This window comes from Solanum stenotomum, chromosome 1, assembly GCF_019186545.1.
Source record: "Solanum stenotomum isolate F172 chromosome 1, ASM1918654v1, whole genome shotgun sequence".
Lineage (NCBI taxonomy): Eukaryota > Viridiplantae > Streptophyta > Magnoliopsida > Solanales > Solanaceae > Solanum > Solanum stenotomum.
Genome location: NC_064282.1, coordinates 24,113,880 through 24,185,968, shown reverse-complemented (window position 1 = coordinate 24,185,968; position 72,089 = coordinate 24,113,880). Strand labels below are relative to the sequence as shown.

Sequence of the window (72,089 nt, the reverse complement as noted above, 5' to 3'; positions counted from 1 at the left end):
TCACGTGATTTGCCCCAGTCACAACATAATCAATTAATTTCTTAGGCGTAGTCCTCATACGCGTGTTTCTCCTTGGTGCCCCACTCAAGTTATCCAGCTCAGCAGAATGTGGGTCCACAACATTACTCCCTTCCGAATTTAGAACCTTGTCCTCAAGGTTCATAGATGGCAGTGGCAAATCAGAATTTGATTCAGTCAATTGTAGATGAGTCACTTGATTCTTAGGCTGGCCAATACAACGCTTGAGCAATGAAACTTGAAAAACAGGATGAATCTTAGCAGCCTCCGGAAGGTCAAATTTGTAAGCAACTTCTCCTATTTTCCTGAGGACCTGAAAGGGTCCAAAAAAATTGTGCCCAAAGTTGTGGAAAGGTTGCAAGCGTAACGAATATTGGCGATATGGCTTGAGTTTGACATAAACCCAATCTCCCACTTGGAAATGGATGTCAGTGCGTGCCTTATCCACATTAACTTTCATACGCTTCTGAGCCTTGGTCAGGTTCAACTTGAGCAATGGTAAAACTTCATCCCTCTGTAACAAGAACTGGTCCACCAGATCACTCGAACTATCTCCTATGACATAGCAAGTTATAGACGGTGGTTTGCGGCCATAGACTACCTCAAAAGGCGTCATGCCTGCTGAAGTTTGGAGGACTGTGTTGTACCAAAATTCAGCCCAAGGTAGCATGGCAACCCAATTTTTTGGAGTGTCGGCCACAAAGCAACATAGGTACTGCTCCAAACATTTGTTTAAAGCCTCCGATTGTCAATCGGTTTGTGGGTGATAGGCGGTACTCATGGCGAGAGTAGTCACTTGTAGTCGATGGATCTCCTGCCAAAAATCATGAATGAACCTAAGATCGCGATCAGTGACTATGGTGCGTGAAGGACCATGTAAGCGGATGATGTCAACCACAAAAGACTCAGCCACCGTTCTAGCCGTGAAAGTAGATGGAAGGGAAATAAAGTGTCTGTATTTGGACAAGCGATCTACCACTGTCATGACTGCTAATTTTCCTTTTAAACTAGGAAGACACGTGATAAAATCCATGGCGATGTCTTCAAAAACCAACTCGGGAATCAGGAGGAGTTGAAGAAGGCCTAAAGGGTGATGGTTGATATCTTTCACCTGCTGGCAGATTTGGCACGTGAAGACAAAAACATTCACATCTTGTTTCATGCGTATCTAGTAGAAATTAGAAGCCAAATGATGGTATGTTCGGGCAACTACAACATGCCCTTCAATGGACGATCCATGAAACTCCAATAGCAATTGTTGGCACAAGGAAGAGCCTAAGGGAATAACCATACGCCCATTGTAAAAAATTAACATCATAAATACAATAAGTTGGAACAGAGGTAGAGCTTGTGAGAATAGATTGCTTTAGAGCAAGCAACTCAGAGTGGTTGGTATTAAGGTGTCTTAATTCAATAAGAAGAGTGGGCACACTATTAGAGAGTGTCATGTAAATAACATTTTGTCACGACTCGGGAGTACCTCCTAGACGTAACACAGTGTACTTGACCCCGAAGGGGTTTCACACAAGCCTCTAGCATCATCATTACATAAGACATAGAAATAATGCGGAAAAAGAAAGTAATATGAAATCTAGATTTTGTCTCATACACCATCTAAAACATAGGAATACAAAGTTTGGGACTTAGCCCTTTTACATCAATAAAAGTCTCAACATGAGAAATACAATAGAACTAAGAAATAGTAAATCCCGTCCTCGAACTTGAGGACTCTCCACAACATGGAGATAAGCAATACAAGTCTTCTTCAAAAAGAGAGTGAAAGTCACCTAGTCGGAACCTACACTCATTAAGATGTAGAAGGAAGAAGGGGTTAGTGTAACACCCCTCAAAATGAAGTAGGATAAAGTAGTGCCTTACATGGGTTTTATGTATTAATAACTTGTTAAAAAAAAAAAAAGGTCCAACTAAGTGAGGGGTAGTTTGGGCATTTATTTTTAAGTTGTTTTTATTATTTTATGTATATTAGATCATTTAAATGAGGGTTATAACTTCATTCTTCAAATTAGAATTTCCAAAATCATTCCCTCTCTCAAATATTTCTCTCAAGTTCAAGGAAGAAGAAGGGTGAAGAACTAGGGTTTCAAATTGGAGGCTTCTTTCATCGATTTTCGTGGGCTTTTTCAATATTAAGGTATGGGGACTCTTTATCTTTAATTCCGTTTTTAATCAAAGAGCCAATTCAAAGTAGTTTCAAAGTTCTTCAAAAACCCTAAAGTCCTAATTTCGATTCTAGCATGGGTTCTTGCATAAAAAGGTTTTAAATGATGATTTATATTGTTATTAATGATTATTAATGGTTTTTAGAAAGAAATCTCCATGAACCCATGTTTACTCAAATTCTCTAAATTTCACCATAAAGTGGGTGTATTGATTTTGAGTAGATGATTATAGAATTGTGTTTAGTATGGTATGGGTTGTTCATATATGGTATTATATATGCTGAATTATGAAGAATTGATGTTGAATTGAAGGAAATGAGATTGAGCCTTGAATGGGCAAATAGTGAATCGGTCCTTATGTTGATTATTGGATTATGTTTAGCTTGCATTGTACAGCTAAATTCTACTATTATCTATGTTATTCTATTGTGATATTATGGAGAATTAAGGATGGTGATTGTGGCTTGGAAAGAATGGTAAGTTGACCTATTTTATGAATAATGTTGAATTCGTAGGGAAATGAGTAATGTTGGTTATGGCTTTAGAGAATGGTAAGATGGTTTGGTCTCTTAATATTGCTATAATTGCTTCTTAGGTTGGATCCACCTTTGGTGGAAGTGTTGCTTGATGCTTTGGAATTATGATTGTGGCCATGAAGGGCATTGTATGAGTATTGTTGTATTGTTGTATTGTTGTATTGTTGTGTTATTATATATAAATGAGGCTATATGTAAAGTCCTATATGAAGCTATATGTAAAGTTTTATGTGAAGGCATGATGTGAATGAGTTTATGTGATCTTGTGATGATCCTATGTAAAGTGTATAGCATTGTGATTTAAAGTATGATTTCTCATGATGTATATATGAAATGATGTTGGATTATGAAGTATCCTTAGATGATAATGTTGTGACTTGGTTGGTAGACTAAAATGTCTCTCCTTGTTACTTAAAGTCTTGAATGCATGAATGTGTGAAGCGGGCTAGAACTAAGAAATGGTGCCCTTTCTATAAATGCTAAAAGAGGAATTCTAGGCCAAGACTTGAATCGGCAAAACTAAGAAATGGTGCCCTTTCATAAGTCTAGCTTTCCTAAGTAAATGTATAACCTTGAAGGATGGGCCTTAGGGCGAAGTTCCCTTCTTGAGTGAGATGATAGACTTAGAGATGGATGGAGCCGGAACGGCATGAAAATCCTTATCTAAGAAAGTCAAATGAGCTATCCTTATGAACCTTGATTGGCCATGACTAAGAAATGAGGCCTTTCATGGGAAGAGGTACTATGAGTTGGTTGAACTAGAAAAGGAACCCTCTCTAAGTACATATGTGATTGAATACTCTATGGGAAACAAGGCTAGCACCTAGTGGATGTAGTTAGAAAGGTGGCCTAGTTGAGTATGAGATTAGGCACAATGAACTTCCTTGGACATCTCCTAAACCATGTGCCTACATGGGTTGCTTACTAGTTCTACCTTTGGCAAGTAAAACAACCTCCACGGAGTAGGATAGACTCCGGACTCCATACCTAGCTAGTATGGTCTATGTCGGTTATGCCTATTCCCATCATGTGGGATGTGCACTCTAGTTATTGGATAGGTTCTACAACGTGTAGGTAGTAGTATGAGATGCTATCTATACATGGCACGAGTAGACCTAGAAGATACTAAAATGAGTTCCCTAAGTCTAACGACTATTATATGAAAGTCCTCTTATGTGCTTGAATGTCTCCTAAATGGTTTCTTAAAGAATGTTGGCCTAGTGATGTTATGTTGTAAAGGAAGTGTCGTTATCTAAGGTAATCTTGAGGAACACTTAAGTGTGCTTGAAGAGGTTGTATGGGCGGTCACTTCTTGTCTTACTCAAGTGTGTCTTAAGGTTATATTAGGTAGAGGTCCTATGGTAATGAAATGACATGTGTTCCTTTAAAGTTAAGCATAGGTTGTATATGAATATATGTTGAGTATGTATATGGTTGGCTGTAGTTTTATATGTGAACATTGACTTGTATTATGTCTCTTATAATTGTGAAGTGAATGTTTTATCAAAATGATATGAAAGCATACCTTTCTTGTAAATGTCCGTTGTGCATATTTTCTTGCATTGTCTCCATACTTAGTACTTAATTGTGCTAACCCCCCTTTCTTTCCCTTTTTGACTAAAGTGTAGGGATTTGGAGATGGTGACATGTCATGACTACTTGATAGGTTTCTAAGTGTTGAAGATGAAGACTTGGTGAGTCCTCAGAGATTCGAGGACAATACCCTACATGTCCTTTTTTTTATGTCTTTCTAGTATTTGCTTAAGTTTTGTATGGGCTTAATCCCAATGTTGTATTCAAAGTATTAGATGGTTTGAGACATAAGTATATAAAGTCTAGAAGTCTTCCGCTTACTATTTTAATGAAATGTCTTCTTTGTAAAGAAAGTTTTTAATTCATTATGGTTTTTAGTTTTATGCAATGAATGAATGCTAAGAGGCTTGTATTAGATCTCCGAGAGGTCGAGTACGCCGGTGACGACTAGGGGGTGCTCTCGGGTCGTGACAGTTAGCACATAATATGTACTAAGTATGGAAATATGCATAAAATCCTTAAATATGATTTAAAAAAAGGTCATTTTTGTTTGAAAAGTATACCTTTGTCAAGTTTAGAAACCAACATACATTTACAATATACAACACAAGCCATAATCACATTTATATTCATACATGGTAATATCAACACCTTAGCAACCTCTAAAGGACACTTGTGCAATGTATGGTTGACATCCCATAATACCAACCCTACTAAGCACCAGTGCCCTTGAAGGTACCTTGGTCAAGCACATCGTCTTTAGACCTCATTATAATCATTAGTCACGATCAAGGAAATAGTCATGTACATCACTTGAATACAAGGAAAGTCATTTATAACGACTATCCATTCAACACCTATGCATACATTTAAATCTCATTATAATATAAAGGAACCATCCTACAACATCCTATTAAGTCTACTTGTGCAATGTGGAAGTGAAGTCTCATACCCCCACTCCTACTAAGTAAACTCATCAAAAAATAATAGTATAGTTCATGTCTCATTCATTATCTTTCATTTAGGGAAGAATAGCCATAACCGACATAGACCATGTGAACTACATGGAATCCGGTGTCATGTAACCCCACACCGAAAGAAGGTGTCCTACTTGCCTAAGGTAGGACTAAATGTAATAGCATCTAGGTGGATCTACTAGCTAAGTCCAATGTTGGCACATAGTTAAGGGATATGGAGATTGCTTGTAGAAACCTGCCCTATTGCTTTGGCGGAAGAGCTTTCATCTCATGAGTTCACTTTGGATGACCTTCACTATTGCATTGGCGGGAGGGCCCTTACCTCATTGTCCATATCTATTCGATGCTAAACATTATTTCCCCAAATTATACGTCATTAGTCTTGAATTGTATTTACATGTGTGAAGGAGTGCTTTACCCTTCATTCAATTCAATTCATAAAATAGCTCATAGATTCAATTAGGTGAGAATGTCCTTTCAACCTTAGAATCAACATTAGTGTGTGAGTAGAACTTTCACATTACAATGCTAGTGTTTTCATGAGAAATAGACTTTCAATCAATACAATACATCATCATCATCCTAGACTATTCATGCATAATTAATTATAAGGATAAGGGAAGAACAACCTTTCAACAATACCATACTTCACACATTAGTCACAAGAGATTTACTTTCTAAGTGAATCAATAGTTTATACACATCTTGCATCCATATGTACAAAACCTAGCAATTTATCCTTTTTCAAGGTCATGAATCATGACAATTACACCTAAAGATACTACAATAGGCATGAATAAAACAAGATTCAATAACTAAATTCACATAGAAACAATTCATAGTAATCATCTTACATCAAAATACTTGAAATTGGGGTCATGGGGAATTTTACAATGAAAATCACCATTAAACATCAAATCATCCATAATATAATGCAAATAACATAATAAAATCGTTTTTAGGAAGAACCCATGGTTAGAATAGAAACCCTAGTTTTTGAACAAGTTACCAATTTTGAAATCAAGAGTTGAAGGGCTTCATGGAGAAAAGTGTTCCATGAATCAAAGTCCCCATACCTTAATTGATGTTTTCTCACGAAATTGGAGTGAAAAGCTTGGAGCTTGAACCCTAATCTTGAGCTTCTTCTTTGTTCTTCAATGGAGTTTAGAGAGAGAATGTTTTGAGAGGGAAGCGGGTTAGATTTTGAGTTTGTGTGTTATGAGAGTTAAAAGACTTGTTTAATACTTTAATACACCCTAACTTAATTAATTAGTGATTTTACCAAATCACCCCCACTTGGCCGAACCTAGATAGTTCACCCAGGCACGATTCACGGACCCCAAACCATGGAGAGTGGATGGGTCGATAGACCGTCCTGGTTGTCCGTGGTTTGGTTCAGAGAGGGGTAGCTCATGGTATGGGTGATGTAGCGACCCTAAAAATAGATAGGTGAAACTAGAGCCTAGCGTATGAATTTTTAAAGTTTAAGCATAAATTGGAAAAAAAAGTTCTGAATCTGGAAATTGGAAACCTGGAAATTTGGTTAAGTGTGGGAAATCAGTGAGTTTTTGGCCAACTTTGAGCAGTCATAACTCCTAGCTCAGGATGATCCAGGAGTAGTTCCAGTTATGTTTGGAAAGCCCTTGGAACGATCTTTCCAACGCCACCGAGTTCGTATGAGTGAGTTATGCCCTTTGAAAGTTGGGCAGTTGGCAAGGAGTCCGTCCGAAAATTTAAGGGCATTTTGGTCATTTCACAAATCTTTTCTTTTGAGGTTATATTATTGTGTTAGACTGATTGTGGATCACTTTGTTCCATTTTAAAAGAGTAAAGTTAGGGTTCTTGAGTGAAGAAGAGAAGAAGAGAGGAAGAAGAAGAAGAAGAAGTTAGAGCTAGGGTTGAAGATTTTAAGTTCTTTCTTCTTCAATTTTTCGTGGGCTTTCAACTTAGAGGTATGGTGACCCTNNTAGGCTGATTGTGGATCATTTTGTTCCATTTTAAAAGAGTAAAGTTAGGGTTCTTGAGTGAAGAAGAGAAGAAGAGAGGAAGAAGAAGAAGAAGAAGTTGGAGCTAGGGTTGAAGATTTTGAGTTCTTTCTTTTTCAATTTTTCGTGGGCTTTCAACTTAGAGGTATGGTGACCCTTGATCCTTGATGAATCTTTCTTTCAAGGAGTCCAATCAAAAGGGTTTCAAAAGTGTTTCAAAGAACAAAAATCTCAAATTCTAATCTAAGCATGGGTTCATTGGCAAAACGTTTTCTAAGCCATTATATTGATGAATTAATATTTTTTTAAGATGATTTAGTATGGAATTCCTTGAAGAACCCATGTTTTCCCTAAATTCCTAAATTTGCTTATGAGGTGGGTCTTTTGCTTATGATTCAAAGTTTATGAAATTGTGTTTGGATTGGATTGTATTAGTGACTCCTATGATTTTCTACATCTATCTATGATGAATTGATGATGTATGGATGAATTGAAAGTTGTGGCCTTATGGGCAATTTATGGATGAATTCTCTTGTGGTAAGTAAAATGGTTGGGACTTGAGTGTTGTTGATTATGGCTTTGGAGGATGGTAAGTTGGCTTAATCTCTTATTATGGATAAAATTGTTCTTGCTTAGTTTGATCCACTTATGGTGGAGGTGTTTAATTATGGAATGTATTATGAACATGGACTTGAATGCATTATCTATTGAATTAAAGTGTTATCAAGTTATGAAATGTTATTGTACTATGTGAAGGTATTCTTATGGTTATAAGGTGATCTTGTACAAAGTGTTATTGTATTGTATATTATATATATAAATGAGCCTATATGTAAAGTCCTATATGAAGCTATATGTAAAGTTTTATGTGAAGCTTTATGTGTGAAGGTATGATGTGAATGAGTTTATGTGATCGTGTGATGATCCTATGTAAAGTGGATAGCATTGTGATTTAAAGTGTGATTTTTCTCATGATGTATATATGAAATGATGTTGGATTATGAAGTATCCTTAGATGATAATGTTGTGACTTGGTTGGTAGACTAAAGTGTCTCTCCTTGTTACTTAAAGTCTTGAATGCATGAATGTGTGAAGTGGGCTAGAACTAAGAAATGGTGCCCTTTCTATAAATGCTAAAAGAGGAATTCTAGGCCAAGACTTGAATCGGCAAAACTAAGAAATGGTGCCCTTTCATAAGTCTAGCTTTCCTAAGTAAATGTATAACCTTGAAGGATGGGCCTTAGGGCGAAGTTCCCTTCTTGAGTGAGATGATAGACTTAGAGATGGATGGAGCCGGAACGGCATGAAAATCCTTATCTAAGAAAGTCAAATGAGCTATCCTTATGAACCTTGATTGGCCATGACTAAGAAATGGGGCCTTTCTTGGGAAGAGGTACTATGAGTTGGTTGAACTAGAAAAGGAACCCTCTCTAAGTACATATGTGATTGAATACTCTATGGGAAACAAGGCTAGCACCGAGTGGATGTGGTTAGGAAGGTGGCCTAGTTGAGTATGAGATTAGGCACAATGAACTTCCTTGGACATCCCCTAAACCATGTGCCTACATGGGTTGCTTACTAGTTCTACCTTTGGCAAGTAGAACAACCTCTACGGAGTAGGATAGACTCCGGATTCCATGCCTAGCTAGTATGGTCTATGTCGGTTATGCCTATTCCCATCATGTGGGATATGCACTCTAGTTATTGGATAGGTTCTACAACGTGTAGGTAGTAGTATGGGATGCTATCTACACATGGCACGAGTAGGCTTTGAAAATACTAAAGTGAATTCCCTAAGTCTAACGACTATTATGTGAAAGTCCCCTTATGTGCTTGAATGTCTCCTAAATGGTTTCTTAAAGAATGTTGGTCTATTGATGTTATGTTATAAAGGAAATGTCCTTATCTAAGGTAATCTTGAGGAACACTTTAAGTGTGCTTGAAGAGGTTGTATGGGCGGTCACTTCTTGTCTCACTCAAGTGTGTCTTAAGGTTATATTAGGTAGAGGTCCTACGGTAATGAAATGGTGTGTGTTCTTTTAAAGTTAAGCATGGGTTGTATATGAATATATGTTGAGTATGTATATTGTTGGCTATGGTTTTATATGTGAACATTGACTTGTATTATGTCTCTTATACTTGTGAAGTGAAGGTTTTAGTAAATTAATATGAATGCATTTATTCCTTGTAAATGTCCGTTTTGGCATGTTTTTGCATGGTCATCATACTTAGTACTTAGTTGTGCTAATTCCATATTTCTCTATTTTCTACAAGTGTAGGTTCCGGCAAGTGAGCGGGTTTTGTAGTAACTTGGGATTTGAAGTTCTTCCTAGATTTTGTGGTATGTCCTCATATGTCGAGGGCAAGACTTTTCTATTCTAGTTTTATGATAAGATTCTTGTAATAGACTTAATAGACTTCTTTTGATTGTAAAGGGGCGTGTCCCTAGTATGTTTTCACGTTTATGTCTAAGATGGCTCAGAGACTTAGTATTCCGCTTGTGTACTTTTGAATGATGTTTTAAAAGTGACCTTTGAGTCTTATGGGATTTTATTTAAAGAGTTTTTAATTCCGCACTATTTTACATATCTAATGTGATGAATGCTAAGGGCTTGTATGAGACCTCCGAGAGGTCGAATACGCTTGTTACGACTTGGGGGTGCTCTCGGGTGGTGACAGGTGAGGAGACTAAGTCTCAACTCACGAGACCCTTCCACGGGGAGTGAGTTGGTCCACAGATTGTACTGCACCCTCGTGGAATTGTACTGTGGCTAGGGACTTTGGGGGGTTTATGGAGGAAACCAGTGTTGACTCACGATGCCCACCTACGGGGCGTGAGTCAACCTACGCCTCGTAGGTTGCCACTGTGGGTGAGGTTGTTTTGTACAGCTTTTAGAGCAGCCCTTTGGCTCTCATCAAGGACCCTTGGGGGGTCCTCATGTGAGCCATGCATTGACGTTTAGGCACTATGACCTTAGTACTAAGTTAGGGAAGTTATTTTAAGACTCACACCTTACGTTTTAACTTCCTTAGGCTATTAGACTACACATTAGGCTCTAGCTTAGGTCATTAGATTTTCGAGGTGTTACATTATCTCCCCCTTGGGAACATTTATCCCCGAATGATGACCAAAACACCAAACTAAGTTAGAAACTCAAGACTAGCATCCCATCATACATGAAACATAAAAAATGTGTAAAAACTAAAATGCACTAATCACATCATGCACAATTTCAAAAGAGGAAATTTCAATTCTTTTTTACAACATAGCCAATGCAATGCTAGAGAGTAGGAACTCTATCCACTAATCCAATATGCATGAAACTCATCAATTCACGTAAATATGGGAGGAACTAACTTCTCCAACTCAAGTAAGCTCAACACAACAATATAGAGCAAACATGTCATATCATCAACACATCATCAAGCCTGCTCATCATTTCATCTCATGGAGTCAATAATGCAATCATCATACAAAATGCAAATCAACATGAAGAACATTTACATCATGAAAACTCAATATATGCTAAACATGAATTCTCACAAGAACATGCACAATATAGGGAAATCATGGAAAATCATACAACACATATGACTCCCAAACACTAAACTTAAGAGGAACTAATTACCTCAAGCTTGAATAAGAGTACAAGGAAAAAGATGAGGGTAACAGGACTTCATATCGGCCTCGGCCTCCCATGTAGCACCCTCAACTAAGTGATTCCTCAATAGAACCATAACGAAAGGTACTTTTTTATTTCTCAACTTTTTCAGTTGCCGGTCCAAAATCTCAACTGGGACCTCTTCATAAGAAAGGTTCTCATCAACTCCTAAACCTTCTAAAGGAAGGATGGATACCGGATCGCCAATACATTTCTTGAGCATGGAAACATGAAACACGGGTGAACCGGATCCAACTCATTTGGAAAGTCCACCTCATAAGCAACTTTCCCAATACACTTTAAGATTTGGTATGGGCCCACATACCGGGGACTAAGTTTCCCCTTCTTGCCAAACCTCATCACACCTTTCATAGGTGATATTTTCAAGTAGACCCACTCACCAACCTCAAATTCAAGATCCTTTCATCTCTTGTCGGCATAGGAGTTTTGCCGACTTTGGGCCGTCTTCAACCGTTCTCTAATGAGTCGAACTTTCTCAATGGCATCATAAACTAGTTCGGGACCAATTAGAGCAAACTCACCTACCTCAAACCACCCAACCGGAGATCTACACCTTCTTCCATATAGTGCTTCAAACGGAGCCATGGCAATACTAGAGTGGTAACTATTGTTGCAGGCAAATTCTATCAAGGGAAGATGATCATCCCAATTACCCTTAAAATCAATTACACACGCCCTCAACATGTATTCTAAGGTTTGAATGGTCCATTCCGCTTAACCATTTGTTTGAGGGTGGAAGGAGGCACTAAGTTTAACATTGGTACCAAGTCCTTATTGTAACGCCTTCCAAAAATGTGAAGTAAATTGAGTACATCTATCCGATATGATGGACAAAGAAATCCCATGCAACTTCATTACCTCCTTGATGTATAACTTAGCATAGTCTTCCGCCGAGAAAGTAGTCTTGACGGGAAGGAAATGGGCTAATTTTGTCATCCTATCCACAATGACCCAAATATAATCGTGTTGCTTTCGAGTACGAGGCAACCCCACAACAAAATCCATATTCACCTCCTCCCACTTCCAAGTGGGAATATTTATATCTTGGAGCAAACCTCCCGGTTTCATGTGCTCGGCCTTGACTTATTGACAATTAGGACATTTGGCCACAAAACCCGCTATATCCTTCTTCATACCATTCCATCAATATATTTCCCGTAAGTCACGGTACATCAAAGTGGCTCCCGGATGAATGGAATACCGCGAACCATGAGCCTCTTCTAATATTTTCTCCCTCAAACCATCAACATCTGGAACACATAATCTACCTTGGTACCTAAACACCCCATCTCCACTTAGGAGAAAACCTCAACGGACTTATTGAGAACCGATTCTTTCAATTCCATCAAAATAGGATCAAATTGTTGCTTAGACTTAACATCAACTACAACGGACGATTCAGAACTATGATGAACAATGAATCCACCCTTGGTGGAATGCACTAGTTGGACACCTAACCGGGCCAACCTATGCATATCACGAACCAATTCCATCTTCTCATTTTCTACATGAGCCACACTACCCATGGACAATCTACTTAGGGCATCCGCAACCACATTAGCTTTTCCGGGGTGGTATAGGACAATTATGTCATAATCTTTCAAAAGTTCCAACACCTTCTTTGTCGGAGATTCAAATCTTTTTGGCCAAACACATATTGAAGGCTCTTGTGGTCGGTAAACACATCTACATGCACCCCATAGAGATAGTGTCTCCATATTTTCGAAACAAACACCACCGCCGCCAGTTCAAGATCATGAGTTGGATAATTCTTTTCATGTACCTTGAGTTGCCTTGAAGCATAGGCAATCACTTTACCCCGCTGCATAATGACACATCCCAAACCCACTCGAGAAGCGTTACAATATACCACAAAACCATCGGTACCCTTCGGTAAGGTCAACACCAGAGCGGATGTAAGTCTATTTTTCAATTCTTGAAATCTTTTCTCACAACCCTTCGACCACAAAAACTTTGCTTTCTTTTGAGTTAAGGTCGTTAATGGAGAGGCAATGGAGGAAAAACCCTCAACAAACCTCCTATAGTAACCGACCAAACCCAAAAATCTTCTAATATATGTAGGAGCTAGAGGTCTAGGCCAACTCTTGACCGCATCCATCTTCTTAGGGTCAACTTCCATACCCATGCCTGACACAATATGACCAAGGAAAACAATCGACCTTAGCCAAAACTCACACTTGTTAAACTTAGCATATAATTGGTGGTCCTTAAGGACTTGCAACATTATCCTCAAATGCTTCATATGATCACCCTCACTCCTCGAATAGATTAAAATATTGTCAATAAATACAATCACAAACGAATCTAGATATTGCCTAAATACCCTATTCATTAGATCCATGAGCGCCGACGGGGAATTTGTTAGACCAAAAGACATGACTAGGAATTCATAGTGACCATATCTTGTTTGGAAGGCCGTCTTAGGAATGTCAACCTCTCTCACCCTAAGTTGGTGGTAGCCCGACCTTAAGTCAATCTTCGAAAAGTAACTCATCCCTTGGAGTTGGTCAAACAAATCGTCAATTCTAGGGAAATGGTACTTATTCTTAATAGTGACCTTGTTCAATTGGCGGTAATCAATACACATCCTAAGGGACCCATTTTTTTTTTCACAAATAATACTGGAGCACCCCCTAGGGATATGCTTGGTTGAATGAAACCCTTGTCTAGCAAATCTTTGAGTTATACCTTTAATTTTTTTAATTTCGCCGGAGCCATCCGGTAAGAGGGAATTGATATGGGTTGAGTATCCGACAAAAGATCAATGCCGAAGTCTATTTCCTGTTCGGGAGGAATTTTGGTCAAGTCATCGGGAAAAGAATTTCGGAAATTCCCTTACTACGGGGACAGACTCTAAAGGAGAAGTCTCGGACTCAATGTCCTTAACTCTTACATTATGATAGATACAACCCTTAGAAATCATTTTACAAGCCTTTAGACATGAAATGAATTGACTTCTAGGGATTGAATTTCCCCCCTTCCATTCCAAAATGGGCTCATTTGGAAATTGAAACTTTACTACCCGAGTTCTACAATCAATGGAAGCAAAACAAGTATACAACCAATCCATCCCCAAGATTACATCAAAATCAAGCATGTCTAATTCAACCAAATCTACCAAAGTGATGTTGTGAGACAAAGAAATAGGACAACCCCTATATATTCTTTTAGCTACAACCGAGTCACCAACCGAGGTAGACACGAAAAAAGGTTCTTTTAACTCTTCGGGAGGTACTTCAAATTTCATAGCCACAAAAGGAGTAACAAAAGATAAGGTGGCACCGAGTTCTAATAACGTATAAACATCAATTGAAAATATTTGTAACATAACAGTAACAACGTTCGGGGACCCCTCTTGATCACTTCTAGATTGGAGGGCATATAAGCAATTCTTCTTGGGAGCATCAGCATTAGAACCACTTAGTGTAGCTTGGTTACCCTCTTTTCCCTTGGCCGCACAAGTTGGACAATTTTTCAATTGATGTCCACTTTTGCCACATCCATAGCACACACCCATTCCAACAAGACATTTCCCTTCGTGTTTCTTACCACACTTGGCACATGTAGGTCTCTCCATAGAAGGTCCATCTCTATTGCCTCCATGAGGCTTAGGGTTAGACACTTTATCGTTGTTGGGTCTTGCAGCATTGAAGGAGCCTTGGTTGGAAAACCTCTTCTTGAACCTAGGTCCATTTTGACCCTCAAACTTTCCCCTTGAAGAATTTCCATCATTTGTCCTTGACCTTTTTACCTCTCTATTCTTCTTTCTAAGCCTTATCTCCTCAACTTGTTGAGCATAGACCATTAACCTTGAGATATCCATGTTGTCATGGAGCATTTCCTCACGACACTCTTCTTCAATAACATCGGACACACTGGTGACAAAGCGACTCATTTCATCCCTTGGATTAGAAACCAAAGAGGGGGCATATTTGGACAACTTAGTGAATTTCAATGAGTATTCTTGGACACTCATTCCCCCTTGACGGAGGTTAATGAACTTCTCAACCTTGGCTTCTCTTTTCTCACGGGGAAAGAATTTATCAAGGAATGCCTTTTTAAACACTTCCCAGCTTATGGGATCCGCTCTTATAGCACTATTATCCTTCCATTGAGTAAACCATACTTGAACCACATCTTTCAATTGATACCCCGCTAGTTTGGCTTTCTTAATAGAAGTCACTCTCATGACATCCACTATCTTGTAGACCTCTTCCAAAAACTCTTGTAGGTCTTTATTCACCTTGGGACCCAATAAAATAAGAGGGTTCATCCTAGTAAAGTCTCTTAACCTTGAAGCCATGGTTCTTGCATTAGTATTCACTCGGGGCCCACCTTTCCTATTTGCTTGAGCCGTTATAGCTTGGGCTTAAGTGGTGACGACTTGAGTTTGAACTGTCATAAGTTGAGTCAAGATTTGGATGGCCGCCCTTATCTCCACATTCGTCATAGCTCCCTCATCATTAGGAACTCCAGGAACTTGAGGACCCTGAGGGTCTTGAGGAGGAACTCTCTCATTCACCATCTCTTCTACCATTCTTCTTAAGTTCACCCTTCTTGTATTCATTTCCTATAATTACAAGAGAAGGGATAGAAGAAAGGACTTCATAGAGTTAAAACTCCAAAGCACGACTAAAGATTAATGAAAGAAGGGAAAGTTCCTAAGCATCTTATAGCCCCTTATTCATAAGTGTGGTGCGCTTCACACCCATGAGCAAGACTCTACTAGACGTGGTGCATGAGACGTCAACCTAAATATTATTCCAAAACTTTATGCTCTGATACCACATTTGTCACGACCCGGGAGTACCCCTAGACGTAACACGATGTACTTGACCCCGAATGGGTCTCACACAAGCCTATAGCATCATCATTACATAAGACATACAAATAATGCGAAAAAATTTAAAACTTTACAATCGAAGTCCAACTTCACTTTTCATAAAGAAAGTAATAGGAAATCTAAACTTTGTCTCATACACCATCTAAAACATAGGAATACAAAGTTTGGGACTTAACCCTTTTACATCAATAAAAGTCTCAACATGAGAAATACAATAGAACTAAGAAATAGGAAATCCCATCCTCGAACTTGAGGACTCACCACAACTTGGAGATAAGCAATCCAAGTCTTCTTCAAAAGGAGAGTGAAAGTCACCTAGCTGGAACCTACACTCATTAAGATGTAGAAGGAAGAAAGGGTTAGCACATAATATGTACTTAGTATGGAAACATGTATAAAATCCTTAAATATGATAAAAAGGACATTTTTGTTTGAAAAGTATGCCTTTGTCAAGTTTAGAAACCAACGTGCATTTACAATATAAAACACAAGCCATAATCACATTTATATTCATACATTGTAATATCAACACCTTAGCAACCTCTAAAGGACACTTATGCAATGTATGGTTGGCATCCCATAATACCAACCCTACTAAGCACCCCCTTGAAGCTACCTTGGTCAAGGACATTATTTTTAGACCTCATTATAATCATTAGTCACAATCAAGGAAATAGTTATGTACATCACTTGAATACAAGGAAAGTCATTCATAATGACTATCCATTCAACACCTATGCATACATTTGTATCTCATCATAATATAAAGAAACCATGGAATCCGGTGTCACGTAACCCCACACCGAAAGAAGGTGTCCTACTTGCCTAAGGTAGGACTAAATGTATTAGCGTCTAGGTGGATCCACTAGCTAAGTCCTATATTGGCACATAGTTGAGGGATAAGGAGATTGCTTGTAGAAACCAGTCTTATTGCATTAGCGGAGGGGATCCATCTCATGAGTTCACTTTGGATAACCCTCACTATTGCATTGGCGGGAAGGTCTTTACCTCATTGTCCATATCCACTCGGTGCTAAGCATTATTTCCCCAAATTATACGTCATTAGTCTTGAATTGTATTTACATCTGTGAAGGAGTGCCCTACCATTCATTCAATACAATTCATAAAATAGCTCATAGATTCAATTAGGTGAGAATGTACTTTCAACCTTAGAATCAACATTAGTGTGTGAGTAGAACTTTCACATTACAATGATAGTGTTTTCATGAAAAATAGACTTTCAATCAACACAATACATCATCATCATCCTAGACTATTCATGCATTATCAAGTATAAGGGTAAGGAAAGAACAACCTTTCAACAATAACATACTTCACACATTAGTCATAGGAGATTTACTTTCTAAGTGAATCAATCGTTTATACACATCTTGCATCCATATGTACAAACCCTAGCAATTTATCACTTTCCAAGGTCATGGATCATGTCTCACAATTACACCTAAAGATACTACAATAGGCATGAATAAAACAAGATTCAATAATTAAATTCACATAGAAACAATTCATAGTAATCATCTTACATCAATATACCCATCAAAATACTTGAAATTGGGGTCATGAGGATGTTCATGGAGAATTTTACAATGAAAATCACCATTAAACATCAAATCATCCATAATATAATGTAATTAACATAATAAAATCATTTTTAGGAGGAACCCATCGTTAGAATAGAAACCCTAGTTTTTGAACAAGTTACCAATTTTGAAATCAAGAGTTGAAGGGCTTCATGGAGAAAAGTGTTCCATGAATCAAAGTCCCCATACGTTAATTGATGTTTTCTCACGAAATTGGAGTGAAAAGCTTGGAGCTTGAACCCTAATCTTTAGCTTCTTCTTTGTTCTTCAATGGAGTTTAGAGAGAGAATGTTTTGAGAGGCAAGTGGGTTAGATTTTGAGTTTGTGTGTTATGAGATTTAAAAGACTTGTTTAATATTTAAAAATACTTTAATATACTTAAAATATCTAATTATAACCGCCCCCACCCTAATTTAATTAATTAGTGATTTTACCAAACCACCCCCACTTGGCCGAACCTAGACAGTTTACCAGGCATGACCACGGACCCCAAACCATGTTACGTGGATGGGTCCACAGACCGTCCTGACTGTCTGTGGTTTGGTTCAGAGAGGGGTAGCTTATGGTATGGGTGATAAGACTAAGTCTCAACTCACGAGACCCTTCCACGATGAGGTTGTCAGTCCACAAACCGTACTGCACCCTCGTGGAATGGTACTATGGCTAGGGACTTTGGGGGGTTCATGGAGGAAACCAAATGTCAACTCACGACCCCCACCTACGGGGCGTGAGTCAACCTACACCTCGTAGGTTGGCACTCGTGGATGAGGCAATTTTGTACAACTTTTAGAGAATCCCCTTGGCACTTATCGAGGACCCTTGGGGGGTCCTCATGGGAGCCATGCCTTGACGTTTTGGCACTATGACATTAGTACTAAGTTAAGGAAGTTATTTTAAGACTTTCACCTTACGTTTTAACTTCCTTGGGCTATTAGACTAAACGTTAGGCTCTAGCTTAGGTCATTAGATTTCTAGGGTGTTACATATCTGGAACTCTAGATAACGCATCAGCAGCACCATTATGTCGGCCAGGTCGATAGATAATAGTAAAGTCATAACCCACCAATTTTCTAAGCCATTTTTGTTGCTCAGGTGTCTGGGTAGTTTGGGTGGTCAAGTTCTTGAGCGACTGTTGATCAGTCATGATGGTAAATTGGCATCCCAACAAATATTGCCACCACTTGCCAATAGAATGATGTCGAACATTTCCCTGTGATAGGTTGAAACTTGTTGCATGTGTTTGCTAAGTTTTTGACTGAAAAAGGCCACTGGATGGCCATTTTGCAATAATATAGCTCCAATGCCGACGCCGGAGGCATCATTTTCAAATTGGAAAGCTTTGCTGAAATTTAGAAGCGCCAAAATAGGGGTGGAGCTAAGACAAAGCCTTAACGCATCAAAAGCTTCATGTTGAGGTGCAACCCACACAAAGGCACATTTACATAACAAGTCCGTCAACGGGGCAGCATAATGATGAATAAACCAACGGTAGTACCCAGCCGCCCTAAGAAACTTCGTACATCTTCCACAGAAGAAGGCATAGGCCACTGCTGAATGATTGTAATTTTGGTTGGGTCTATTGCTAAACCAGCGGTAGTGATAACATGGCCCAAATAATCAACAGATGCTTGGCCAAAGACATATTTTGATCGCTTAGCAATTAATTTATGCTTCTCAATCATTTGCAAGACTAACTGTAATTGTTAAAGATGAGCATTCCAAGAAGGACTATAAATTATAATGTCATAAAAAAAACTAATACAACGCGGCGCAAATATAGGCAAAATATATCATTCTTAGTGGCTTGAAATGTGGAGGGATAATTGGAGAGACCAAATGGCATAACAAGGAACTCGTAGTGCCATTCGTGAGTTCGAAATGCAATCTTCTCGACATCCCCTGGGCTGACGAATCTGATGATATCCCGACAACAAATCCAATTTAGGAAAACATTAGGCACCATAAAGCTCATCAAAGAGTTTTGGAAATTTGTCGCGCATTATGACAGCGTTCAAGGCGCGATAATCCACACAAAAATGCCAAGTGCCATCCTTTTTGCGAACTAAATGAACTGGTGAAGAAAGAGGTCTGGTGTTGGGACGAATCACCCCATCGCGAATCATATCACCAACTAATTGTTCCATGACATTCTTCTGAAAATAGGGATAACGATATGGGCAGACATTCATTGGTTCCATCCCTGGTAGCAAATGGATGGTGTGATCTTGGGGTCGCACTTGTGGAAGGCCCTGAGGTTTCTGAAATACAGTTGAAAAATAGTCTAGTAAGGCAAAAATGTCTGGGGAAGTGTGATCCCCTGCTGGTGGGGAATCAACTACCAATTTTAAATGGAAATAAGAAGAGATGGCATCAGTAGCTGATAAATGACAGAGGCTATGCAACTAGATGGCGCATTCCTCATATGTGTGCTTCTCTTTGGTACCCACTCAAGTTATCCAGCTCAGCAGAATGTGGGTCCACAACACAAATCCCTAACACCTACACAATTGTTTGCCAACTCTAGACATTATCGAGCACAATATTATCGATCAAAAAATTGGCCAGTACATTTTTGTAGCGTCAAGACAAGCTCATGAATCAAACTGGCAGCCAACATTGAACTAAATCACCACCTAGAGGTAGAAATCCATTCTAGAATTCTTTTCACTACCTCTCATAAGAAAAAGATACCACAAAGAAAAGAATTGTATAGGACGAAATGACCATATCATTAGTGTACCAGATCATCTCCTAAAAGAAAATAATCTTTGACATAAAAAAATAGCATAAGCTTCAGACCTCCTTGTGTCTTTGACATTTTTGAAGAGTCCAAGCAACATAGACAAAGTTTCCTTCAAGTCAAACATAAAAAAGTACAAGTCATTAAAAAAATTGCGTGATAAAGCAATAAAACTCAAGCATTTTCCTCATAAGTCACCAGGTGTGATGATCGTATACTTTTCATGAGCTTTTGAACTTCATCCTACTTCATTCTTTTGAAACTTTAATGGATTCATGTCAAACTAAAAAATGAAACAAAACATGGTCAGGAATATTGTAACAAGTTTAACAAAGTTGCATATGAATTATAATTAATTAACAGAAAAATATCTAAATAAATTAGCAAAAACTACCAGATCATGGTCGCTACTAATACATTTATGCATTTTTTAATTATTTTAATAAATGAAGTTTACTTGCCTCACTTTTAAATTTTAAAATAATAATTTACAATTAAAAATATTAATCAAACCAAAATTTTGATATAACTATTCTTCTATACAAATGAAAATTCAATAAGGTAAAAAGGCAAACCAAATTAAGGAGTGACTAGAAAAAGTAGTTGTAAAATGGTGAAAGTTCAAATGCTCATAACTTTCGCCTCGGATTTCTGTTTCAAGCGATTTTTTTTTGAATTAGGGTAGTTTTTCGAGATCTATGCGACCAAACTGCCGTGAGGCGGTTTGACCAAGCCAATTTTTTGATAAATGTCTTTTAACCCATTCAATTTTGTAGAAAATTGTAATTATTTATTGCTAAGAATCTGATAAAAGAAAATTGATTTTTACATTCGAAATACTTTGATAATGCATATATGAATGTCAATATTAATGTTAGATAATCAATTTTATGATAGACAACCTTTATGCCATTCAATTTTTAAATTTCCCCAATTTTAAATAAGGATTTTTGTTCCTTAAATAGGTATGTGAAAACGATTTGATTAAACAAAATGGATTTGGAGTTGGAAATACAATTTTAATACATAAGTAAAGTCCATTTTAATACCAGGTTTTTGAGTTCAAAATAACTTGGAAATGTATATGTGAATGTCAATTTTACACAAGGATTTTTTGTTCCATTATACAAAAAAAATTGATTAATGAAAATTGATTTTGAGTTCGAAATACCTTTTTAGAAAGCATTTTGGGGCTCGTTTGACATTGTAAATGGGTCGTTTTGGCCGTCAGGGCCAACTGGCTCCCTGACTAAGGTCTTAACGAATGACCATGAAAACTTTCGGCAAAAATGACGTCGGAAATCCGAATCACCAAAAAAGATGGTGAACTATAGCACACAAAAATCGGCAAAATGGGGGGTTTACCTGCTCCAATGATCGTTTCACCTTGTAAATGGCGTGTTTTGGCTGTCAAGGACAACTGACTCCATAGTTAAGGTCTTAATGGACGTCCATGAAAAATTTCAACAAAAATGACGTCGGAATTCCAGATCACCAAAAATGATGGTGAATAATAACACACGAAAATTGGCAAAATGGGGGGTTTACCTGCTTCGGGGCTCGTTTGACCTTGTAAATAGGCAATTTTAGACGTCAGGGCCAACTGACTCCATAACTAAGGTCTTAACAGACGTCCATGAAAAATTTCGGTAAAAATGACGTCGACATTCCGGATCACCAAAAAAGATGGTGAACTATAGCACACGAAAATCGGCAAAATGGGGGGTTTACCTGCTCCGGGGTTAGTTTGACCTTGTAAATGGGCCGTTTTGGCTGTCAGGGCCAACTGGCTCCATAGCTAAGGTCTTAACGGACGTCCATGGAAATTTTTGGCAAAAATGACGTCGAAATTTCGAATCACCAAAAATGATGATGGACTATAAAACACGAAAATCAGTAAAATGGGGATTTACTTGCTCCGGGGATCGTTTGACCTGTGAAATGGACTATTTTGGTCGTCAGGGACAACTGGCTCCATAGCGAAGGTCTTAACGGATGTCCATGAAAAATTTCGGCAAAAATGACGTCGAAATTCCAAACCACCAAAAAAGATGGTGAACTATAGCACACGAAGATCGACAAAATGGGGGGTTTACCAGCTTCGGGGTTCGTTTGACCATGTAAATGGGCCGTTTTGGCTGTCAGGGCCAATTGGCTCCATAGTTATGGTCTTAACGGACGTCCATGAAATTTTTTGGCCAAAATGACGTCGAAATCCGGATCACCAAAAATGATGGTGAAATATAGCTCATGAAAATTGGCAAAATGGGGGGTTTACCTGCTTTGGGGCACGTTTGACCTTGTAAATAGGACATTTTGACCGTCAGGGCCAATTGGTATTATAGATAATGTCTTAAAGGATGTACATGAAAATTTTTGGCAAAAATGACGTCAAAATTCTGGATAACCAAAAAAGATGGTGGACTATAGCACACGCAAATTATCAAATCACCTGCTTCGGGGAACATTTAACATTGAAAATGGGCTGGTTTGGCCGTCAGGGCCAACTGGCTCCAAAACTAAGGTCTTAACGGACGTCCATGAAATTTTTTGGCAAAAATGATGTTGGAATTTCGGATCACCAAAAAAGATGGTGAACTATAGCACATGAAAATAAGCAAAATGGGGGGTTTACCTGCTCCGAGGTTCGTTTGACCTTGTAAATGGGTCGTTTCGGCTATTAGGGCCAACTTGATCAATGACTAAGGTCTTAACGAACGTCCATGAAAAACTTCAACAAAAATGATGTCAGAAAATCCAGATCACCAAAAATCATGGTGAACTATAGCACACGAAAATCGAAAAAATTGGGGGTTTACCGGCTTTGGGGATCGTTTGACCTTGTAAATGGGCCGTTTTGGCCATCAGGGCCAGGTGGATCTATAGCGAAGGTCTTAAAGGACTTCCATGAAAAATTTCAACAAAAATGAAGTCAGAATTACGGATCACCAAAAAAGATGGTTGACTATAGCACACGAAAATTGGCAAAATTGGGGGTATACTTGCTTTAGGGCTCGTTTGACATTTTAAATGAGTTGTTTCGGCGGTCAGGACCAATTGTCTCCAAAGCTAAGGTCTTAACGGACTTCCATAAAACATTTTGGAAAAAATGACGTCAGAATTCCGGATCACCAAAAATGATTGTGCACTAGCACACGAAAATCGGCAAAATTGGGGTTTTACCTGCTCTGGGGATCGTTTGATCTTGAAAATGGGCCGTTTTGACCGTCAGGGCCAACTAACTCCATATCTAAGGTCTTGACGGACGTCCATGAAATTATTTTGGCAAAAATGACGTTGGAATTGTGGATTATCAAAAAATATGGTGAACTATAGCAAATGAAAATCGGCAAAATAGGTGGTTTACCTGTTCCAAGGTTCTTTTGACCTTGTAAATGGGCCGTTTTGGCTATCGGGGCCAACTGGCTCAATAGCTAAGGTCTTAACGGACGTTCATGAAAAATTTCAGCAAAAATGAAGTGGAAATTCCGGATCACCAAAAATGATGGTGCAAAATGGGGGGTTTACCTGCTTTAGGGATCGTTTGACCTTGTAAATGGGTCGTTTTGACCGTTAGGGCTAACTAGCTCCATAACTAAGGTCTTAACGGACGTCCATGAAAAATTTTGACAAAAATGATATCGGAATTTCAGATCACCAAAAAAGATGGTGGACTATAGCACACTAAAATCAGTAAAATGGGGGTTCACCCTCTTTGGGGTTCGTTTGACCTTGTAAATGAACCGTTTTGGCCATTAGGGCCAACTGGCTCCATAGCTAAGGTCTTAACGGACATCCATGAAAAATTTCAACAAAAATGACGTCGGAATTCCATATCACCAAAAATAATAGTGAATTATAGCACACGAAAATCGGTAAAATGGGAGATTTACCTGCTTTAGGGCTCGTTTGACCTAGTAAATGAGACGTTTTGGCCATCAGGGCCAGGTAGCTACATATCTAAGGTCTTAAAGGACATCCATGAAAAATTTCAGCAAAAATGACGTCGAAATTACAGATCACCAAAAAAGATGGTGGACTATAGCACACGAAAATTGGCAAAATGGAGGGCTTACCTACTTTGGGGTTCGTTTGACCTTCTAAATGGGTCGTTTTTGCCGTCAGGGACAGGTGGCTCCATTACTAAGGTCTTAAAGGACGTCCATGAAAAGTTTCAGCAAAAATGACGTCGAAATTACGGATCACCAAAAAAGATGGTGGACTATAGCACACGAAAATCGGCAAAATAGGGGGTTTACCTGCTCTGGGATCGTTTGATCTTAATAATTGGCCGTTTTGGCTGTTAGGGCCAACTGGCTCCATAGCTAAGTTCATAACGGATGTCCATGAAAATTTTTGGCAAAAATGACGTTAAAATTCCAGATCACCAAGGAAGATGGTGGACTATGTACACAAAAATCGGCAAAATAGGGGGCTTACCTGCTTTGGGGCTCGTTTGACCTTGTAAATGAGCAGTTTTGGCCATCAGGGCCAGGTGGCTCCATTGCTAAGGTCTTAAAGGATGTCCATGAAAAATTTTCGCAAAAATGACGTCAGAATTACGAATCACCAAAAATAATGGTGGACTATAGCACACAAAAATCGGCAAAGTGGGGGGTTTACCTGCTCTGGGCTCGTTTGACCTTGATAATGGGCCGTTTTGGCTGTCAGGGCAAACAGACTCCATAATTAAGTTCATAACGGACGCCATCAAAAATTTCGGCAAAAATGACGTCAGAATTTTGGATCACCAAAGAAGATGGTAGACTATAACATACGAAAATCGGTAAAATGGGGGGCTTACTTGCTCTGGAGCTCGTTTGACCTTGAAAATGGGTTGTTTTGGCTTGCAGGGCCAACTGGCTCCATAACTAAGGTCTTAACGAATGTCCATGAAATGTTTTGGCAAAACTGACATCGAAATTCGGATCACCAAAAAAGATGATGAATTTATAGCACACGAAAATCGACAAAATAGGGGGTTTACCTGCTCCGACGTTCGTTTGACCTTGAAAATGTGCCGTTTTAGCCATTAGGGCCAACTGGCTCCATAGCTAAGGTCTTAACGGAAGTCCATGAAAATTTTTTGTTAAAAATGACGTTGGAATTTTGGATCACAAAAAAAAATGGTGGACTATGCACACGAAAGTCGGCAAAATTGGGGGTTTACATGCTCTTGGGCTCGTTTGACCTTGTAAATGGGCCATTTTTCCCATCAGGGCCAACTGACTCCATATCCAAGGTCTTAACGGACGTTCTTGAAAAAGTTTCGGCAAAAATGACGTTGGAATTCTAGATCAGCAAAAAAGATGGTGGACTATACACACGAAAGTCGATAAAATTGGGGGTTTACCTACTTTGGGGCTCGTTTGACCTTGAAAATATGTTGTTTTGGCCATCACGGTCAATTGGTTCCATAGCTAAGGTCTTAGCGGACATCCACGAAAAGATTCGGCAAAAATAACGTCGGAAATCTGCATCACCAAAAATTATGTTGAACTATAGCACACGAAAATCGGCAAAATGGGGGGTTTACCTGTTTTGGGGATCGTTTGACCTTGTAAATGGGTTGTTTTGCTCGTCAGGGCCAACTGGCTTAATAGTAAATGTCTTAATGTACGTCCTTGAAAATTTTCGGCAAAAATGACGTCAGAATTTTGGATCACCAAAAAATATGGTGGACTATAGCACACAAAAATCGGCAAAATTTGTGGTTTACCTGCTTCGGGGGTAGTTTGACCATGAAAATGGGCCGTTTTGGCCGTCAGGGCCATCTGGCTCCATAGCTAAGGTCTTAACGGATGTTCATGAAAAATTTCGGCCTAAATACGTGGTGGTTCCCCAACTCATTATTGAGATCCTCATAAAGTTTTTTCTGGAAAAAAATTGGGTGATCCGAGGCGCGAGATCCATGGGCTAATATGCACGAAACATCAAGTTATTTGGGTAATTCTAAAAGGCCAATAAATGTGGAATTAAAAAAATGGTGTGAGTGTATGTGGTGGATCCCCAACTCATTATGAAGTTCCTCATAAAGTTTTTTCACAAAAAAAATTTGGGTGCTCTGAGGCGCCAGATACCTGGGCTAATATAAACGAAAAATGCGAAAATAAGTGTTAAAAATGATGTTAATATACGTGGTGATTTCCCAACTCATTACATAGGTCCTCATAAAGTTTTTCCAAAAATAAAATTACAGGTGCTTCGAGGCACCAGATCCATGGGACACACGAAAAATCGAGGAATTTGTGTAATTCCTAAAAAGGGGTAAATAAATGCCAAAATAGGCGTGAAAAAAATGGTACGAGTATATGTCGTGGTTCCCCAACTCATTAAGGAGGTCCTCATAGAGTTTTTTCAGAAAAGAATTTTGGGTTCTTTGAGGCACCAGATCCATGGTCTAATACACACAAAATTGAGGAATTTTGACAATTCCTAAAAAATGGGGGTAGTAAATGCGGAAATAGGAGTTAAAAAAGGGTGTGAGCATACATAGTGATTCCCCAACTCATTACGGAGCTCCTCATTAAGTTTTTTTTTGAAAAAAAATTGGGTGCTCCAAGGGGCCAGATCTATGGGCTAATACACACGAAAAATTAAGAAATTTTGGTAATTTTTAGAAAAGGACCCGTAAAAACGAAAATAGGTGTTCAAAAAATGGTGTAAGTGTACATGGTGGTTCCCCAACTCATTACGCAAGTCTTCATAAAGTTTTTTCAGAAAAAATATTTTGGGTTCTCTGAGGCGTCAAATCTATGGGCTAATACACATAAAAAATTGAGGAATTTGGGTAATTCTTAAAAAAGGGCCTGTAAATGAGGAAATAGACGTTAAAAAATGGTGTGAGTATAGATGGTGCTTCCATAACTCCTTAAAAAGGTCCTCATAAGTATGTTCAGAAAATATTTTTGGGTGCTCCGAGGCGACAGATCCATGGGCTAAGATACACGAAAAATTGAAGATTTTTGGTAATTCCTAAAAAAGGCTTGTAAATGCGAAAATAGGCATTAAAGTGGTGTGAGTATACGTGGTGGTTCCCCAACTCATTACGGAGGCCCTCTAAAGTTTTTTCAAGAAAAAAAATTGGGTGCTCCGAGGCCCCAGATACATGGGCTAATACACACGAAAAATCTAGAAATTTGGATAATTTCTAAAAACGGGGAAATAAATGCGGAAATACGTGTTAAAAAATGGTGTGAGTATACGTGTTGGTTCCCCAACTCAATACGAAGGTCCTCATAGTTATTTTAGAAAAAAGATTTAGGTGCTTCGAGGCGCCAGACCAATGAGCTAATACACACGAAAAATTGAGGAATTATGATAACTCCTAAAAATGGGCTTGTAAATACGAAAACAGGTGTTTAAAGTGGAGTGAATATACGTGGTGGTTCCCCAACTCATTACAGAGGTCCTAATAAAAATATTTTAGAAAAAAAATTTGGTGCTCCAAGGCGCCAGATCATTGGGCTAATACACACACAAAAAATCAAAGAATTTGGATAATTTCTAAACAAGGATCTGTAAATACGGAAATAAGCGTTAAAAATGATGTGAGTATATGTGGTGGTTCCACAACTCATTGCGGATGTCCTCATCAAGTTTTTTCAGATAAAAGTTTTGGTTGCTCTGAGGTGCAAGATTCATGGGTTAATACACACGAAAACTTGAGAAATTTGGGTAATTCCTAAAAAATGGTCTTTAAATGCGGAAATAGGCGTTAAAAATGGTGTGAGTATACGTGGTGGTTCCCCAACTCATTACGGAGGTCTTCATCAAGTTTTTTCAAAAAAGAATTTTAGGTGCTCCGAGCTGCCAGATCCATGGGCTAATACACACGAAAAATTGAGAAATTTGGGTAATTCCTAAAAAAGGGCATGTAAATGCGAAAATAGACGTTAAAATGGTGTGAGTAGACATAGTGGTTCCCCAACTCATTACGGAGGTCCTCATAAAGTTTTTTCGAAAAAAAAATTGGGTGCTTTGAGGCGCCAAATCAATGGGCTACTACAGACAAAAAATTGAGGAACTTTGATAATTCCTAAAAAAAAGGGCATGTAAATATGGAAATTGGCATTAAAAATTGTGTGAGTGTACAAGGTAGTTCCCCATTTCATTGCACAGGACCTCATAAAGTTTTTTCAGAAAATTATTTTGGATGCTCCGAGGCGCTAGATTCGTAGGCTAATACATAATGAAGGAATGTGGGTAAATCCTAAAAAAAGGCCTGTAAATGCTGATATAGGCGGCAAAAAAATGGTGTGAGTATACGTGGTGATTCCCCTACTCATTACGGAGGTCCTCATAAAGTTTTTTAAGAAAAGGTGCTCAGAGGCGCCAGATTTGGGATAATACACACGAAAAATTGAGGAATTTGGGTGATCCCTAAAAAGGACCTGTTAATGTGGAGATAAGCGTTAAGAAAATGGTGAGAGTATATGTGGTGGTTCCTCAACTTACTACGGAGTTTCTCATAAAGTATTTTCAGAAAAAAAATTTTGTTGCTTCGAGGCGCTAGATTCATAGGCTAATGAACACGAAAAATCGAGGAATTTGGGTAATTTCTAAAAAGGGGGTTGTAAATGTGGAAATAGTCGCTAAAAATTATGTGAGTATACATGGTGGTTCTCCAACTCATTACGGATATCCTCATAAAGTTTTTTCAGGAAAAAAAATTGTGTGCTCTGAGGCGCAAGATCCATTGGATAATACATACAAAAATCGAGAAATTCGGGTAATTCCTAAAAAAGATCTTGTAAATGCGGAAATAGGCTTTAAAAAAATGGTGTGAGTATACGTGGTGGTTCCCCAACTCATTACCGAAGTCCTCATAAAGTTTTTTCAGAAAAAAAAATTTGGTGCTCTGAAGCGCCAGATCCGTGAGTTAATACACAAGAAAAATTGAAAAATTTGGGTAATTCCTAAAAAAGGGCCTGTAAATGTGGAAATATGCTTTAAAATAGTGTGAGTATATGTGGTGGTTCCCCAACTCATTACGGAGGTCCTCATAAAGTTTTTTCAAAAAAAAATTGGGTGCTCTGAGACGCCAAATAAATGGGCTAATACACGCGAAAAATTGAGAAATTTGGGTATTTCCTAAAAATAGTCCTGTAAATGCAGAAATAAGCATTAAAAATGGTGTGAGTATGCATTGTGGTTCCCCATTTCATAACACAAGACCTCATAAAAAAATTCAATTTTTTTTGGTTGCTCTGAGGCGCTAGATCCATGGTCTAATACACATAAAAAATTGAGGAATTTGGATAATTCCTAAAGACATGTAAATGCGGATATAGGCATTAAAAAATGGTGTGAGTATACATGGTGGTTCCCCAACTCATTACGGAGTTCCTTATAAAATTTTTTTAGAAAAAGTTTTAGGGATCGTTTGGTAGAGTGTATTTGGAAATATAATGCATGCATTAAGTGTGTGTATTAGTAGTACCTTGTTAGGTACACTTTTTCATTTCATGTACAACTAATGCTTGCATTTGTTATACACTCTATTGTGTAGTAAGTTGTGTATTACTAATACCAAGTAATTCTACGTATTAGTAATACATAGCATCTTAACACTTGCATTAGACTAAATAATTACAAAACCACCCTCAAAGCCTTTTTAAAACATTTCCTAGCATTTTCTCACAACTCTAGAATCTTTCATTTTCTTTCTTGTCATACGTTTTTATTTTTAATTTTGATTTGTTTTTCAGTGACTTTTAATTTGTTGGTGTCTTAATATGCTTTATGGCCTCTATCTTTTAAAAAAAAACAAATTTCAATATAGTTTAATCAAAAAATTTATTATTGTGGTGATAAATTTGATAAAAAAAATTGCCAACTTTTCACGAAAATATTTTGACATAATAGTACAACTATTTAATATTATTTTTGAAAAAAAGAAGAAAAGTTAATGATGTTTTAGCAAAGAATTTTTTTTGATGTTTCCGGAAAGAACTTTGTTGCAAAGGAAGTGTACAATCAAATAAAGTGTGAAGGGTATTTTTGTAAATATATATTTTAAAATAGAAATTATGCAAGGTTTGTTATTTCTAATACATCAAATCAAATAGTGTATAAGAAATAATGAAAGCACTACTAATGTACCCTATTTTGCATTGTTCTTATACATTCTACCAAACGACCTCTTAAGGTGCTCAGAGGCGCCAGATCCATGGGCAAATACACACGAAAAATTAAGAAATTTGGGTAATTCCTAAAAATGGCTTGTAAATGCAGAAATAAGCATTAAAAAATGATGTGAGTATACGTAGTAGTTCCCCAACTATAATACCCCGGAAATCTAATGACCTAAGATAGAGCCTAACATGTAGTCTAGTAGCCTAAATGAGTTAAATGTAAAGATATGAGTCGTAAAATAATCTCCCCTACTTAGTATTAATGTTTTAGTCCCTAAACGTCAAGGCGTGACCTCCAAGGACCCCCCCTCCCAAGGGTCCTAGAGAAGGGTCCTTGAGAAGGATCCAAGAGAAGGCCCAAAAAGTTGTCAAAACAGTAGGGACCTACGGATAGGGAACCCACGAGCCGTGGGTGGACCCACGCCCCATAGGTGGGGGTCGTGGGTCGATTAGTCTCCCCATTTTTCCCTTGTTCCTCCCATGTTGCAGAACCAAATGACGCCTTGCCAGTACGTGGCGTGACCCTACCCACGGTCCGTGGGTGGGGGTTTCATGGGTCACCACCTGAAGTACACTAGTTTTGGCCATTTATCAGTCTTGGTTTGAAAGCCTTGACAGTTCAGTTCGCGTAGTTTGTAGCCATCGTTAGAGGAAAGAACTTGTGTTACAAGGATTCATTAACTGTAAATCTGGCAATTATGAGGGTTAGGTTGGTAATTTCCTAATTAATTAATTAGAGTTAGGGGACGGTTTTTATGGTTTTATAATATATATTTAAGGCTTTTAAGACTATTAACTACCCTTACAACTCATTAGTTCCCCAAACTCAAATTAGAAACGAACTTCCCTCCCTCAAAAATTCTCTCTCCAAGACTCCATTGAAGAGCAAGGTCAAGGTCGAACTAGGGTTCAAGAACGAGCCTTTCTTCTCCAATTTCGTGTGGAATTCAACCTAAGGTATGGTAGCTTTCATCCTTGGGTAGCTATCACCCAAGGAGCCCTTTCAAAAACTTTTATCTCAAATCTAGAATTCCCCAAAGAGTTAGGGTTTCAACTCAACCCCGTGGATTCCTTTCAAAGTTGTTTTTAAATGATGAATTGTGTTTGTTTATGAATGTATTACTGATTTTATATGATTTTAACTCGAATTCCTAAAGAATTCATGAGTTTTCCCAATCCTAGTTATGATTCTTCTTTACACTATCAATGTTGTTGAAAGTTGATCTAATTGATTGGATGTGAGTTGATTATGATGTAGTTACATGATTTAAGTATGATTCTACATGTATTCATGATTAACCTAAGATTCTAAGGTGAAATTGATATAGCCTAGGGTTATGTCATGAAAGAGGCAAATTGAGGGTTTAGATGTGACCTTCTAAAATTGATGAACTTCTTGATGAATTGCCTTAGATTAGATCACTTAAACATGAATTGCTTATGATCAAAGCTTGTAGACACGAACTAACTTGATTAGGTCTTATATGATGGATCATGGTTGAGTAGTATTGAGATTGACTCTAAATGATACCAAATGACTATAGTTGATCAATAATGAAGCATGTGGTTAGTTTACCTTGAGAATTAGGTTCACATAATGACCATGTGAGGTAATGCTATAGAGTAAAGCTTGTAATATGAAAATGATTTCTAGGGCCCTAAGAGTAATACCTAGTATGAATGAACTATGAATATGGAAGCTTTAAGAATGAAGCTATTATGCATGTTGAATTGTATAAGGTATTAATGTGGAAGGACTTCACCCGCATGACTTACAATATAAGTATATGAGCTTATACATGCAATGAATGAACTATTTGAATTATGATTATATAAATGTCTATTATGATGAATGTTAGATGTGTTGATTTACATGGTCTATGATCCTGGAATGCAATATATGTGAATCATGCATGATTGTGATATTATGTACATGCTTATGAATACTTTGAGAGGGAAGTGTGTATGATGATGATGTTGTTTTTGTGTCATTACAAAGACAATTACACACACACACTCTATGCATAAACATGATTATGATGTATCAATGGTGTTAATTGAAAGTATAGTTCTCATATGCACCTTTACACATTATTATGCATGAAATGTACATGACCATGATGATCCTATAGTGTTAATTGAAATTTCATTCTCATGCAAACACATGATCATAATGTGAAAGTTTTCCTCACATATTAATGAAGATTCTAAGGTTAAAAGTCCATTATCACCTACTCGAATCTATGAGTTATTTTATGAGTTGGGTTGAACGAAGGGTGAAATACTCCTTCAAACATGTAAATCCAATTCAAAGACTAAAATAAGTAATTTTGGGAAATAATGTTTAGCACCGAGTGGATATGGAAAGTGAGGTAGAGGCCCTTCCGTCAATACAAGAGGTCGGGTCCTTTAAATTATTCTCATGAGATGGAAGCTCCTCCGTCAATACAAAAGGTCGGATTTCTAGAAGCAATCTCCCTATCCCATAATTATGTGCCCACATAGGTCTTTAGCTAGTGGATCTACCTAAAAGCTAATACATTTAGTTCTACCTTAGGCAAGTAGGACACCTTCTTTCGGTGTGGAGTTACACGACACCAGATTCTATGTAGCTCACATGGTCTATGTCGGTTAAGGCTATCTTTCCTCCATGAACAAGAAAGTGAGTTATGTGTTATGGTTCCTCAAAAGGATTTACTTAGTATGAGTGGTGTTATGGGATGTCATTCATACATGGCACAAGTAGACTTTAAGAGTAGCCATGGTGTGTTTCTCTTATTTTTATAAACTATGAACATGAAACATGAACTATGACAAATGACTCATTAAGAAGACCTACTTAGTGTGAGTGAGGGTATGGGACTTCACTCATACATGGCACAAGTAGACTTGTAGCAATGGTGTGGTTTCATTACATTATGATGGGTTATGAATTAATGCATGCTCCATTTGGATTGTTGTTATGATTGACTTTCCTTGACATGAGCTAATGAATATGCATATTTCCTTGTCTATGAGTATTAACTATGGATGAGACTAATGTATGATAAGTATGAGCATGATGGTTTAAAGGTGGTACTTACTGTAGATAGGGTTATGAGATCCTATCTATGCATGACACAAGCATAACCTAGGGTCACTTATGTGATGGTTCCATTATGATGAGGTGGTCTTGGTATTTGACTATGTATGTATACTATGCCTTATGAATGTTGATGCTTGCATTATGCCTGTGATTGGAGACTATATTTATGACTATGTTGTTGTACTCTGCTATGATGAACTATTTATGAGTTGTCTTATTAGTATGTTCTCCAACTATTTTCCAAGGAAGATGTTCAAATTGGCATATGCATGGTTTCCAACCAAAATGTCCTTTTAGCATGTTTTCAATGATTTTATGCATGGCTATCATACTTAGTGCATTTTTGTACTAACCCCATATTTCTACATTTTCTATAAGTGTAGGGTTTGGCTATTGAAGGTGGTCTTCTATTGATTCAAGCTTGGGATACGTAATCCCCTTTGCTAGTTAGTGAGTCCTCAAGAATCGAGGATGAGTATCTTTACTTAGTAGTTTCTTTTAGTATTTCATTTAAGAGCTATTGTTAGGGTCGTGTCCCTAAGTTTTAGATTTCGATTGTATCTAGATGGCTAAATGAGACAAAGGTCTAGTCTTTCATTCTCTTTTATGAATGACGTCGATTGTAAAGAAAATTTTTAATTCTACATTATTCTATGAGATTTATGTTTATGATATACTAAGGGCTTGTATGCGGCCCCTTCAAGGTCAAGTACGCTGTGTTACGTCTAGGGGATACCCCTGGGTCGTAACACCAACTCATTAACGGAGATCCTCATAAAGTTTTTTCAGAAAATTTTCTTAGGTGCTTCGAGGCGCCAGATCCATATGCTAACATATGAAAAATTGAAGATTTTTGTGTATTACATAAAAATGGCCTGTAAACGCGAAAATATGCATTAAAAATGGTGTGAGTATAATGTGATGGTTCCCTAACCCAGTTCGGAGGTCCTCATAAAATTTTTTGGAATTTCTTTTTATGCTCCGAGGTGTCACATCCATGGGCTTATACACACGAAAGTTGAGAAATTTGTGTCATTCTTAAAAATGGCCTATAAATGCGAAAATATGCGTTCAAAAAATGGTGTGAGTATGTATATGTGGTGGTTCCCTAACTTATTACGAAGGACCTCTTAAAGTTTTTTCAGAAAAAAAATTTGGATTCTCTGAGACGCAAGATTCATGTGCTAATACACGAATAATTGAGGAATTTGTGTAATTCCTAAAAATGATTGTAAATATGAAAATATGCATTAAAAATAGTATGAGTATACGTGATGGTTCCCCAATTCAATACAGAGGTCTTCATAAAGTTTTTTCAGAAAAAAAAATTGGGTGCTCTGAGATGCCAGATCCATTGGCTAATACACACTAAATATCGAGGAATTTGCGTAATTCTTAAAATATGACTTGTAAAGGCGAAATATGCGTTAAAACAATGGTATGAGTATACATGATGGTTCCCCAATTCATTACTGATTCCTCATAAAGTTTTTTTAAAAAATATTTTTAGGTGCACCGAGGCTCCATATCTTTGGGCTAATACACACGAAAAATCGAGAAAAATTTGCGTAATTCCTAAAAAAATAGCCAATAAACGCAAAAATATCCGTTAAAAATGTGTGAAGATACGTGATGGTTCCCCAACTCATTATGAAGGTCCTCATAATGTATTTCAATAAAAAAAAATGGGTGCTCCAAGGCGCGAGATCCATAGGCTTATACATACGAAAAATTGAGAAATTTGTGTAATTTCTAAAAAATGACCTGTAAATGGGAAAATATGCGTCCAAAAAAAAGGTGTGAGTATACATGATTGTTCCCAAACTCATTACGAATGTCCTCATAAAGTTTTTTCAGAATTTTTTTTTGGATAATTTGAGGCACCAGATCCATTGGCTAATATACACGAAAAATTGAAAAATTTGCGTAATTCCTAAAAAATTGTCTGTAAATGCGAAAATATGCATTAAAAATTGGTGTGAGCATATATGATGATTCCAGAAGTCATTACGGAGGTCCTCATAAAGTTTTTTGAGAAATTTTTTTAGGTGTTTTGAGGCGCCAGATCCATGTGCTAATTTGCGTAACTCCTTAAAAATGGCTTGTAAATGCGAAAATATGCGTTAGAAAATCGTGTTAGTATATGTGATAGTTCCCGAACTCATTACAAAGGTCCTTATAAAAAAAATTCAGAAAAATTTTTTGGATGCTCTGAGGTGCCAGATCTATGGGCTAATACACACGAAAAATTGAGAAATTTGCATAATTCCAAAAAAATGGCATGTAAATGCGAAAATATGTGTTAAAAAATGGTGTGAGTATACGTGATGGTTCCCGAATTTATTACAGAGGTCGTCATAAGTTATTTCAGAAAAAAAATTAGGTGCTCCGATGTGCCAGTTCCATGGGCATACATACGAAAAATCAAGGAATTTACGTAATTTCTAAAAAATAGCTTGTATATGTGAAACTATGCATTAAAAAAATAATGTGAGTATACGTAATAATTCTCAGACTCATTATGAAGGTCCTAATAATGTTTTTCAGAAAAACTTAGGTATTTCGAGACATCAGATCCATGGACTAATATATACGAGAAAGAGGATTTTCCTTAGTGAGTTTCTTTCTTCGGTGTGCCATGAAGCAGCGAGCCACGTGTGAAAGCGGCCATGGATGCCTTCGTACCACCAGCCAATCACTACAAGCCTCACTGCCACCTAGGACATAAACATTAAAAATTGCTTAATATTTTTAATTGAATACCCCCACGCGCACTAGGTGACGCGCCATCTGTTACTCCTCTTAGGTGAAAACTTCTCGCTCACAGAGAGAGAGAGACCGAGAAAGAGAGAGCGACTACCGGTTACTTTCCCCGTCTTTGGGGAATTTTGAAACAAATCACTTTCAGCTTGATCTTCGCTTTACTGGGACCAAAATCTCTGCATCAATTCATCATCAGGTATGTGAATTTCTCTACTGAAAATGTAATTTGGGGATTGTCCTCTTTACCAATTGTGTTATTTTATCGCTTTACTAGATTTGATATCCTGGGAAAGGCCTTATCTGGGTAAATCCCGACTTGGGTGTGAGAAATTCTGGTAAAATTGGTATCTTTGCTGTTTCATTTGGCGATTTTCATTTTCTTTTCTTGAATTTAATGCATTTTATATCTGTCTTCTGTGGTTTTAAGATGTGGGGTTTTAATTTTATCCTCCTCTATTAGTGTTTCTTTTTGTAGATTTTAACTGATAGTTGTTTTGCCAATTTTTCTTGACCTAGAACCTCCGGGGAGATCTTGGATGTGGCTACGGAGGGTTGGTTCCTTTTAATCCTCTAGATTCTTGGCTTGATTTTTATCTTGTTTGAGCTCCTTTTAATGCCATTTTGATGGCGAAGCGACCTGAATCATCAGTTGGATACTCTGTTACCATTCCACCCCCTCAGCAAGGGACTCAGTCACCTAGACCTGACACTGTATTTAGTCCTCCTCCTTTCCCATCATCCTCAGCAGGTCCTATATTTCCTCCACCAATTGTTCAACCAAACCAGATTCCTTCGCCGTCTATCAAGACTCCCAATTTACCATCACCTGCTAATGGAGTTAGAACTGGAAGCCCTGCTCCTCATCTAAGCACCCCACCTGGTCCTCCTGTGTTTTCGTCACCGCTACAACCAGCTGCAGTGCCATTCAGAACTTCTCCAGCTACCCCTCAGCCTATTGCGTATTCCTCTGCTTCATCTCTGCCCACATCATCACCTCCCCAGTTTTCAAATGGGTCTGTTGAGCTGCATCACCAAATTTCTGATGTTACTGAAGATTGGACACCTGCTGCAGAATCTCCAAATGTTCTATTCTCGGCTCACAAGGTATCCCTTTTAAGTTCTTATTTAAACTTGTTTCTATTGTAGTGTTATCCTTATAAACCTGATAGTAACTTATTTCACTGTGAGTCGTACTTTAAGAGAGGCGGATCTCATATTTATGATGTTCTTTCTCTCCGGAAAGATACTTGATTGTGAATTTTAATATTTTCTCCCTGTCCCTTAGAATAGTTGCAATGAGGATCTTATTCTTCTTCTCTGAAACATCAAATTGCAGGTCATTTTTCAATTTGATCTTTTAATTCTAATATCAACTATTACTTTAATGTTAACTCTCACTGGATGTTTCTGTTCACATTAGCCATTTATTCTTACTTATGATGATTGACTTTTCTTCTGAAGGTGTTGAAGCAGAAAAAACTTGCAAATATTCCAAGTCTAGGATTTGGTGCATTAGTTTCCTCCGGAAGGGAGATGTCACCTGGTCCGCAAATGATACAACGCAATCCCCATCGGTGCCATAATTGTGGCGCATATGCAAATCTTTATTGCAACATTTTACCTGGCTCAGGTCAGTGGCAGTGTGTGATATGTCGTAACCTCAATGGAAGTGAAGGGGACTATATAGCTTCTAACAAGGAAGAACTGCGCAATGTGCCAGAACTATCATTACCTTCAGTTGATTATGTCCAGACAGGGAACAAGAGGCCTGGTTTCTTTCCAGTGTCTGATTCCAGAGTGTCAGCACCAGTTGTTCTTGTAATAGACGAGTGCTTAGATGAACCTCATCTCCAGCATTTTCAGAGCTCCTTGCATGCATTTGTGGATTCTTTGCCTCCAACAACAAGACTGGGGATTGTCACATATGGCAGCACAGTCTCTGTATATGATTTTTCTGAAGAATCAATTGCATCCGCTGATGTATTACCTGGTAACAAATCACCAGACCAGGAGTCTTTGAAGGCATTGATTTATGGGACCGGGATATACTTGTCTCCTATGCACGCATCTCTTCCTGTTGCACACTCAATATTCTCATCATTGAGGCCATACAAACTGGATATTCCAGAGGCTTCTAGAGATCGTTGCCTGGGTACAGCAGTTGAAGTTGCTTCGGCAATTATTCAAGGTCCATCAGCGGAAATGTCACAGGGTGTTGTTAAAAGGCCTGGTGGGAACAGCAGAATTATTGTTTGTGCTGGTGGACCAAATACATGTGGTCCTGGATCGGTTCCTCATTCTTTCTCGCATCCAAACTATGCTCATATGGAGAAAATTGCATTGAAGTGGATGGAAACCCTAGGTCGTGAGGCATTCAGGAAGAACACAGTTATTGACATATTATGTGCAGGCACATGTCCAGTAAGAGTGCCTGTCCTGCAACCTCTTGCCAAGGCCTCGGGGGGTGTACTTATTCTCCATGATGACTTTGGCGAGGCTTTTGGTGTGAACTTGCAGAGAGCATCTGGGAGGGCTGCAGGTTCACATGGTTTACTTGAGGTCCGCTGTTCGGAGGATATTTTTGTTAGTCAAGTTATAGGCCCTGGTGAAGAGGCGCATGTGGACAGCAACGAAGTGTTTAAAAATGATGATGCTCTTGTCATTCAAATGCTAAGCATCGAAGAAACACAAAGTTTTGCATTATCAATGGAAACCAAGAGAGACATTAAGCGTGATTTTGTGTATTTCCAGATTGCATTTAAGTTTTCTGATGTCTACCAATCGGATATCACCAGAGTCATCTCTGTTCGGTTGCCTACTGTGGACAGTGTTTCATCATATCTTCAAAGTGTTCAAGATGAAGTGGCTGCTGTTCTCATTGCCAAGAGGACACTTTTGAGAGCCAAGAATGCCAATGACGCACTTGATATGCGAGCCACGGTTGATGAAAGAATCAAAGATATAACAAGCAAGTTTGGTTCTCAAATGCCCAAATCAAAGCTCTATCAGTTCCCGAGGGAGCTCTCCTTGTTGCCCGAAGTCTTATTCCATCTTAGAAGGGGGCCGCTTCTAGGAAGCATTCTTGGTCATGAAGACGAGAGATCTGTGTTGCGGAACTTGTTTCTGAATGCAGCATTTGATTTGTCCCTCCGAATGGTGGCTCCTCGCTGTCTGATGCATAGACAAGGTGGCACTTTTGAGGAACTACCTGCTTATGACCTTGCTATGCAATCTGATGCAGCAGTTGTTCTTGATCATGGAACTGATGTCTTCATTTGGTTGGTAAGCAACTTACCTCTTTCTTTAGAGTGCCATCAAAGAGCTTGTATTTAGCAAAAGTAGTAAATCCTATAATTTTTCTCTTTTCTTGTCATTTATCCTTGGTTAGCTCATGAATCTTCATGCTTGGCTAAGAGCTAATATAATGCACTATTTATTGTTATCATGAGGCTTTTTTTTGTTAAGTGATAGCCTTTATTGATGTCTCGCTATGAAGGTGCTGGAGTTAATATAACAGATGGTGCAGAGCACTGATTTGTGCTGAATATCACAGGTTCACTTTTAGGAAGTAAAAAGGAATAAGCTGTAAACTATGGATTGGACTGGGCCACACTATGCAATGAATCTAAAGAACCTTCAGGATTGTCATGCCCCGGGAGTTACAATACATAGTAATTAAAAAAAATTAAGAAGGGAGGAGGCTATATTAATCCTCGTAGGTGCATATATATTCTCTGCTTTTCTTTGAATTAATCATTATTAATGATTGTTAGGGTTTACAAGGAGGATAAGCAAAGAGTGGCTTGAGTTTTGACTAATATCTTGTAAAGAATCTTGATTTTTCTTAGTGCAGTCCAAATAATAAACACGTCCACGTTGATCTTGAATTTAGAACCTTCTTTCTGAAATCTCTGGTTGAGATCAACTTCCAAGTAGAAGCCGAATGCACCTGAATATTGACTTTTATGTGTATATCTTCATGTCTGTGCTTCAACTGCTCTAGATTCATATTGGATGCTACTTTGAATGAAGTGCAGTGTAGAGATTTCTGTTTTGTCAGCTTTTTCCTATTTCAAATTATTGCAGTCATATGTCACTTGTCAGACTGACTTATTTGAGGAGTCATGTGACAGCTTTGAACATGAGAATTTTATTCTTTTCGTTCCATTGATTTTTCATTTCATTTCACCGGATATGTTCAGGGCGCGGAACTTGATGCTCAGGAGGGAAAAGGTGCAGCAGCATTGGCAGCTTGCAGAACTTTAGCTGAAGAGCTCACGGAAATGCGGTTTCCAGCTCCTCGGATTCTTGCATTCAAGGTAATACTTGTTTCCGAATCTAAGACTGTTCATTCTCATATGACGGAACAATTGAAATTTAAATTTTGGTGCGTCACAGGAAGGAAGTTCTCAGGCTCGATATTTTGTTTCCCGGCTGATACCGGCACACAAGGACCCTCCTTATGAACAGGTAAGTGGATTTCAACTTATGCCTGTCATTAGCCACTTTCAGGTGCGATCTGTTTTTATCATTTCTGTTTAACAGACTATTTAGCGGCAATGAGTTATTAAGCTATGATTTGAAAGGACTGGTCTTTCCGGAGCAGTATAATCTGAGATTCTCTCTCTCTATCTCGGGTTTAGGAATTTGATTTACAAAGTAACTTAAACCTTGTGTTGTGGTGACCAGAAATGAAATCAAGCCAACGAACAAGCACAAATAAGAGTTACTACTCGAATTACGATGCAGAGGAAAGCATAATTTGTAGTAGGAGAAAAATCTTTCCAGCTTAGAGCTATGGAGAAAATGTTGTCTGGTATTTTGATAGAAGTAGTTATGTCAGCAGATCTAGGTAGATAACAGAACCTGGGCATACAATATATTGGAATTACCATTAGAAGGAACCAGAAAGCTATGCGGAAGATGGGGGATATCAATGCAATTGTAGGGACATTGTTGTGCAAATTTCAACATGTAAAGAAGACTGTTTGAATAGGAATCTTATTAAAAAGGACTCATCCGGATTTGTGGCAAAAGATGGAGGATTTGTGGCTTAGGTCGTAGGTTCAAGCCCCACACCACACAAAGCGAAGCCTGGTATATAAGTGGAGAAGGGTAGAGGGGCAGGCCCATCATCCACCGAGTTTAGAAGGCTGTGATTGGTCCAAAGGGCGGGTCACAGATGGATTTCTCGGTTNTTGTAGGGACATTGTTGTGCAAATTTCAACATGTAAAGAAGACTGTTTGAATAGGAATCTTATTAAAAAGGACTCATCCGGATTTGTGGCAAAAGATGGAGGATTTGTGGCTTAGGTCGTAGGTTCAAGCCCCACACCACACAAAGCGAAGCCTGGTATATAAGTGGAGAAGGGTAGAGGGGCAGGCCCATTATCCACCGAGTTTAGACGGCTGTGATTGGTCCAAAGGGCGGGTCACAGATGGATTTCTCGATTATCAAAAAAAAAAAGACTCATCCGGATAGGAAATATATGAAGTAGAAGAAGAATTCCCGAAATTAATCATAACTACGGATGTATTAATATTGCTATGGAACGCTATAATTTGTGGTGAAAGGATCTCACCAGTGAAAGGAACTAGCACAACAACTGATAATGAGCCATCCCATGTAGCAGCTTTGAGAAATGGCCACAAGACTGTAATAACTATCAAATTGTGGTTGAAGAAAGCTTATTAAAACGGAAAATGAATTTCATGTATAGATGTTTTGAGAGTGGGTTGGTGATAATGTGATGAAAGCCCCCTACTCTTTGTAAATGCAAAGATGGGCTGGTGTTCCCTTTTTTTTGGGTGACGGGAGGGGGTATTTTATCTGACTCTGGGTAGATGGTAGTTTCTCTTAAAATGTTTGTCCCTACTATCAAATGTTTGTGGCCTCGTATCACAATACCTTGAAACTATAAAGGACTTGCAGAGAAGATCACATACTTTTAGAATTTAATATGTTAAAGAAATCTGAGTTGATTTCTTGATATTTTCTTTTCTGTTTTGGTAAATTGCTCTCATTATTTCTTTATCTACCTTTGGTTGTTGGCTGCTTGGTAGAAGTGTTGATAAACCAAGTTGGTTAATTTCATCTGTAGGACTTCCATAAATAATTCCTTATAGAACTCATTGACCAACACCTACCCTACTTTTACTATTTATTTGGCATTTCCATTGCTATTCTTGTGCTCTGAACACTGAAGAGCCCAACAAAATGTGTTCCCTGTCATGAACCTCTTAACCAGCCACGGCTGATGCTGTCTTAAATCCTCCTTTCATTATTCACTGCTTTGCTTGCCATCCCACTCTGCACCTTGTCCCCTGTCCTATAAATCTTTTGGATCCACACTGCATATTTTTGTTGTTGAAATAAATATTTTTCCTCTCTGTTCTGACTGCAATGACATAGTGGGTTATATATCAGATGGTTTTAATTGGGGAAAGCAGAATTGAACATTCAGACAAATTTGTAACTTAGAGATCTTAACTGCTTCTTGCTTATTAACATTGCTGAGTTTTGCCCTGTTACGAATTTCAGTTCTGATACATTAAAAGTCATTCAAAATTGTAACTTTGCTCAAATGATTTTGCAGGAAGCAAGATTCCCACAGCTTCGGACTTTGACTGCAGAACAGAGAACGAAGTTGAAAAGCAGCTTCCTTTACTTTGACGATCCCAGTTTCTGTGAATGGATGCGGAGTTTGAAAGTTTTGCCACCTGAACCAAGTTAAAGACCGTAATTGAACGTTTAGTGGCAAATCTTCAAGGAGCAAGTCCTGAGAGTTGCATTTGGATGTACTATCGGGTCCAATGGCATAAACACATAGTTGGGTCGTGGGTGACAGAGCCTCTTATCTCTCAACTTTCTGCTGATTCCTGGTTATCATGCCAGGAAATGGAACTCTTCCATTGTGATCCCTTTCTGTATGAAGTGGAAGTGACTGAATTCTTTTGAAATAAAAATTCACTTTTCTACCTACTCCTCCTACCTTGTGATAAATTTTTTTCCAGTGAAGAGAAGCCAAAGGGATTATACATTTTTTGAGTGATTTGTAATGATGTAGAACAAGTTTGCAAGTTGGTTAGCAGTTAGTACATAGTTGATGTTGTGAATTGGTTATTCTCTGTAGACAATAGACATAAATGTAGCATTTCTTTAGTACACAATGAGCTTCTACGGTACTTTTTGCTTCAGTTTAAGCTTGCGTTGGTACATGCTATATGAAATCGTGATTTCAAATCAATATTTGGACATGCAATTTGAAATTATAATTTCAAATTAGTGAACTTGTTCGCGCTTTGCACGAAGTGAATGGTCGTTTTATAAATTTGTTATTAATTAAAAATGTAAAACTTGTTTTTACTACTATAGTTCTTTTAAGGATTTTTTAATATTATAAAATATTATTGATGAAAATTTATCGTTTTGCTAATTCCTTTTTACTTTGGAGAGGTAAAGTAAAAATTTAAATTTGATTAATTTTGAGCTTTAGTCTTTTATGTTATTGAATTCTAAATTAGTAATGTGTATTTATTCAATGAAATTTATAGAGATCAAAGTTATTTGATTGAACGAACACACTACTATGTCCCTACTTTCACAGAAACAAAGAATATAGAATGGACAGAAGTATTGATCAATAACTAATAGCGTCATGAAAAATATATAATGTATTAATATGAGAGAGAGATCTTTTAGCAAAAGAAATAATTTAAAAATTCAAAAATGCAAATAAAATTCTGTTAAAAAAAAGCAATTCTTATGAAGTCATAATAATTAGTTCATAGAATAAACAAATAAAATACAATACAAAGAATAGAAAAAAGTAATTTGACGAAATAATATAACATTAATAATGAGATTTGAAGGAAGGAAGTAAAAGAAATTAATAGCATTGATGATGTATGGAGTTAAATATGATCATCATTGATATTTCTTATTTTTTTAAAAAATCAATTTTTTAATTTATTTTTTAAAAACTTCAATAAATAAAATAAAATTTGAGGCATAATCTTTTTTGAAAGAATGACTTTATTTCTGAGAAATTATTTAATAAAAATATAAGAAAAATATTGAAAATATTGATAAATTTAAATTAAAACAAAATTTTAATTAAAGACACAAAAAATAAGACAAAGTAAAAGAAGAAAGAAATAGTAGAATAAATAAGTTGAAAGAAAACAAACTTTAAGTAAAGAAACATAAAAAAAATAAGATATAATTAAAAAGAGATAAATTTGTATAATACTTGTTCTCTCCTAATTTGGTACAATTCTATATATATATATAAAGATCTTTTAGCAAAAGAAATGATCTAAAAATTCAAAAAGGCAAATAAAATTCTGTAATTTTTTTTTTTGCAATTTTTATGAAGTTACAATAATAATCAAAAAAAAGAAAGAAAAATAAGTGATTTAAGAAAATAATATAAATAACATTAATGATGAGATTAAGGAAAGAAGTAAAAGAAATCAATAGCATTGATGATAATAGAAATCATTACTTCTGACCAACTATTTCCATGGAGATTTCTTAGACTTCTTTCTTATACTTAAATATCTATATGACTCATAACTTTTGTATAACAAAATCGAAAATTAAAAAAATATAGCACTTTAAGATTTTGGATTGCCTTAAGATAAAATGTTCTTAACAATGTAGTGTATGTATCGAAAATCCAAATATTACCGAATGATCATATGTAAGCTTAATCCCGTGCGAAGCACGGATAATTTACCTAGTTATTTTAAATATTTGAGCCAAAATCTAGTGTTATTTGTGGGTATTAAAATCTTCGTTATTAAATTAAAAATTTGGTTTGTTTGTTAGCAGTTAACACTATAGTATAAGTACACCATTGATGCCTTATCGGTTATCTCCTCATATAAATCCTCAACCCCTACTCTATTCTCTTCTCTTTCCTTGTATCTGTAACTTCAATTTCCAACCGGATAAATGGAGCTGGTGTTTTCACCGCCGTCCGTTGACTGGCCGGCCACCGCTGTGAAGCGGCCCTCTTCCTTAGCTTACCGTCGTAGCACTGCCGATGACAAGGTCCGAGGTTTAATTGGCACTCGCAGCTGGCTGCGAGGAGGAGAGGAATCATTGAGGTTGCTTGGTTTTGAGCTGGAAAAAAGCCGGAGGAGGAGAATGATGACTTCAGTAGCATCTTTGGGAGGGTTATTGGGAGGTATTTTTAAGTCTTCTGATTCTGGTGAGTCTACTAGGCAGACGTATGCCGCAACAGTCTCACTTATCAATGGAATGGAATCAATGATGTCTTCTTTATCCGACTCTCAATTAAGGGAGAAGACAGCTGCTCTGCAAGAGCGGGCTCGCCGTGGAGATTCCTTGGACTCCCTTTTACCGGTGAGTTTTTTAAAAAATAATATTTTAAAATGGGGGTAGGGGAAAGGGAAGTGAGGGAGGAGATTACAAGGTGGGGAATCCAATCTCACTAACAAGGTGAAAGTTCACGTAGTCAACTAACTTAGCTAGTAAGATTCCCCACCGATGAGCTATTGAACCAACTCCAGTTGTATTTTGTACTTCCATTTTGCTCATCTTATCTAAAGTTGGTGTGATGCCAGGGTGTTCATCGTTTAGGTGTATGAGCACCATGATTCGTAAAAATGTTATCTTTGATCCATCTGTCTCAATTTATGTTATTTTAGTCGCCCAGAAAAGAATTTATGTATTTTGGAAGTGGATATCATATACTGCTTTAGAGAAGCTAATCAAGTAGCGGACTTAATGGAAAAATTGGCATCAACAAGTGGAAATAGTACCTACTTTTACTTTTTGCAACATCTTCCTAAAGAGATGAAGCGAATGTTTCAACCTGACAAAATGCAACTTCCTAGTGTTAGGAGGAGATACGACAAATCCAATTTTATTGTAAGTTGATTTGTTTCTCTTCTAGTTTGCTATGGTGGAACTTTGCTCATTATATATCCTGATAAATATATTTTTTTGGATAAAATAATTAAATGATTTAGAAGAAGATGCAAAGCACAATGTGCAAGAAAGCTGCTCCAAACAGATAAATGGAGTCAGCTTGGCAAAAACTTGTGAAACGGTCAAAATGGAACCCTACTACTCTACTATACTAGAGATGGGGAACTAACGAAATATGCACACTGTTTGCAGTGGCGATAAATGCCCCATAAATAAACTAACTTGACATTTGGCTTTGAGAGTGCAAAAATAGGTGATTAACACTCTCATTGGTCTGCTTGCACATGACACTTCTGTTGATGAGGATTACACCTCTTTTCCTGAGATTGTCTTGTGTTAGGCATGCTTATCCTCATAGCTTTTTGGATAGGTTGTAAATAGTTGATCTGTTGGAGGTTAGGTCAATGTCCCCCTCCTCTTTTCTATTTTGCATTTAGATGAAGGACAATTAACTTGGTCAGCTAGACTAAAAATGTAAAAAAAAAAAAAAAAAAAAAAAGAAGAAGAAGAAAAGAATGACACAATTCTATACTTAGGAAAACTATAATTTTAAATTTAATGAGATTGATTTATAGCCACATAGATGTCTATGACTTGTTTAGAAGTTTCAAAGGCCTTCCTTTCTTTCTTAAAGGGAGGGACTGAGGGAGTATTATTTTTCTGATTTTTCTTTTACTGGAAATTGGAATAAGCTTTTGTATCTGTGATTGAAGTACAATTTGTTTGCAGGAAGCATTTGCTATAGTCAGAGAGGCTTCAAAAAGGGTTCTGGGCCTTCGTCCTTTTGACGTGCAACTTATAGGTAAAAGTATCCTGACTTTTAATGATGTATAGCAGTATTAATTTCATAATAGAAGCTTATCCTGTGAAATTACTAAATGTGAACATGTTCAGCATATATTTAAACAGATTCCGGAAAGTGTTGCACAATTTGAGGGTACCACATTTTTGTTTGCACATGATTTGTATCTGTGAAAAAAAAATAAGAACAATAGAGTGTGATTGAGGACATAAGCTCCTATTTTATGTAGTGACTTTCCTCAACTATCTTACTCTCCTTTAATTAGTGATATAAATGGTATTTTCTTGTTCACGGTTTGCTTAGTTCATCTCAATTATATAAGAAACAGTCTCATATAAAATGAAGCAATTATTTAATAATCGTGCAAGTGATACACCTTTTTTCTTTCTCTTTTTCCTATAGGTGGTATGGTTCTCCATAAGGGAGAAATAGCTGAAATGAGGACTGGTGAAGGAAAGACTCTTGTTGCCATATTACCTGCTTATTTGAATGCGTTGACTGGAAAAGGAGTTCATGTGGTAACAGTCAATGACTACTTGGCACGCCGAGATTGTGAATGGGTTGGTCAAGTTCCCCGTTTTCTAGGGCTAAAAGTTGGCCTCATCCAACGTATGTTTCGGTGTCTTCCTCTATCGTAGATGTTCTTTTAATTATTTTTATCTTAGCATTCTTTATCTTTAAGCTTGCAGCTCTTTCTATCACTTTTTATTTCTATTAGCGACATCGAAGCCCTAAAGTTTCATCCATTTGTGTGTTGAAATCAAATTCATCCATTGATGAGTACATGAGTACTCTCTAGCAGGATCAGTCTATGTCTCTAAGCACTGAGAAAAGTGTCTTTGTTTACAGAAGCACAGGAAGAACACTAATATCTGAGAATTTGATAAGAATAAGAATGTACACCAGTCGAATGCAAGAAAGCAGGGTAAAATGTCAACCACTTGTGGTTTTAATCCTGATTTATGCATGTTATGGTGGATTTCATGGATTATGTTTGGAGTTAAATGAGGGGTGGAAGTTCAGAAGAAAAAGAAAACATAGAAAGAGAGCAGTGAAGTGGTTCCTTTTGTTCTCATATAGTACGAAAAGGGAGGAATAGAAGATTGTCCGAAGGAAGACAAGAAAGGTTTTCCAGTAGCAAGAGCACTTCTTTTCCTACCAGAAGGTTGGGATTGTGAATCAATGAGGAAGGAGTGGGGTTTACCATATTTGAACAAAAATGGAAAGGTCGTAGGAACTAAAAAAAAATTGTACAATTTTGGGCGATACACAATAATTCAGCTGACATTGACTAATTGTTTAAAATTCTCTACCTTCTGTATACATCTTGTATACCAGAGATGGATGGCTTGCCAGAGAATAATGTGTTGGAGAGATGAAGACCATATTGGCAGTGCATGGTGAGAGTTGTTGCAAGCTCCTTTTGGCCACACGGTGGAAAGAAGAAGAGAGAGGAAGGAGAAAAAACAATATAAAAAGCTACCCAACCCTCACCACACACTGTCATGGGTTGTTAGGGTGAAATGGTCATCTTGTATGCTAATATCGGGATTATACCCACCCGTTCCCTTAGTATTTAAGTCATCCCACAAATCCACATAGAACAACCCAGTCTGTCAGAATCTAGAGTGATAGTAAACCGAACATGGATAAACCACTCGATCCTGAGTATAATCCTGTGGATCAAACTATTGTTAAGGGATTCATAGAAAGACATGCTAACGAGACACTCTGACCATTAACTACTCCCGCTATCTCAATTTATGTGAAAAAATTTCCTTTTTAGTATGTCCCAAAAAGAATGTCACTATTATATAATTAGAAACAACTTAATTTTGAAATTTTCCCCTTTACCCTTAGTAAAATGATTTATTGTTCACACAAATGTCTAAGGTTTGTTTTAGACCATAAATTTCAAAAGTCTTACCTTTTTTCTTAAACTTTGTGCATAGTCAAATGGCATCACATAAATTGGGACGGAGGGAGTATGAAATACAAAATTAACGAGATATCCTTGACGTAGAATTTTAGTAATAAAAACTTGTCCGCTTGCTTTAAAAGATAAAAAAACAAGAGAAAATCTATACTTAAAACCTGCTAATACATACTGTCAAGCATGCATATATCAATAGAAATATGTTATTCTTCACGCTCAAGTGTTATATTTTTGCCTTTATCAGTATCTCAATTGTCTGAAATTTGGAGTTGAGCGACTCTTTTGTGCTCATATTTCTGGTAAGATATCAATATTCTTCTTTACATGACAACTATATCTGAGACAAATAAAAAGAAAGGAATAGCTAGTCTAAGGTGTTGTAAATTGTGCTGGTTTTCTGTTATTATGACATATTTTATTGTTTGTAAGCCATATATCTGTCATAACTTTTTATTTCACTTAGTTTTTCTGACATTTAATTTACAATCAGGGACGATAATCAGTTCATACCATGTTCAAAGAAACTGTATATCTTATATATTTTTTATGTTTTAAAATCTAACAGTTGCTCAACAAAATATTCTTTGAGTTAATTTCCAGTTTAAATTCCGCACTAATTTCTCCTTAATATTTCTGGGCTAATTTTATTTAATAAAGTCTCTCCATGCTAATTAAGTGATACAGTTTGATGAGGCATGAAATTTAAGGTGGATTTATATATTGGATGAAAGAGAATCTTAAAGTATTACTGGAAATGTTAGTTTTATAGAAATTTGAATATTTATGTTAATCTAAATTCTCAAGACTTTTGAAAGTTGATAAGTAAACTTGTAGTAGAATGGTACTCCTATTAAACATGATTGGGACATTCCAAAATGGAAGCAGTGCAGATGAAATGGAGCAGAAGGAGTAGCGTTCCTTTTTGGTTAATCAATATATGTAAATTATGTTTTTATTTAGTCAAAGAATAAGTTAACTTACCGAAATATTGCATGATTCAATTTTTGTAATGGTGATTTGATTCTTTTAGCTTTTGTTCTTCTTTTCCTTTCCTTCCCTCCAGTGTCATTTCCATAAAACTCAAAAGGTTGAATATATTTCACATTTGACACGATGATCACTTTTTTTAAAATCTTATATTATTGCTATTGTCTTTATATTTTTGGGTAGTCCACGTGATTTACTTTTTCTTCTTAAGATTATCAAGAAGTGTAGCAAAACAATTTTTTACTTGCAAGGAGTCAAGGGCCATATTTGTCCTTTGTAGTCTCTAGTATCTGGTATTCTTACTAGCTTTGAATGCTGATTTTTTATCGCTGACCTTGGAATGCTAGTTTTTCCATTGCTAACCTTTGAATGCTAATTTGAAGTATCTGTAATGTTCTAGTTTCTGAGCAGGATTTTCAGTAATCTAACTTAATTTTTGATTGGAACAGAGAACATGACAAGTGAACAAAGGAGGGAGAATTACTTGTGTGACATCACTTACGTGACTAATAGCGAGCTGGGTTTTGATTACCTGAGAGATAATCTTGCCACGGAAAGTAAATCTTTTACTTTGTTATAGTTTGATATGTTTTGCTTAACATTCTATGTGCTCTGAAGTTACCAGGATTTCCCACTTATTACTAGCCAAGTGATTGTTTCGTTTACTCTGCAGAGTGTGGATGAGCTTGTCGTGAGAAATTTCAATTACTGTGTGATTGACGAGGTTGACTCTATTCTGATTGATGAAGCCAGGACTCCCCTAATCATATCTGGACCTGCTGAAAAACCTAGTGATCAGTATTATAAAGCTGCTAAGGTAGCAGCTGCCTTTGAGCGAGATATTCATTATACGGTGAGGATTGAATTCTGCCAGATGATATATCCATTAACCAATAGGATTTCAGCTGTTGCAGGAAATTCTCATTTAGCTAGACATTTGACCAGGGACCTTCCGCTATGACTTTATATTCTTGGTTACTCTCCCGAAACAATAAGTACATACAGGAACATAATATTCTTGTTTGTTGCGATTTGCAAACCAGTTTAATTATATACTCCTACTGCAATTGCAGGTTGACGAGAAGCAAAAAAATGTCTTACTGACAGAGCAGGGTTATGCAGATGCTGAGGAAATTCTGGATGTGAAAGACTTGTATGATCCGCGGCAACAATGGGCATCATATATTTTGAATGCAATAAAAGCCAAAGAACTTTTTCTTAAAGATGTGAATTACATCATTCGCGGGAAGGAGGTTCTTATAGTAGATGAGTTCACTGGCCGAGTCATGCAGGTAACTTAATTTGCTTCAAGTGTTTTAGTTTGACCAAGATAAGTAATTGAAGAAATTAAAAGAAGTTCTATATCTAATTTATAGCATAATGTTTAGGTGCAATTGTGTCATTCCTATTTCGAAAAGCATTGATTAAGCTGTTAGATGCAAATTTTATTGAGACCCATCTCCCACTATTCTGGTACATGAGCATGCCATGGTATGTCTAAGGGTGAGCGACAGCGTAACCCTCATCCTCCTTTTTCATGGGATGCATGGTGGGTGGGATGGGGTGGGGAGATGTGCTGATGCAAAATAGAAGATGGCAGCAGTTTGTCTGGTCACTAGCCCAGAAGTTCTTATCCTTTATTAACATGAGCTCTACTAATCAATTGCTCATACTGCATGTTTTGTACTTCGGTTGTTTCATGTCATCGCCAATGAATGCTGTCAGATTCATTGCATTGGATTGAAGTTTTAGCAGTATTCTATTTATTAGGTTATTGTTACTTTTTTTTTTGAAGTTGCACTACAGTAAAAGGTATGAATCTGCATGTACTGAAGCCACATGATTCTACTTTTGTCTTAACATTGTATGTGAAATTGCCCATCTTAGCACAGATAATTCCCATAACGTAATGTCAGTAGATTGTCAACATCTGTAATACTGTAGGCTTATGTTTTCCTCTAACCTGCATGCGGTGCTCTTCAAAGTCATCTAGCATCTCCTAACTGAAGGCTGGTGATTAGCCTCTTAACGACATACACATTTACAGTCAATTATATGTTTTCAGGGGAGACGTTGGAGTGATGGACTTCACCAAGCAGTGGAAGCGAAGGAAGGCCTACCCATTCAAAATGAAACTGTAACCTTAGCATCAATTAGCTACCAAAACTTCTTTCTCCAGGTTGGGTTCCCTTGGCAGATTTAGTACATCCCCATTCTGTTAAGTTTGTCCTGGGTTTTAACGATATCTATCATTTTCGGAGCTAAAACTAGTGATATTTGTTTGGATGAGCTTGTAGTTCCCAAAGCTTTGTGGCATGACCGGCACTGCTGCAACAGAAAGTGCAGAATTTGAGAGCATTTACAAACTCAAAGTAACTATGGTGCCTACAAACAAGCCAATGATAAGAAAGGTAAGTCTTATTAAGGCTTCCGCTTTAATGATTTTTCTTCACTTAACGCTTTCTTTCTTATTATGCGAACATGAAACTCAGAGGTAATTAGCTGCAACATGCATCAACTTTCCATTTAAAATATGTCTATGTATCCTAAGTAGGAATATGATGGTAGTAACACAATTGGCACGTTAGAATTATTGCCCTCGCTGTGTGCATGTTGTTGCCTGAAATGTAGCTGCTATGGCAAATAGCTGATGGCCTATGCCACAAAGCTGTCCAATTGGCCCTGTGAATAATTGACTGAGCATTGAAAAGTGGTCAATCTATTTGGACTCAGGGCCTGGCCAAAGCATCCAATGGTAATTCAGTGAAACAAGTTTCGAGTCAACACCAGTCATGATATTTCTCGTGATGATGCTGTATGCAATTGAATGACCATATAGGGAATGAACTTTTCAACCAAGTATGTTGAAATGAGGGTGGCTGTCTAATGAGTGCTAGATTGATGGTAATGTGTAAAGGGGAAAAAGAAGGAGGTAATGTAAATGTGCTGTTTTATTGAGCTAAAGACATAGATGGTAGAAGAAACATTGTGGCTTTGAGCTTCCAATGTATAAGAGGCGATAACAAATAGCTTGTGCATTTCGATGGTGCTGGAGATGATATATAAAGAAAAATTGTGATTTCAAATTGTATTTTTGCTGAGTCTGTGGAATGGTAGTTTTTGTTCTGAACTTAACAGGTTGTGTTGGAAATTTATGTATTCCTATGCTCCTTAAAATTTCATTATACAATTACCAGGCTGTGCTAGGAATTTGTGTATCCCTATGTTGCTTGAGATACTGAGAAGCGAAACACATTATATGTACTGCTTCAGAGTACCAATAGAGGTGAATTGGGAGGGAGAAAATGACAATATGAATAAGTAAACAGTAGCAATGTCTCGAAGGCGTTTTAGTTGCTGGGAAGGACCTCAAAAGGGTTTACAGCATTTAGACCTAAATTGCGGTAAGTACAAATGAGAGTATTCCAGTTCTTTAAGAACAATGGAGGCTAGCTGCTGATGAAAAATCACTGTAATAGATGGACTACCAATCCATTGAATACACCTTATGGGGTCAGTGTATGGAGAGCTATCAGGAACCTATGGCCAACAGTATTGAGAAAGACTTCTCTTAAGGTGGGAAATGGTAGGAAAGTGTCTTTCTGGAAAGAGATTTGGCTGACCTATTTGGCCGACACATGAGCCATTGCAGCATACATATACAGATCTCCTTATTCTATGCCAGAAAAAAGAGGCATTAGTGGGAGAAGCTTGGTCATCACAGGAGTGGAATTTGAGCGTCAGAAGATACCTTAATGATTGGGAGGTGAGCAGGGTTGCAGACTTCTACAACACCTTAGCACAATTCAAAGGGACTTTTGAAGCTGAGGACAGTATGTGGTGGCAAGGTGATAGTCAAGGTAAGTTCTTTGTCAAGATAGCATATAGAGAACTCAATATAATTAACAATCAGGAGAATTGTTGGCCTTGGAAAATAATCTGGAAAATTAAAGTTCCATACAAAGTGGCCTATTTCTCATGGTTGCTGACTTGCTGGCCAAAGAGGTAGTTCTGACCCAAGACAACTTAGCTAGAAGGGGCCTTCAGCTGTGTTCTAGATGTAACCTATGTGGGGAGCATGCAGAGACTATCGGTCCTCTCTTTCTCCAATGTCCCTGGTCAAGCCAATTGTGGAGAATTTTCATCAATTTGAGGCGTATCAGATGGGTAATGCCAGGAAGGGTTGGCTGGTTTATTAGACAATTGGAGTGTAGAGGGGAATCTGTCTAGTCAACAAGAGAGATGGAAAATTATCTCAGCTTGCATTTGATGGACAATGTGGAAAGAAAGGAACTAGAGATGCTTTGTATACAATGGAGCTCTATTCCGAAGATGAACTGTCTAGTTTTGTACTACTGTTGGTGTAAACGGGAACTTTTAGAAGATGCTGAGCCTATTTTTGATGTCTTAGATTGCATATAAATCTGAAGCTGCTGCATCTTTTCTTGTTTTTGCCTCACCCTTCTAAATTTTTGGGTGGCTTCACAACTTGTTCAGTCTTCTTTTACAATATGAAAATGTTACCTTCCTCAAAAAATAGAAAATAAAGTCTCAAGAATTTGTTTTAGTGTGAGAAAAAACAGAGTTTTAGCTGCACGCAGGTATAGTGTATGCTAAATGTCTAGCTTGAAGTGTATTAATTATTCCAAGTAGCTCTATTATGCTAGGGAAAGTTAGTACAACAAGCTTAACAAAATAGGTAAATGAGAGAATTCATAGATGACCCGAAGGTAATGTTAGAGGGGGGAAATTAGGTAGACTGTTAATGTGCAATTAGAACCCATAAGTTTAATGCAGGTAAAACGAAGGCCACATATCTTGAAATCTATTAACAGATTATTCCAATTAGCTGTTATATCCTAAAAGTACATTATTTTCAACAGATAGGTGTATGGGACAATTGCACCATCTCAACTATATTGGATAGTGGGTATTGGCACTTTTGTTTGCATATATGACAAGTCATTGGAACTTTAGGGTATTATATAACTTTTATGGCACAATTTTCGAGCAACTCACCACTTGCTACCTCAAGCAACTCTTCATTTTGTGTTTTTTTCTCAAGATAATATTAAAGACAAGTTTGACATTTAAATATTGTGTTCAATGAGGCGATCAAGCAAACATGTAATGTGCCAACTATGGAATTTTTTTAAGGTACAGAAAATCGAGATGAGATGAAAACAAGTGTATGGTAATCTTAAGGTGTTTTGCGCTACCAAAGAATTTATTCATCACCAAAGAACTTTAACTTCAAAATATTTGGGGCTTCTGTCTGCTATTGACTTTCCATAGAGCATGGTGAGCTTCTATGCTGCGCAAGCTCAGTAGTTTACCTTTTTCTGGGGAGCAGGGGAGTTCTAGCTGAAGATTGATGGAGGCAAGTTGCCCATATTGTCTTGATAGTGGTTAACCAATACTGAGGTTTTTAGTCTGATTCTGTTAGCAACTATTTGGATAGATTTTACAATATGGCTTCTTCTCAATCTTAGTGGAGAAGTCTTTTAATGATTGCGAGGAATAGACATTGAACTGTTAACTTTTTCATGAATGGCATGGATATCAACCTGAAAATGTATGTGCTCTTATCGTTACTAGTCCATATGTGAAATTTTCATCTGTGAATAATATTGGCTTCTTCTTTTCCCTTTTTCCAGGATGATTCCGATGTAGTCTTTCGCGCAACTTCTGGCAAATGGAGAGCAGTTGTTGTAGAGATTTCTAGAATGCATAAGATAGGGAGACCTGTACTGGTTGGTACAACCAGTGTTGAGCAGAGTGATGCACTGTCGGAGCAGTTGCGTGAAGCTGGGATCCCCCATGAGGTGAGCTCTAAAGTTTGAATATGACTTGAAAGCGAGGATTTTGAAAATTATGGTTTCCTTTTCATGCTGATTTCTCTTATATTGTTTTAAACATATATTGGGTACTATCAAGTGCCCCAAGTTAGTTATTCTCTAAAGATTTTTTAATAGACATTGTTTGTCCAAGGTTCTGAATGCTAAACCAGAAAATGTGGAACGAGAAGCTGAGATTGTGACACAGAGTGGGCGTCTTGGTGCAGTTACAATTGCAACTAACATGGCAGGTCGTGGTACAGATATAATTCTTGGTGGTAATGCAGAATTCATGGCAAGACTGAAGTTGCGAGAAATATTAATGCCAAGGTTGTTGCTCCATGGATAATTTTTGTTCTCATGAATTGTCAATATATGCACAGTTTAATGCTATTGCATTAGAATTAGAAATCTTTTCTTCCAAGAGGAACATGTTGGTATTCATTATAGCAGTTGGTGGCATATGGAATTGGTGTTGTTCCCTAATTAATTTGTCATTTAGAAAAATTAATAATTAATTTGTCATTTAGAAAAATTAATACTAGTGTATACTATTATGGATGGAAGCACCGGGCTAATGTGAACTATTTTCTTCAATATGCCATTGCTTCAAAGTATTACAATGTTTAGTGAATAATATGAATGTTGCAGAGTTGTCAGACCAGCTGAAGGAGTTTTCGTCTCTGTAAAGAAACCTCCTCCAAAGAGGACATGGAAGGTTAGTTCAAGTCTGATTTGTAAAGCAACTTCAGAAATATTCTTTAGTTGTGATCACTACAAAATTGATATTCGTAATCATTCAGGTTAGTGAAAGTCTATTTCCATGCACACTATCCAAAGAAAAGACCAAGCTGGCTGAGGAAGCTGTAGAAGTTGCTGTCAAAATGTGGGGTCCGAGATCGTTGACAGAACTAGAAGCAGAGGAACGATTGTCTTATTCTTGTGAAAAGGTGAAGTTAAAATAAGAATTTATTATACTGTCATTATCTTTGTCTTGACAAGGAGAAAAAAAATAGGAGTAGATATATATGGCTTGGGCTGGAGATATAGCCTGTTGGTATTCTAAACTTTAAAACAAGCAGAGTTATTCTCCAATGGCGATAACTAGTCCATAGCAAGTTGTGCTTTACAGAGGAAAATCCTACATGGAAATGGAAATCATTAATAAGCTGAGATTGTAGCATATTAATTATTCCAAGCTCTTCAAAATCCAACTTGATAAAACACCTTCCTAATATTTCGAACTACAAAAATACGTTCTTACATTTTCCTTCTACTGTTTGGAGAGATACAATGACTCAAGCATATTTGCCAAAACAAATAAGTAGAATCTATTGTTTTTGATTACTCAACATATAATTTATGTCACAGGGTCCTGTTCAAGATGAAGTAATTGCAAAGCTACGCAGTGCTTTTCTAGAAATTGTCGGAGAATATAAAGTCTACACTGAGGAAGAGAAAAAGGAGGTAGTTTAGTGATCTTTTAAATTATCTTGGGTATTCCTTTTTCATTTCGAACTATATGTATACTTCTGAAATTTCCATTTCATATATTACCGGCATTCAGTCCAAGCATGAACCTCTCTTTGTTTCTGCTGCTTAAATGTACTGAACATACATATGATTCTGTGGCGCACAACTTCTACCTCACTCCAATATAAAAGAATCTCTTTCCTTTAAAAAGTAGCTCTGGCCTTCAGTTTGACTCAATTATACCCTGGAAAGTGTCTTCTCCTTTTCCCTTTGATTGGATAGTCTTCTGATTTATTTATTTTGACGTGCAAAGGTTATTTCGTCTGGTGGGCTCCATGTGATCGGGACTGAACGACATGAGTCACGGCGAATTGACAATCAGGTACTATTTTGACATTGCTATTGCAGTACATTGGTGCAAAACCAATTAGTGCCTTTTCATCCCATTGTCCGTACCATTCTGTTGGAGATTTGATTGTAATATTTATATGCACGAAGCTGCGTGGTCGAAGTGGTAGACAAGGAGATCCTGGAAGTTCCCGCTTCTTCCTTAGTCTTGAAGACAACATATTCCGTATATTTGGTGGGGATCGAATTCAGGTAACTTATTGTGTGCTCTACGTATTATGTTTTTTTCTTTTAACTGTGGTGGGGCCAGCTTGCACTCACCTGTCGATTAATTCCACGGAGTACTTGCTACCTCCAACCCACATAGCTACCAGATAATTTTGTCCACCAAGGTTTGGACAGATGGAAAGCAATCACCTACTGTTTTTACGTTGGGATTTTAACCTGTGACCGTTGACCACTTCATGGTTCTTCATGTAAGACATTATTATGTTTATGATGTCCCCCAAGGTTTGGACAGATGGAAAACAATCACCTACTGTTTTTACATTGGGATTTGAACCTGTGACGTTGACCACTTCATGGTTCTTCATGTAAGACATTATTATGTTTATGACATCCAGGGGATGATGAGAGCATTTAGAGTGGAGGACTTACCAATTGAATCAAAGATGTTGACAAAAGCGCTCGATGAAGCTCAACGGAAAGTAGAAAATTACTTTTTTGACATCAGGAAGCAATTATTTGAATACGATGAGGTATTGAATAGCCAAAGAGACCGGATATACACCGAGAGAAGAAGGGCCCTAGAAGCAGATGACCTCCAAGCTCTCCTTATTGAATATGCTGAATTAACAATGAATGACATCTTGCAGGTACATAAATTTGTTAATTTCCATACTCTAAAAGTTAGTTCTTTTGCATATGAATTTGTAACAACTGTTTTCTTTTCTGTTTGAATGTAACAGGCAAATATTGGTTCTGATGCTCTAAAAGAAAGCTGGGATCTTGAGAAGCTTATTTCAAAGCTGCAACAGTAATGATCTCGTGACAACTCTTTACTGTGTCTTTTTTTCATGAATTCATTCATTTTTCGGCATTTGTGAATCAAAGGAAAGGTTATGGTATTTAAAGAGTGCCGTAACCAGTTGCGAGCTTCATGTTCCCATAGTTCTTCTCATCTATCCTACATTTCTTCCATATTCTGAATAGTACTGTCATATTACGATTCTACTCTGAGCTACTTGACCTTCACAGGTATTGCTATCTGCTGAATGATTTGACACCTGATTTGTTGGCGGCAAATGGTTCTACTTATGAGGAATTGCAGCAGTATCTTCAGCTACGTGGACGTGAAGCATATCTCCAGAAGAGGGTCAGTTTTCTTTGGTTATACTTCCAATTTCCTTGCAGCTCTTACTTCCACTTAGGTTGAGTGTCTTGCAAGATGAACATAACTAATGGATCCTATCGTCAAGTATTTAAAACACCCAAGCATTTAAAACGAAAAGGTTGGTTGGAAGAGGTGGAGTAATGCCCACTGGGCATTGACAGAGTAGGGGGTTAAGGGGATCAGGTATGGAGATGAGGTGAAAATTCTCATCCCTTAAAAAAAGGTCATTTCACATAACCTGTTAGACCTGCTTGTGATGGGAGATCTCTCTTTCCTTTTTTCGCCCCCATGTCGCCACCCTTATGTTTAAATCTGAGGGCAGGTCAACTTAATATCAATTCGAAGGAACATGAAAGTAATTCTCACTTCTCCCAAAAACTAGTATTCTGTTGTGGACCTAACACCTTTTTTAACAAATTGTGATTCCAGATGGCACAGTTCACCCAATTTAGTAAGTACCACTGGCAGAGGTCCTAAGTGATTAGTCTCGCCACACACTTCAACAGAATCTTTCAAGTGGAAAGTGAATCAGAACCTAAATTAAATGAATGCAACTCTTAGCCTTTAGTAGTTCACACAATTCTAAAATTCATTTGTTGGTATGGAATAATATTCACTCCACATCAAGTTGAAATGTGGAATAGCCCTTAAAATTCATTTTATTTATTTTTAAGGGAGTCCTTCCTGTGCCTGAATTTTACAATCATTAGATAGTTTCGGCCATCTCGTAGGATGCATGTTGTCAAGGTGAAAATGGAAGAGAAGAGAAGGGTGGAGGAGAAAACTACCTCAAAGTCCAAATGCTTTCTTGCACATCTACTCTGCGTGATAAGAGTGGTTGCTATAGGTTGATGCTCAACATGAAATAGTCTAATTACAAACGAGTCTTTTGAAGGATACAGTTGATTCACATGGTCAACCTAGACTATCTTGTGAAGAGGTCTAGTTGAATGACTTTTAGGGCATCAAACAGAAATTGTTCTGGGAACTGGCCAAGATTAGTACCTTATTGGTTCAGATTATTCACATGTTTTTGATCAATATTATTTCATCAGATTAGTATATCACAATAGTCTATGGTCAATACATTAAAAGTTCCTCCTGACCTTGGTAGACACTAGACGGTACATGTTGTTGGTGGGAGGTAGCAGGTAATTTGTGGAATTAGTCGAGGTGCGCAGAAGTTGTCCTGGACACCACTGTCATAAAAAAAAATTACATAAAAAGTTCCATTTTCTTGACTCTAGACAGACAGTACTGCAACCAAACTTGTCAGTTTTGTTGAACTTAAATAGTAATCCTTCTACATACTCAGATTAGATTTTGATAATCAACACCAAAAATGCACTGAGAAATGAAACAGGCAAAGAGAAACCATATATAATTAGTAGGACATTTGTGAGCTCCGTACTCTCCATTTCAGCATCTCTTTGATATTTTGGAGTATTGAATTGCTTCTTCGTTTCCTTTTCCTCTTACTATTGGATATTCATTCCTATCATTTAGGATATTGTGGAGAAAGAAGCCCCAGGTTTGATGAAAGAAGCAGAGAAGTTTCTAATATTGAACAACATTGATCGCCTGTGGAAAGAACACTTGCAAGCACTCAAGTTTGTCCAGCAGGCTGTGGGGTTACGAGGTTACGCACAAAGGGATCCACTAATAGAATACAAACTTGAAGGGTACAACCTTTTCATTGAGATGATGGCACAGATCAGGAGAAATGTCATATATGCTGTTTATCAAGTTAGTATCCTGACTTTTGAGATCTTCCAATCTTCAAGAAATTTTGTAGAGGATGCAATCTTTTCGTTCACTCCTCCCACTTAACCAAATTTATATACCTGATTTTTATTATTTGTTTTCTTTTGTCAGTTTAAACCAGTCATGGTGAAGCCTCAAGACCAGAAAAAGAGTGACAAGGTGGACAAAGCCAACACAAATGGGAGGGGTAGTAATGGTGCTACCAATCCATCTCCATCAGCTGTTAGCTCACAGTCCAGTGCCTAAGGCATTGTTCTGGAACCGACAGTTTTGGGGAGAGCAGAAGACATATGCGATAGATTCTTTCACCAACACATAATTCTGAAGTGCAGAGCAACCCAGATGTCACTTGCAACTGGAAATATCAAATAAGGTACCCACGGGACCGATACATTGTGAATCAAACAGCCTAATCTCAGCTTAGATTAAGATATGAAATTCAGTAGGCCTCTGCAACGTGGTATCGTTCAGCATGATTCCTTGATGTACATGTCATTGTAAAGAAGATAAAAGCTTCTTGAAATTACATATTACTTCACTTTTACAAGGTTTGTAATCAAAAACTAGATACACCTTCACAATACACTATTGATCAATGTCTCTGTATGAAGCCTCATTGCAATAGTCATTCAAAATTGTGGAGTATTTCAGTGCTGATAAATTGATTAAACTTGTTTCCTTTATCCTGCATGGAGCATACCATATCACACATTGGAAGTTGGAAAAGTCCAGTTCAATATCCACAGGAACAAAGAAGCTGAATTCCCTTACCTTAACACCAATGGCAATTGCAGTTTTAAGTTTAACCAGTTCACCCAATCTCAAAGAACCTCTTTTCTTGTCTTTGACGAATACAACTGGTACCTTCTTTGAACTAGCCAAGCTTTCCACATGTTTGGTCAGCAACCGCGGATGACAATCAGATGCTATTAGTATAACCTACATATCCACAATGTCAAAGAGGTTTAACAAATTAATGCATCATACCAAAGAACATGCATACTGTAGATACAGAAAACATGTAGGCATTGAATTGGAAGAATACAGAACTACAATGTAGAATTGACACTTTGAAGCTCAATCATATAGATCCAACAGGAATTTTTAAGGCAGGTTGAAACCAAATGAAAGTGAGGATGCAAAAAGTTCATGAGCAGGCGAGCTAAAAACCTGAAGTCGAGTTGAATGCATTTTAAGGGATAGTGATGAGCGTTCATTAGCAGGAATGGGGGGCATTCTCTCAAGCACCCGCGTTACTTCATTCACCCCTACTGAAAACTGTTGCTGCATAAATATCAGATCAGCAGCTTGAGTATGAGAAAATTAGCATCCTATATAATGGAAAACTGAAAAAAAAAAAAAAAAGAACTCCTTTTGATATAAAAAAAGCTAACTGTGAGTAATAAGGTCTATATGAAGTCGAAAAAACATGAGGTCTCGAGTTCAAATTTTAGTGTAGATAGAAAATTTCTTAATTGCGAGTGATACTTCTTTCATAACCATTGATAATTCATCTTCTTCCTTGAGTGGTGGACCACAATTGGGGCTTGAACTATATAGCTCAAAAATAAACTCGATAGGAGGGTAGGAACCAACCTTAAGCCAAAATTTCTCAGGTAAAGATATGTCGGATTTTCTGGCAGTGGCTATCTCCCTGCGGCGGGGCATCGTTAATATCTTGCGGCAGAGAAAAAAAAAAGCGACAAGTTGAGAAATACGAACGACGGATAAATTTACCTCTTAATCGCCGTGAGGAGACGGTCCAGAACTTCACCTTCATAGCAACTGGATTGATATTTATTGGTACATAAAAACCGCAGCGATTAACCAATTGACTACTCTCAATCTAAAAAAAAAACAGAGAAGAGAATAATGATAACGAGGTTTACATTGTCGGTTGCCGGAAAGAATGGCGGCTAACGGAGACTTTCTTGTCCTCTTCTCCTGTGACTATGGTTGTAGAAGCAGCCATTGGCATACTCATCTTCCTAACCCTCGCCCCCTCAGTTGCCGCCTACAGAAAATTCTGCTGCTATTTGTTGGACCATGGGCTTTGCTTTTCGATCCCATAAGGGAAAGTTTAATCATTTGGCCATAATATAGACATGTCTTTTAATTTAGTTTCAATTATTATCCAAGTTTTTCAATTTTTAATATGCATAATTAAACGCTTAAGTTTATATAAAATTAGACAATTAAACACATGAGACCTAGATCGGCATGTAAGACGCATGTGTTTACTTATTTAATTTTGAAAAAATACATAATTACCCCATTAAAGTAAAAGACCTATTTTTTTAAAAAGACACTTCAACTTTGTGGAGGTCCTAGTACTCCTTAAACAATTTTAAAGTGTTGTAAAAATCTCATTTTTCAGCCACCCTCAATTACAAGAAAAGAAGTGCAATCACGCACCAATTATTATCTGTCACGTGTTTATTTTAATTTTTAATTTTAATTTTCATTTTTGTCTTATTTTATTAACTTCATTTTTTTTTTCTTTTTCTCTTTCTTCTTCTTTCTTCATTACCCTCTGCTCTTCTTCAGTCCTTCATCATCAGGAATCCTCTACGTAGACGCCATCTTCGTCAATCCTCCGGAGTAGTCTTCATCACGTCACTATTATAATACCATTTCCACCATTAATATCATCAAATTATTGTTAAATCAAAAATAAAATTACTAACGAATTATAAATTGAAAATTAATAATCACCTCCAATCTACCATCTCCTTTTCAAAATTATAACAATTATGCAGCGGAAATCCATTACGATGAAGGTAATGTAATTCTACAATACTCTCAAATCGAAGAAATTTCTTTATTTACATGCAAAAGAACTACACGACAATTTATTTATTTAAAAAGGGAACAATGTTATCAAGGAGGTTTACAATTATTATTATTTTGGAAAAAAATAAGGGCAAAAGAAGAAAAAAGAACAAAGAGAAGCAAGAAGACAAGGAAAAAAACGAGCGAAGAAAATGGGTCTTCTAAGTTGAAGAAGATAAAGAAGAGGTAGTTGGTTCTTTTGATATTTGGGAAAGAAGATAACAAAAATAAAGAATTGAGAAAGTACAATAAAATAAATAAAAGAAAAAAAAATTCTAATAAAATAAATATTTATTTACTTTTGGTTCAGCTCACTCTCTGAACTACGGAATAATGGGGTAATAGGACCCCTACAAAATTGAAGTGTCTTTTTTAAAAAAACATGTCTTACTTTAATGAGGTAATTAAGTGTCTATTTGTACACATTTAAAGTTGAGGACATAAATATTAACTGAAACCAAATTAAAACACATATACCAAAATATTTATATGCGTTAGCCAATATATACACTAATTATATATTTTTTTGACTACTTTTTTTGTTTTACTAAAGTTAATTTCTTCCATAAAATAATTGCACACAATGAATTTGCTCGTTATATACCTTTTGAACATACAATTTACATAATTGCATGTCCGATCGGAGGTTATACAACAATAGAAGTGTAGTTTAATCAAATTATCAAGGTATACTAATGTAAGTTGTATACTCATAGACACCCAGGGTAAATTTCCCCTTAAAAAAGGTTCTTTAGTTTATAGCCATTGATTAATTGTATATTTGTAGTCATTTACTTAGTTTTATCAATTGTACTCTTCGTAAACTGGTTCAATCAAATATAATCTCTTTATTATTTATGTTCAAACATTTGGATAGATTTTTAAAATTAAATCATAAGGAGTTTCACAACAAATAGTATGTGAATTTAGGGGTGTTTACGATTTGGATAAAAATCAATTCAACCCGATTAAATATATCAATTTTATTTGGGTTTGGTTTGATTTGATTTGATTTTAAATTTTTAAAAACATATAGTATTTGATTTGATTGCAATTTTGTTAGAAAAAAACTGAATAAATAACCAAGCCAATAAATTATATACATATATATTATTATTATACATACATAACATATTATTTTTATAAAACAATTTTAAAGATCTAATATATGCCTTCATCAAAATTTATTTATAATTTAATTATGAAAGCAAAACTATCCAAAGTGAAAATAGTGAATTTTGTTGTTTTATTCATAGTAAACTCATTGATCAAAAGTTCTATAAAATCAATCATTCTAACTATTTTTCATTTTGAATAAATTGTTGTCAATTTTTTCATATTTGAATGATATTGTGTATGAATCAAATCCAATAACAATGGGATTAATAAATGTAAATTATATTTGATTTGGATAATTTTAAAATGATTTTGGACCAATAATCAATCCAAACTACCCCATGATACATTAAATTGAATGATTGCTGCATATTGTCTATTTTACTACAAATTCCATATAATTCATTCAACAAAATTGTAAATGTGTAGTAAGAGCATCAACAATAAAAACAAACTCAATTTACACCCTAAGTGGTGCATCTAGCTTCAATTGTGAGCATGAAACACACCAACAAAATTGCAAGATCTTTGATTGAAGAAAACAAAGCACAAATTCCATTAACCAGATTTGAAAATGATAGTAAACATACTTCAACTGAACTGAAATCATCTATTAGATTTACACAACTAACCCTACCATTCCAACAACAGATGCAAACAAGAAACAGTAAAACAGATCTACCTATGCCCTTTCTCCACGAATCCTCCTAGCAAGCTGGATATCCTTAGGCATAATCGTAACCCTCTTAGCATGAATAGCACAGAGATTAGTATCTTCAAACACTCCAACAAGGTACGCCTCAGCAGCCTCTTGTAGAGCAGCAACAGCACTGCTCTGAAACCTCAGATCCGTCTTGAAATCCTGAGCGATCTCCCTCACCAGCCTCTGAAACGGCAACTTCCTGATCAACAACTCCGTCGACTTCTGATACTTTCTGATTTCTCTTAAAGCCACAGTTCCTGGACGGAAACGGTGAGGCTTTTTCACTCCTCCAGTCGCTGGAGCAGATTTTCTAGCAGCCTTAGTAGCTAGTTGCTTCCTTGGTGCCTTACCGCCGGTGGATTTGCGAGCTGTTTGCTTAGTACGAGCCATTTTTAGTGTATATTGAGAAAAGTTGAAGATGTTAAACAATGGTGAAATTTGAGTAATGGGTAATAGGGGATTTTATACAGAGAGATGGAGGGCGGGAAATTTGGAAATTTTGGAGAATTTTTAAATTTTTTGGCGCTAAAGTGGTTGAGAGTGAATACAGACCGTCGATTTAGATTTTGTGTTAACGGTGAAGATTGGTGAAGAGATGGATTGCTCGGATAGCGATCTTTGGCGCACTAAAGTGACAAATGTGTAATTGCCACGTGGATATCAAAGGTAGTTACTCCGTAATTGTTTTCTTTTACTTATTTTTTAATTTTCTCAATTCTTTTTAGCCACAATTTTGCTACCACGTTTTTAGGTGGTTATTTTATTCACTTGAAAAAATGGCATTAGTTTGTGAATAATTTGTTGAAATTATATAAAAAGAATTTCCATAGATAGAATTTATGGCCAAATTTTGAGGATGATTAGCAATAATTGTACAGTTACCAGTTCTAATGGATCGCATAATTATGATATTACGTCTGAATTTGTTATAAAATCTTAATGATCTCTATAATTTGTTAGGTTCACCAAAATGCTTTTTGCTTCAAAAGTAATCAAAACCACTTAATCTTTCTAATGGATCGCATAATTATGATATTATATATGTTTTTATTTCAAATCTATTTTTCTAGCTTTTCGAGATGCAAAGTTGTTAATAATTTTTGTGTAGTCAATTGCTTCTAATAATTCTCTTTCAATCGATAATATAATCAAGCCACTTAATCTTTCTTGAGACATTGTTGATCTTAAATAAAATTTTATTATTTTTAATTTTGAAAAATTTCTTTCTGCTGAGGCAACTGTTGCAGGAATTGTTAACATTATTTTATAAGCAATGTATGCATTTGGAAAAGAATCAAGTCTTTTTATTTGATTGAGTATCTCAATTATAGTATTTTCTTCTACTTGTATGATTCCCCTTAAGACTTTTAATTCATAAAATAAGTCTCAACCGTCAATATCTGAGTGAATATTATGTTTTAAGGAACATTCAAGATTAAGACAATATTTTTTAAAATTTGCATTATCTAATGATTTCAATTTTTTCCCACTAAATAGAAACCCAAAAATATTTTCATATACTTCAAATTGTTCAAATCTATTTTGAAGTGAAAAGATGGCTTGGTCTACTATGTATAAGAAGTGATCAACTCTAAATGATTCTTCAAGAGATCTTGTGATTTCATTATCAACATTCTCATCAAATTGTTTTTTCTATAAATTACACGTTTCTTACAAAATTCAAGTTCTATATTCATCTCTAATGCAATTTTCTTAGTTGAAATCATAGCACTTGTAAATCATTCTTCTCTATGTGTGTTAAAAAAAGAACGGAAAAGGATCAAAAATACCCCTGAACTATTGGAAATGGATCAAATATACCCTTCGTTTGATTTTGGGGTCAAAAATACCCTTACCGTTAGTGTATTGGCTCACTTTTACCCCTCAAAACTAACATATGCCATGTCACTTAAAAAATCACATAAAATCATTTTTTTTTTGCTGACTTGGAAAATCAAATGTTCAAAACTCCCAACATGGCAGCAACAATCCACAAGTGGAGTGGGTGTAATACACCCTTGGCTCAATAAAAGTCCCAAAATGACAAAATTAAGCGAAATTAACACAGTATTTTGATACTAATCTTTATTTCACAATTCTTTATTAAAAAAAATACAAACTTTAATCCCTTTTTAGTTTCTTCGGTTAGGAGAACGTCAATGGAAGGATTTTTTTTGTCCATTTGAATTTCCAAGTCAGCAAAAAAATATTGTTTTATGTGATTTTTTAGGTGACATGACATTTGTTAGTTTTGAGGGGTAAAAGTGAGCCAATACACTAACGGTAAGGGTATTTTTGACCCCAAAATCAAACGGAGGGTATATTTGATCCATTTCCAATAGTTCAAGGGTATTTTTGATCCTTTTCCGAAAAAAGAAACTAAACCTCTTAATTGATCTATAACGACATCAATATGCATATCTTTTGATTGTAAACTTTTGCAAATTGAATTTACAGCAAATAATACATCATACCAAATAGTCATATCCAACAAAAATTTAAGATTTTCAAGCTCAAAAATTGCTAAACAATTAGCTTCACTTTTAATTTTTGGATCACTAACTTTTCTAATTTAAATAAAGCATCTCTTATTTTTGGAGTTTGAAACCTTGTTGCTTTAACACTTTCAATATGACTTTCCCATCGTGTTTGTGACAATGATTTAAGAGTTAAACTAGGTACACTATCTTTTAAAATTTTCCACCGCTTAGTAGACGAAGAAAATAGTGAATATATACGTTGTACTACTCTAAAGAATGATATAGCTTTCGTACAAGAATTAACCATATCACAAAGTACCAAATTTAGATTATGACAACCACATTGTGTATAAAATGATTTAGGATTTATATCAAGAAGTCTTTTTTGCACTCCTTGGTGTTTTCCCTTCATATTAGACCCGTTGTCATATCCTTGTCCTCTTAAATTATCAATATCAAGTCCAATACATTTTATTTCATCTAAAATAACTTCAAAAAGACCTTTTCCACTTGTATCATCCACTTTTAAGAATTCTAAGCATTAATCGATCGGTTACATTTATTGGAGTTGTCGAAATATCTACACTCCGTATTATAAAAGACATTTGGTCTTGATAACTTGTATCTGGCGTGCAATCAAGTATGATAGAGAAATACTTTGTTTTTATAAATTTTTCAATAATCTTGTTCTTAATTTCACTTGCCAATAGATTTATTAATTCGTTTTGTATATTATGTCCAAGATAATGATTATGAATTTCATCATGTTTGATTCTTCGAATATGTTCTTGCATAATTGGATCAAATTCTGCAATCATTTCAAGAAGACTCAAGAAGTTTCCGTTATTTTCTTGATAGATTTTTTCATTTCCCCCCCTAAACGTCAAATTATTTTTTCCAAGAGTTTTTATGACAGAAATAATTCTTGACTACGCAATATAAATTCTATATCACTCCATGAACTCATATTAATAATATGTTGGTTAGTTGTTTCTACTAATAAGTCTCTTAACTTTGTATCAACAATATTCCATTGACTAGGATCATAGATATTTTAGGAGTATGATATTTAATTCATTTATAAGTTCTTGATTTTCTTGGGAAACTACATCCGACTTTTCACTAATTTCCTCTCCTATTCTTTTTGATTTATATCATTATCTAACTCAACTTCAACTACGTTAGTGACTTGTTCTTCTAAAGAGCATTCCCCTATCTTTTTTTATTTAATTTTAACATTGTTTTCCAAAAATTTATCAAAAGCACCCTTTTGAGATTTTATCAAGTTATCGACTTTTCTTTTTCTTTTAAGTTTTGAATGACCGGATTCATATTTTCTAGTTGACATATTAAAATCTAACAAATATTTTAAACACTATTTACAACATCAAATAAAATATAATAAACATAAGACACAAAACAAAAGTAATATTAGAAATTAAAATGATATTACTGGATTCAAGAACTATGAAGACTTGATTTCCGAAAAGGAATTGGACTGCTGTGATATATTTTTCTCCAAATTTAAAACATAAACTATATTTTTTTTAAATTTCAATAAAACAAGTAAATTCTTAAGCATTGAACGTAAGATTAGAAGAGAGAAAGAGAGAAGGATAGAATATATAGAAATAAAATTAGAAAAAGAATAAGGTTAAAAAAAAAAAAAAACTTGTACAATTAAAAAAAAGTACACATTGAAAAGGTAAAAAGTAATAGTCATATCAAATCACCTAATTAATGTCGTTTTGATTTGGAGTCTTAGTTCTATTTTATTTTATTTTTAGTTTAATTCTACCCAATCAATACTACCTTAAAAACATGAATTTTCAAATTTGAATGTTAAATTACTATAATGGCCCCAATTAAAAATAATCAATTTATTTTATTTATTAATTTAAAATATTAAAAGTAAATACCTTTTCACATTAAAGGGTTGTGATGTTTTCAAAGGTTTGTGACTTTTTTGACGAGTTGTGACTTTTTCGAAGGGTTGTGATTTTTCCAAAGAGTTGTTACTTTCCCCAAGGGTTGTGCCTTTTCCGATGAGTTGTAACTTTGACAAAAGGTTGTGACTTTTTCGATGAGCAATGACTTTTTCGAAAGGTTGAAACTTTTTTGATAAGGCACAATTAACACTTATTCATACTACTATTTGTTAGCTATAAATAGAGGGTTTTCTCTCACTTTTAAACTACGATTTTTTTAAGTTTTCTATTCTTCTTCTTCTTAAAAAATCTCAAGGGTTATTTGGAACAGTTGATCAAGTTAAAAATTTAACGAAATTCGAGGTATCATATAAGAAAGAATCCGTGAACAAATTGTAGCAAATCATTCATCAATTCACACTCATATTTTTTCTTACGATTTTCATGAGTTAATAGTGATGAAAAGTTGTGGGAAAGACAATAATAATAAACAAGAATGAAAAAAGTCACATGATTTGGGTAAGATATTTCTTCTTTGTTTTTTCATTTTTTATTCTTTCAAACAAAGGAGTTTCTTTCTAATTTTACTAAAACAACGGGCATCAACATAGTCTATTGAATTATTAGTTTGATGTTATATCCACTATTTCAAAAATAGATTTTCACTTTTACTTATAATATGATCATATAATCATGATAATAATTATATTATTTTTTAATACATATGTAAGTAAAAATTAACGGAGAAAGAAACGTGTAGGAAGATATTTCAATCAAATGGAACAATATAGTGAATGTAGCATGAACATATATTTTCGTCTTCCTTCTCCATTGGCTATGTATTGTTCCATATATTTTTTCTTTTTTTATATTTTTAATGAGTATGCAATTTTTTTAAGTATGAATTTCTTGTTATTTTGTGATCATTTTAATTTTAGAAAATGTTATGTCACAAGATATACTCCTTGATAGATATACAAAATAGATAAGAAAATAGTAATTGGTCATAAAAAAGTCTTAAATCAAATTAAGGAATCTATAAATAACACTTTAAATTTTATTCATCAATTAATTTTTATTATTAAAAAAGGTAATTATTTTATAGCACGATAAAACTTCTATAAGATACTAGATACTTTCATTAGACAATAACTATATGATATGTATGCGGCAGAAAAAATGAAAAGACTACAATTCTACAAAGATAAGGTAGAAACTTAATGAAATGAAATATTTTTCACCAAATGTGATGTTTATATATTAAAATTAAATTATGCTACTAAACATATATATATATATATATAACAAAGTGTTGGTCAAGCTAAATATTTGACATACACTCAAGCCTCTATTTAACCATCATTCGTTAAAACAACAAAGTACCTTTTTTTTTTGGTAAAAGTACCTCTCTATAATAGTCTTACTCAAATATTAATTGAGTAATAATATTTTGTAAAAAATAAATTACGTATAAAGATAGAATATTGAAATATTTATGGTAATCCTTATTAGTGCCATGCACATACTAAATTTCAAGTGTGATTTTTTAAGATAATAATTATACTTAAATGGTGTCCATTATTTATTTTCGTAACCTCAAGAAGAAAGGCTTATTGATATTTTTTAAAAAATAAATTTGTTGGTTAGATTATTTTACAAAATTGAGTGAAGTAAAAATAATACTACTAAAGAAATGTCACTTTCTCACCATATTTAAATTCTGAATGTATTTTGAAATGTTTAAATGATATCTGGTCAATATGATCTCAAAATACAAGTAACTCTATGAAAATATGTATTAATCATTTAAAAATTTTGATCCTATGTTCTTTCAATTATAATTATTTACTAAAAACATTAATTTAAATTCTAAATGTATTTTGAAATGTTTAAATGATATCTGGTCAATATGATCTCAAAATACAAGTAACTCTATGAAAATATGTATTAATCATTTAAAAATATTGGTCCTATGTTCTTTCAATTATAATTATTTATTAAAAACATTAATTTAGTAATATTAATTCTATTTTACAACATCGTATACTATACATGCGATACACACGTGCAACGCACATGCCGTGAAACTAGTAAACTAAAAAATGGGGCTGCCTAAAATTGGAGTCCGGAGCCAAAAGGGCAAAAAAAATTGCCAAAAATTCCAAAAGGGCACATCATATTTTTTTAAAACCAAAACGGCAAAATCGCTCCTGCCGGAGCGATTTTCCTCTGACACATATTAACGCCGTGTACTCCGTTAAAATAAAATCGCTGCCAGGGCAGCGATTTTTGTCTAATTTTTTTTTCTTTTTTTCACTAAAATCACTGGCACAACAACGATTTTTTAACTCTAATTTTTTTCCTCCACCTAATATCGCTGCTATGGCAGCGTTTTCATAGAAAAAAAAATTTGGCAGCTTTTTGTAAA

At 36.2% G+C, this 72,089-nt stretch overlaps 4 protein-coding genes across 5 annotated transcripts; 2 read left to right on the top strand and 2 right to left on the bottom strand.

Annotated features, from left to right (window-relative positions):
* The first annotated feature begins 36,121 nt into the window (after positions 1 to 36,121).
* LOC125865799 (protein transport protein SEC23) lies at positions 36,122 to 43,224 on the top strand. Of its 2 annotated transcripts, XM_049546057.1 has the most exons (7): positions 36,146 to 36,297; positions 36,376 to 36,436; positions 36,618 to 37,205; positions 37,563 to 39,383; positions 40,304 to 40,420; positions 40,500 to 40,571; positions 42,698 to 43,224. In XM_049546057.1, exons 3-7 carry the CDS (start codon positions 36,726 to 36,728, stop codon positions 42,833 to 42,835), a joined length of 2,628 nt encoding a protein of 875 aa, XP_049402014.1. In that variant the 5' UTR covers positions 36,146 to 36,297; positions 36,376 to 36,436; positions 36,618 to 36,725; the 3' UTR covers positions 42,836 to 43,224. The 2 variants fall into 2 exon arrangements, with proteins under 2 accessions (XP_049402006.1, XP_049402014.1); XM_049546049.1 differs by lacking the exon at positions 36,376 to 36,436 and having other exon boundaries at positions 36,122 to 36,297.
* A 1,777-nt stretch (positions 43,225 to 45,001) lies between these two features.
* On the top strand, positions 45,002 to 61,226 carry LOC125865789 (protein translocase subunit SECA1, chloroplastic). Its single transcript, XM_049546041.1, has 20 exons — positions 45,002 to 45,474; positions 46,792 to 46,864; positions 47,267 to 47,473; positions 50,237 to 50,340; positions 50,461 to 50,640; positions 50,861 to 51,079; positions 51,853 to 51,966; positions 52,085 to 52,198; positions 55,445 to 55,612; positions 55,779 to 55,954; positions 56,276 to 56,342; positions 56,428 to 56,574; positions 56,996 to 57,091; positions 57,411 to 57,479; positions 57,596 to 57,697; positions 58,069 to 58,320; positions 58,414 to 58,481; positions 58,703 to 58,820; positions 60,345 to 60,584; positions 60,714 to 61,226. The coding sequence occupies exons 1-20, from the start codon at positions 45,061 to 45,063 to the stop codon at positions 60,846 to 60,848; spliced, it is 3,063 nt and encodes a 1,020-aa protein (XP_049401998.1). The 5' UTR covers positions 45,002 to 45,060; the 3' UTR covers positions 60,849 to 61,226.
* Positions 61,079 to 62,697, bottom strand: LOC125865932 (uncharacterized). The gene is made up of 6 exons (XM_049546199.1): positions 62,492 to 62,697; positions 62,340 to 62,387; positions 62,199 to 62,256; positions 61,773 to 61,886; positions 61,374 to 61,541; positions 61,079 to 61,287 (listed from the first exon to the last, which is right to left on the bottom strand). The coding sequence occupies exons 1-6, from the start codon at positions 62,584 to 62,586 to the stop codon at positions 61,228 to 61,230; spliced, it is 543 nt and encodes a 180-aa protein (XP_049402156.1). The 5' UTR covers positions 62,587 to 62,697; the 3' UTR covers positions 61,079 to 61,227.
* A 2,380-nt stretch (positions 62,698 to 65,077) lies between these two features.
* On the bottom strand, positions 65,078 to 65,689 carry LOC125865941 (histone H3.2-like). The gene has a single exon (XM_049546211.1). The coding sequence runs from the start codon at positions 65,641 to 65,643 to the stop codon at positions 65,233 to 65,235; it is 411 nt and encodes a 136-aa protein (XP_049402168.1). The 5' UTR covers positions 65,644 to 65,689; the 3' UTR covers positions 65,078 to 65,232.
* Between the last annotated feature and the right edge of the window lie 6,400 nt (positions 65,690 to 72,089).

Coding starts and splice junctions, on each gene's coding strand:
- LOC125865799 (XM_049546049.1), top strand. CDS start 36,726: ATGGCGAAGCGACCTGAATCATCAGTTGGATACTCTGTTACCATTCCA. Junction 40,421..40,499: donor CTCGGATTCTTGCATTCAAG/GTAATACTTGTT, acceptor GGTGCGTCACAG/GAAGGAAGTTCTCAGGCTCG. Junction 40,572..42,697: donor AGGACCCTCCTTATGAACAG/GTAAGTGGATTT, acceptor ATGATTTTGCAG/GAAGCAAGATTCCCACAGCT.
- LOC125865789 (XM_049546041.1), top strand. CDS start 45,061: ATGGAGCTGGTGTTTTCACCGCCGTCCGTTGACTGGCCGGCCACCGCT. Junction 55,955..56,275: donor CGAGAAATATTAATGCCAAG/GTTGTTGCTCCA, acceptor TGAATGTTGCAG/AGTTGTCAGACCAGCTGAAG. Junction 58,821..60,344: donor AAGCATATCTCCAGAAGAGG/GTCAGTTTTCTT, acceptor CCTATCATTTAG/GATATTGTGGAGAAAGAAGC.
- LOC125865932 (XM_049546199.1), bottom strand. CDS start 62,586: ATGAGTATGCCAATGGCTGCTTCTACAACCATAGTCACAGGAGAAGAG. Junction 61,542..61,772: donor TGCATTCAACTCGACTTCAG/GTTTTTAGCTCG, acceptor GTGGATATGTAG/GTTATACTAATAGCATCTGA. Junction 61,288..61,373: donor CAATTGCCATTGGTGTTAAG/GTAAGGGAATTC, acceptor TGCTCCATGCAG/GATAAAGGAAACAAGTTTAA.
- LOC125865941 (XM_049546211.1), bottom strand. CDS start 65,643: ATGGCTCGTACTAAGCAAACAGCTCGCAAATCCACCGGCGGTAAGGCA.